The sequence below is a fragment of the Mirounga angustirostris genome, unplaced genomic scaffold, assembly GCF_029215605.1.
Source record: "Mirounga angustirostris isolate CCGP_5_RB_7025 unplaced genomic scaffold, mMirAng1.0.hap1 SCAF_14, whole genome shotgun sequence".
Taxonomy (NCBI): Eukaryota; Metazoa; Chordata; class Mammalia; order Carnivora; family Phocidae; genus Mirounga; species Mirounga angustirostris.
The window spans coordinates 59,611,766-59,683,854 of record NW_026991722.1 but is presented as its reverse complement, the minus strand read 5'-3'; the positions used below and the strand labels follow the sequence as shown (position 1 = coordinate 59,683,854).

The following is a 72,089-nucleotide window of genomic DNA, read 5'->3' as shown; positions in this document are numbered from 1 at the left end:
TAATCTGTGTCTTCTTTCTTTTTTCTCGGTTAGCCTGGCTAAGGGCTTGTCAAATTTATTGGTCTTTTCAAAGAATCAGATTTGGGTTTTGTTGACTTTTCTCTATTGATGTCCTGTTTTCAATTTCATTGATTTCTGCTCTAATTGTTTTAAGTTCTTTTCTTCTGATTGCTTTGGACATAAAGACAAGACTTTCAGTTCTTATATTTCTCTGAACTCAAGGAATTCTTTCTTACTGCATAGTTTTTCATGATTTTTGTAAAGAACATGACCTGAACCATGCGGAATAAGAGGAAGCAGCAGATGTGTGGGCAGCTCTCTGGGGTTGCCGTGAAATAACAACCGGATGCAACAATTTGTTGGCATTTTGAAGAGTGGAGCTCCTTCCTGATTTCTGTTGCTTAGCCTTGTTAATAGTGGAATTGGACAATCGGAAGCACAGCTGAACACTGTGTGTGCCTCTAAAATACTCCTTCTTGTCAAGCAATGTTTTCACAGGACCCCTCTGTCAGAGTGAGACCTCTCAGGATGTGGATCCTGCTGGAATAAGCATCCCATAGCACGTCTCCATCCAGAGGAGGAGGGGAGTCCCAGTCTGTGAGCAGCAGGACCCACTCTTGGCCCCGTCCCCTGCAGATCAGACCTGCTCAAGTATCACTTGGCAATCAGGGGTAACTGAAAATTAGACCCCTAGCTTTGCAATCCCTGCTGTTTTGTTGGAGATTAACTGAGGTGTCAGTTTCTTGGTGACAGCAGGGTTGATTTGGAGGACAGCTTGAGAACCATGAAAGGAACCATTTTTCAAAATCTGAGTAAGGAACAACTGCCATTTTCCTCCTCTGCAGACCTTTTAGATATACAGGGTTGCCTGAATTCCTAAGGGGACTTCAAGGACAGATCAGGCCATGTTGGGCAGTGTGCATTGGGGTGGGGGTGGGGTTTACATTTACAGTCTCATCAGCGGATCCCAGTTAAGTGTTATGAGTGTTAAGAGTTGTTCTGGAGACAAAGCCCTCTGGAGACTGCTGAGTCCCCATCAGAGAGCACAGGACCCAGCCTCCAAGTACAGGCTCCTTTGTTTGAAAGGTCCTTTCTGAGCAGCTCTGTAAGGACCACAGAACAGGCCCAGAGCACCCCCTTCTGGTCTCAAGGCAAACACCTCCTCATGGGCCAAAGCCCTGAGAGCCCAACTGGTTTCTGTCTGCTCAGTGTGGGGGCAGCCTTGAACCCCATGCTCTCAGCCCCTCCTAAATCAAATCCCCACTGCCTCAAACCCCGCCTCTGCAAACTCTGGGCTCAGGGCATTGTCCTCAGTGAGTCCCAGTGATTTCCCAGAGCTGTGCATGCCCTGACTGGGCTTCTTATTAACAAAATGGGGAAGGATTTTTCACCTGGGCTCCTTTCATCAGAAACTGAAGGGTCACAACATCCTTACCTCTTATTGAAGCTGCTCTCCCTCCACAAGCCTCCATGTGGTCAGGTGCCCCCATGCTGACGTAGATTAGAAGCCATTCTTGGAATAATGCTGGTCAGGGAGGCAGAATGGGAGACTAAGGGGCAGGGTGAGCATGGGCTCTGACCCCTTGTCCACAAGTAGCACGTGCTTCCTCTGAGGAGATTTTGTGGTCAAAGCAAGACAACAGGTGATCCACAAGAGTTTGTAATCTGTCAGAGAAAGCAAGACCATAGTGAGAAACAGCTATGCAGTCTGCACTCACTGCTGACACAGAGGACCCTGTCCACATCAACATAGAACAAGCATGTTCAGCACAGCAATGGGTGTATTTATTAACAATGATTCAATGAACAACAGCCCCATGATTGATAACAGGCCTAATTTTCAGAGTCAGGTTTGTGGGTAAATTCAGGGCATCCCTACAAGCCTACCTGCCTGTTGAGGTCAGTATTCTACCTTTTGGGAGGCTCTCTGGAGCAGGATTTAAAGCATCTCCAGGTGGCTCTCCCCCGTGGGCCCTAGAGGCCCAGAGCAAACACTGCTGTTTCCCCCACATTTGGGGGCCAAGGAGTGTGAGCTCTCAAAGTCACCAGTTCTCTTCTCCTGCTGACCAGCTCAAGCTCATGGACCATCTGATTTAGGTTCTCCAGGTGACTAACCATTATGCTCTTGACATGCTCTACTTCTGTAGGAGTCCACGGAGCTCACTGTGTGACTTTCAGAGTGAGAGGTGCCAGCCACAGAGGGAATGGGGGACAATCAGAGCACCCGGTAAGTGTCCTAAAAGGTATTTTATCTCTTAGCAACTTGAGCCTTGACCTTTTGTCCCTGAGTGAGGTCCCTGGTTAGGACCCAATCTGAGTCCTCCCCAGTCGTGCTGAGGAGGCCTTGGCCTCTCCCGGGGAGACAGAAGACTTGCCACGTGTGTCCATAGCACCGCTGAGGACTCAGCTGACAGGAAACAGAGAGGGGCTGTGTCATGACAGGAACTGGCCAGGCCATGGAGATGCTGCCACCACTGTCCCAAGCATGGTTCTTGGCTTCAGGATCTTCACATTTGTATCAGGTGCAGAAGGAGGTGTGGAAAGGAGCCCATGGAGGCTGAGTGCTGGTGGGTCAGGGGCCTGATGTGTATCTACTTCAGATCTATCCCGTCAGGAGATATCTGAGCAGAGGAGGAGAGAGAAGCAGAGTCCCCTGCTGCACCATGCCTGTCACCAGTGCAGAACCTGGGGAGCATGGCGGGGGGAGAAGGGTCCAGGCCAAGGTGCAGCCAATGCTGAGCTCTTCACCCAGAGATCTACAGATCTGCTCGGACCCCCTCAGTGTCCCTCTCTGCCACCCACATCCCTGAGGCAGGGGCTCCTCATGCACATCCACCCCCCACTGCTGGAGAAGTCTGACAGCTCCAAGACCATCAGGAGGGGGCTCACAGGTGGACCTGTCTGAAGGTCACTCTCCTCCTACCCTCCACAGTGTGGGGGGGTGCATAGGGAGGAGGATGCAGGGGAAGAAGTCCATGAACATCCTGACCTAGAACCTAATCTGAGCCCAGATCTGAGTCTGCAAAGGCCCTTGGGTGTCCCTGAGGGAAGACTCACTCCCAGGGGGACTCAGCTGCTGGGAACCTTCCTGTCAGGAAGGACAGGGCAGCGGTGGTCACAGCTGTGACCAGGAAGCCCTGAACTCCCTGTCCCTCCACAGCTGGACCCAGACATCCTGTCTGACTTCCCAGTGCAAACTAAAGACATGTGTCCATTCTGACTCTCTAGTAAGACTTGTCGAGATGGATGTCAACTGCACAAAAGTGCACATCGTGTGGTTCCTACTTATGACCACAAGTCCTGTCTGTACAAAGTCAATCCATTAATTGTACTAGAATTTAAAACTTTTATCTATAGGCATTACAAAGTATAAGAAGTGTGAATTAGGGCGCCTGGGTGGCTCAGTTGGTTAAGCGACTGCCTTCGGCTCAGGTCATGATCCTGGAGTCCTGGGATCGAGTCCCGCATCGGGCTCCCTGTTCGGCAGGGAATCTGCTTCTCCCTCTGACCCTCCCCCCTCTCATATGCTTTCTCTCTCATTCTCTCTCTGTCAAATAAATAAATAAAATCTTAAAAAAAAAAAGAAGTGTGAATTATGCCATAAAAGGAATAATACTTAAAAACCACTAAATATTATCATTTCTACAACAATAAACCCAGATGTCTTCCCTCCATGAAACCCACTGCATGGAGTAACTCACTGAAGAGAAGCTCAGTTGCAAAGTAATGTGGGTGCTGCCTTTTGCTTCCATGGCAGAGACGGTACATGAGTGTGAGCTTTAAACCGCCTTCACGCGCATGGACATCAGTCCCCTGAAGACGGGAGCCAGGGCTGCGGCCACATGTCACTCTCAGCCCTCGAGTGGCTGCACGAGGTGCCTGGAGCCTGGGAAAGAGCCTCCAGCACACAGCACCTTCCCGTGTCCTCAGACGTTTGCAGATGTGCACGGACAGACCCCATGGCTGACAGATCTGGTGACTGGATGGCAGAGCCACCTCTTGTTATGTGTGAAGCACACAACTCAGTGCCATTCACAAGGGGCTCAGGACATGAACTAGGAAGGAAAGAGAATTATCTGGAACTTGACAGCTGCAGGTCCCAGGCAAGGTGTCAGTGTCACACCTGGTTCCCCGGCTGACCTCCTCCGTGGGAGGAGCCTGCTGGTCAACCCCAGGACAATTTGAAATGTATACCAGACAGGTGGAGAAAAATCAAATATGTGACTTACTATTTCTGTGATGAGAAGGGTTATGTGCACTTCAGTATCTTCTGAAATATTGGCTATAATACAGTATAGAGACATGTTTGAAAACCCAATTTTAAATGGCATAACTGACTATTTTAGATATGTTGTCAATTGAAATCTCACTTAGTTGATGTGCATTATTTGGTTCCACACATATAAGTTTAATATATTTCATTTTAATTACTATTTCAGGAATAAGGATGATTAATTCTGTAAAATAATTTTCTTAGTTAAGAAAAACCAATATGTGAAACTAATATATAGAGTTTAAATTTTCGAAGCACTGAATTAGCTGACTATACAACTGGCCAATTACATGAAAGACCCCTGAAGTCACTGTTCAATTGTATGGGCTTGTAGATGTAATAAAATAACTACAGGTTGAACTTTAAAGATACAGAAAGAATGTGTTTCCTCTATAATGGTCTTCAGTTCCTATGAGGACCTCCCTTGTGAGCACCACTGCCACCACCAAATATAAAAATAAAATACATCTACGAACGCACAGAACATTGTCTATCCACAGCTTGGCTTTATACTAAAATTCAGCTGCTACAGAGGAGGCTTGTAATATCATTTTTAGTCCCCTCCCTGCTTTGTTAGTGACACAGGCCAAGTGGGAGAGCAGACACAGACCCTCACATGAGCAGAGTGACATGTGACAGTGACCCCCGGGGTGGGGTGGGTGCTGCGGGCTGTGGGGCCGACCCCCGAGCAAATCATTCTCCGTGGGCAGTGGAGACCTGGCAGGGAAGATGTCACACACACTAGACTGTGTGCATGACCAGACATCTTATGGCTACAGTAGACTCACATCAGACAAGAGGAGCGTGCGCGGGTGTGAGGAATCCATGACAGGGAAATAAATGGGAAAACAAAGAAGGAACATGTCAGACATGCTGAGGAGGGGGTCCCATAGGACCCATGTCCTCCTGTATCTGTGAGGGGAAGGACAGCGGGAATAAAATTGGAGTCTCGGCTGTGAGGTTTGGAGACTGCAAAGAAGAAGGTGCTCCGCTGAGTGAGGACAGGACAACAGAACCAGCAGGGAGAGGTGATAATTAATGTGTGTGGAGGACACTGGGCAGGTGCCGTCGTGGCGGTGAATCCCTGTGGTCACAGCTGAGAGTCCAGCTCCTCCCAGGCAGGAAGGTGGCCATAAATGCTCATCCCCTGCAGGGCCCTTAGGAGGGATTAGCTTGCACCCAGAAATATCTCAGCAGAGCCCGGTGTGTGCCTGAGAGCCCTGTGGCTGGATCATGTGGCGAAAGGGAGGGAGACAAGGAGAGGTTCCCCAGGGCGCTCTGGGACCCATGAAGAGAAGCACGCTTTTAACAAGTGTGGATTCATTCATTCTCCCCAGTCCTGTGGATCCAGGATCTGATGCCCAAAGACCTCCCCCCTCAGCTCCTTCCCTCCCATTCCTCTCCCCAGGCCTGGAGGCCGGTCAGTGGCAGCCAAGGCCAGCCCAGGGGTCCTGGGGCACAGAAGCAGGGACTGCCTGGTGGTCTTGGGAAAGGAGGACATGGGGTCTCTGGAGAGGGGGCTCCAGGTCAGGAATGTGACCTCAGGGAACAGGATCTGGAAGGATAGATGATATTGTGTGAGTCATTGATTAGGGATCTCTTCCTCCTTCTCCTCCTTTGTGATGCAAAGTGAGGCAAAGTGTAGTAAAAAAGATACATATACTCTGTCTTTATCTTACAGGAAATACATTACCGCCCAATGGAGAGGCCCTGGGGATTCCCTGGCTCCACGGGTTGGTTTGTTTGACTTTAAAATGAGAGGAAAAAACAAACACAAAGAAACAACAACAACCACACAAAGTGTGAGCTCTCTTGAGCTGAGCTGCCAAGGCTTTCTACATATTTGACCCAGAGACAGCATTTTATGTTAAAAGCAGGGCATTCAGACAATGTGGGTTCTGAACTCCAGGCTCACTGCCAGTTCCCAGGCAAACAAACACTGCTTTGGGGTGAAATCTCTGTTATGGACAGGAGGTTCTTCAGAAAGTTCATCTCTTTAATTAGCTTTCTCATTTGGAGGCAGAAAGCACAGCCTGGGGCCTCGCATAAGCTACAGGTGACACTCTGGCTTGAAAATATGCATCTAGAGGGGGCCTGGCTGGCTCAGTCCCTGGAGCACTGACTCTTGAGCTCAGGGTTGTCAGTTTGAGCCCCATGCTGGGTGTTGACATTACTTAAAAATAAAATCTTAAAATAAAATAAACATATATGTGTAATGATTCCTAACACATAGTATGATGTTGTGTGCTGTCATCTGGATGGATTTCATCTTCTGTTCCACACGTCTTACAAGGAAAATGTGTTAGTGATGCGAATATGTATTAGTATTAATAGACATTCTGTTTTACATTTTAGAGGCTCCATGGGCACCGTGTGTAAGGAAAGGGCAGAGTTCCAGCGGGGCCCCATTTCATGCCCGAACCCCCGGGACTGTGTTCTACTGCTTTCACCAGTGAAGGGATTAACCACCTCCGGACACGTGTCACCGCTTGGAACCTAGGGCCCCAGGCCTTTGCCCCCCCCCCCCCGATGTGTCCCTGTCACCTAGCTTAGCGCCACTGGCATACACCTGACAGGAAGCCCCCCAGAAGCTTCTCGATGAAGAGGACCAGAGAGAAGGGCCCAGGGCTTCCGTCTCAGTTCTGCATTGTCTGAGACGCGGTGGGTGGCGGTAGCTGCTCCCACCGCCGTGAGCTGTAGCCCAGTGATAGTCCGCCTCGGCCTCAGCCTGCAGCCCCGAGATGCACAGAAGCCCCGCATTGGCGGAGGCGTCTTTGGAGCCCGAGGAGCGGCTGGGGACCCCGGAGCCCTGGTGCTTACTGGAGTCTGAGGAGTAGTACAGCAGACCCCGGGGAGGGCTCCCTGACTGCTGCTGGATCCAGTAGATGTTAGAGCCGCCAACACTGATGTCCCTGCTCAGGTGCAGGTGAGTCTGTCTGTCGTTCCCGGAGCTGCAGAGAGGGGGGTGGCCGGGTCAGCACGGGCTGGGACAGGGAGCCTGCAAACACACACATCAGAATGAAGAGAAGGGATCGGGTACGTGTGCATGAGGAGCTGAGCCAGGGGATCTGACTCAGGCTGGGGGGCCGCCCTCAGGGACTGGGGCCTGTCCCCACCTGTGCAGTGAGGAGTGCAAGGAGGACAGGGCTCCGGGCCATGGTGACACAGCCCCTTCTTAGGCCACAGAGCTGGGGCTGGGCTGCCCCGGGCCGGTCTTATCCCCTGTCCAAGGGCCTCACCGAGGAGGGGCTGCTCATGCAAATGTGACCCACCCCTGCTTCTCCCTGCTGTGCACTCCCGGGTCTGTGGCCTCTTGACAGGGTGAATTCCTGATGCACTAGTTTCTCCCTGGTGGGCCTGGAGGAAGCAGCTGCTGGGACCACACACAGGCCCAGGTCTAGGGACTGGTCCAGGTCCAGAGAGGACACGACTGCCCAGTTCCCACTGAAAGCAAGGGGCCCCGCCCTAGGGCCTCCTGTCAGTGGAGGACTGCCCAGCTGGGAGCCCTAGCCTGCACAGACACCCAGATACTGCCTCCCCGCACCCCCCGCTGGTCTGTCAGCAAATATGTCCTTCTTTCCCACTCCCACTGCCTCTCCTTCACCTGCTTCTCTGATTCCTGTTCCCACCAGGTGACAGTGACCCTCCAAGGAAGGACAGAGGTCCTGGTGTGCTGTCCCTGATCAGGCTTCCTCCATGGACGGGGGTCTAGCGGGAGGTACATGAGCAGTCCTGACCCAGCAGAGCCTGTGAACCACTGTGGATCTGAGGACAAGACACGGGGAACAGAGAGCAGAGGGCATCTGTCCCCGTGGGAGGGTCTCAGAGGAGGTGGGCTGGCTCTGGGAGCTGAATGTGAACAGGAGCTTGTGGAGGGGACACACACCTTCAGAGAGGAGAACACAGAAGGTGGGAATGCTGGGTCCTTCCTGAGCAGGACTGACAGGACAGAATAAACTCTGATGATGCTCCTGGGGGGTTGTAGACAGAGCAGGGCCTGAGTGTCTAGCAGCGACCAGTGCAGGGACATCCTGTGACCTCCCTTCCATTTGCTGTGAGATTCTTAATACCAGCTGTGCTGTCCTCACTGTTGCTCATTAGAGAATTAGCTCCATGGGAAGTCCTAGGACAGAATTTGGGACAGGGAGACCTAGAAGAGGCCATTGGTGGGACGGGTGACTGGAGGAAGATGACAGCCAAGGAAATAGGGAAGGCTGAAGTGGCTTGTGTCCCCAGGTGGGACACAGGGAGATGAGTGACTGGGCCCTGGACTGTGGGAGAGGGAGGGATGGTCCAGAGTGTGTGCCAGGTGGATGGACAGGGATGCCTGGAGGAACACAGGTGAGGTCAGGTGGGAGAGCAGGTGGAGGGCTGGTGATGGGTCCGTTGTCCCCGTGTCACATAGAGACCATGGTATGACCTGTGCAGAGGTGCAGAAACACAGAGAACCAGCGCTGAGGGATGCCTTCCCTCCCCCATAGGGAGGATGTGTGTGTTACAGTAACCTCCTGCCTGAGGGCTTAGTCTGCATCATTTATTCATTCATTCATTCATTCACTCTTTAAACAAACATTTAAGGAATAGCCACAGGTGTCAGATCATTGTTCAACATAATGTGAAATAAAATATGATTTTATATTCATTTCAGAATTTCTAGTACATCGTGTGTTTCATATAATGTGCATGGTTTCTCTTTGCCTTTCTCAGCGTCTGTGTTTGAGAGTCCAACTTCTATCGCACAAAGGTTCCTACTCAATCACTTTGTGTCCATTTATCAAAAGACTCTTTGATACACTGGAGAAAAGTATGCAATTCTATATGCATCAAATTTGAAGATAGGAAGACCTAAAACTTAAGAGAAAAAGGAAGAATTGGAAAGAATAATTGTCATATCTGAAAAACAGTGTCAGCTTCTGTAAGTCACCATAAAATATAGAAATAAATGACCAATATCATATTCCTTAGGAATAGCAACTAAATATCATGACAGTTTGAGAACTAATGAATTTATTGTAGATTTCATCATGAATAAATTGGGGATTCACAGTAATCAGCCAGGCTCCCTGACCTTGAAGAGAGCCTTGAGCCCACCCTAGAACCTGTCTCAGGCATTCTCAAGGCATCCGGGTCAGAAGAATCCTTTCCTGCTGGCAAGGTCTGGAGCCAGTGGTGAGCATGAGGATTGGAAAACTGGATGTGGGAGAAGAACCGTGGGCCCAGGAGCGCCTCACAAAGTTGGAAGGAGCAGAGAGCCCCCCCCCTTGCTCCTAACTCCTGGGGGCTCTAAGGAGATGCTGGTTTCCCAGGGGAGAGCTGCCTTTGGGCTGTGCTTTTCTTCTCTGAAGGACCATGCTGATGCACACTGCCCACCGGGGGCTCCAGTACCAAGGAGTCCCATCAGTGGGTCCGTGTGTGAGCAGAAAAAGCTAGGAGTCCCCAGGGTGTGTGTGGGGGGGAAGATGGAATATAGTTTTCCTGGCACAGGAGAAGTCATTTTAGGCCCCCAGCTATTTCCTGTGATCTCTGCCCTTGTGGCTCTACTTTCCCAGCACACATCTTGCAGATCTTCCTGAGAGGTGCCAGAATTAAGAAGAAATGCAAAACAAAAACAAACACAAAAACAAAAACACTTCAGTAGTTAAGGATTTTAAGGGAAGAAAAGGAATGCAAAAATGGACAGTCTCTAACAATCCAGGAAACAGTCTAACCACATCAGAGACACCCCCCTGTGCTGTTTCCAAGGAAACCAGGCCTTGGACTCCTTGCCCCAGATAAGGAGCTCAAACCCTTTCCAGTTAATCCTGGCTCTGGGAGCAGGTCCCTAGCTCCTTCCCCTTGTGGGACAGCCACCTCTGCTTCATTATAATGTGAAAGTCTCTGCACCAGGAGGTGCACTGGCCGCATTAACAGAGCAGAGGACGCCTGCATAGGCCTGTGCTCTCAGGACTCCTGACCGACCTTACGCCCACCTTGACATGGGATGACAAAGCTCCCTTCTGAATATTCATCCCAAATGCGAAATGAGAAGAACCCACTCACTCCGGCTCTGGGAGTCAAGGCGTTGCAAGTTATTCCCTGTGATCTCTTTATTTGCTGCAAATACAGATTCCTTTGTGTGACTCCACACCTGGCTGGGTCTCTAAATGTAAGTCAGGAGGAACAAACTCACAGTAGTTCCCAGACACAGTAACTTCATTTTCCTCTCCCTCCCTCTATATATAGCTTACAGTACTTAAATGTATAACTTATAATATGTGATATGTATATGCAGCATGCAACTTATAACATACACATGATATAAGATTTATATATAATCTATGGTATTTTATATGATAATGATGTTTATATTTACTAGAGTATATATAAAATAACGATATAAGTAATAATTCAATATAATATATTGTACATATTTAATATATGTTTATATAATGTGTATATATTATATAATTTTATAATATGTGATATTTATTTATAATAATTTATAATATATATCACTTTTTTTTTTTCCTTTTCCCCAACAAGGACCCTGATGCCCTGGACGGCAGAGTACCACAGTCTGACAGGCCCTGGAAGGAAAGCTGGAGGCTCTAAGGTGACAGAAAGAATGGGGCTTGTTTGGGAACAAAGCAGTGTAAATGCCTCCCCACCCCAGCAGCTTTTCTCTTTAGCCCTAAAGGCAACTTCTTGTCTGTGGGGGAGGAGGCCATAGAGGAATCAGGACAGGACAGAGAAGCCCCAGAGTCCGCTGGCTGAGGCCACACTGTTGGCTTTCCCCTCCTCACCTCCCCAGGGGTCCCTTGCCCTGGGCCCCGGTAGCATGGCAGGTGATTATTTTTCATGATGCGAACCACTCCAGGTGTGGGCGGGTCTGTCCCTGTCTGAACACCAGCCTGCGCAAGGCCTCCATGGGGTGGCGGATGGAGCAGGAAGGAGGGAGGGAGTCAGAGCTGAGCCCCCACGCAGCTGCGGGGACACAGGTTCTGCAGTCACACTTCAGTGAAGACACCGCCTGCCAAGTGTGCAAGAATGAGTAGAGTAGTTCCCTGGTTGGTCTGGACCAGAAGCCTGTCCTCACAGGCCCAGTCCCACAGCGCCACCTGCTGGGCCGAGACACCAAGTCGTCCAGCCCATCTGACACCTCCCAGCGCTCCTGGAATGATGTCCAGACATCTGCAATTGGATCATTCCAGTATCACTGCCCAGAGCAGTAGAAAGAAGAAGAATGTGGTGTTCGGGCTGACAGGTTATTTCCAGATCACTAATGACCTCCGGATGGTTAAATACATTGTGTTTGGCACACTGCTTACGTTACCAGGTATTTCAGGATTACCTGACATTGGAGTTTGCCTCTTCCAGGAGCTTGGGGTCATAACAAGTCTACCATCATCTTGAACCAAGGAAAAGGCTTAAAGTTCTCCAAGTACCAAGGTGGTTCACACCTCATAGTAATTCCACATGGACCCGTCTTCCAGTTTGACCGTTGTTGTTGTGGGTTTAGATTCCCCTCTGAGGTCCCCTCAGCCTGCACTGCAAGGACGTTTGATGCCTGTCCCTGCCATGGGAGCAGAACACTGTCAGGGTCATGCGTCCTCTGCTCCTGCTGACTTTTCTGGGTTCAAAGTTTCCTTGAAATTCAGCCTGCAAAATGCTTATATATTTGACTCTCTTGTATACTTAATATGTTTTAAATCAGTTTTACAATTTTAACTAGTATGAAGATTGTTATACACAGAACATTATTATAATTGGAGCCCTCCTCTATTGAGGGGTTCTTCCATCTCTTCTGCACTGAAAATCCTCATGGCCTAATGTGGAATTCATGGGGGATGAGTGTCTAAAATCTGGGTCCAAAGAACAGACATTTATCCAAAACCCTCCAACAAGCAGTTGCAGGGCGGGGTGGGAGAGGGGGGAGCAGTGACCAGTAGACATCCTGGAATTAAACTGGGGGAAACAAGCTCATGGAAGGACAGCACTGAATGTGGAGATGGACTGGATGGTGTTGGTTGTACCTTCACAATATTAAGTCATCCAACCCATGGATGTGGGATCCTCTCAATTATTTAAGTCTTTTTAGTATTTTCAGCTATCCTTTGTACTTTTCAGTTTGCAAGTCTTTTACTTACTTGGTTTAGTTGCCTCTTAAAAGTTCTATTCTTTTGGATGCTATCTTAAATGGAATTATTTTTTAATATCCTCTTGGGCTTCTTCATTGTTGATATAGAGAAAATCATCTGGTTGTTGTAAGGAATTTACTACATGAACTCCTGTAGGAAATGCTAGACAGAGCTTAGGGTGATAAGGACACTGACCTCCCCGCACCCAGCCCCTTTCTGCTGGTCGACGAGATCCTACTCCGTCCTCTAGCCTCCAGCATCTCCCACCACCTGCCCCCTGGACCCAGATTCCTCTTTCTTTGAGAAAGTCAGTTACATCAAAAGTTAACCTCTCAAGCTTTGACACCCACCTTGGACTGTTGGATTAATTGAAGATGGAGAAAAAAAAGTGTGTTCCACACCACTAATTCAACTTTATATTTACACTGGAACTGTGTAGTTAGAAGCTTATAAGATTCTGATTATAAATTATTCACAGATAATTATACTTTTATTTTATTGATTCATATGCTCTAATACTGAGACATTTTCAGTTATGTTTTTTACAATTTATAAAAATTATTATGTATTTATCCTCTACAGTAAGAGCCAGTATTCATCAATTGCAACATTTTCACATATAATATCAATATTTTGGCCAATATCAAAAATAAATAGATACTAGTAGGATATGACATGTGCATGACAAAAGTTCAGGGATGCTTGCCAGAGGGTAATTCATGTTGAGGGGATTGGGTCTATTGAAGTGAATCCCTAGGTGAGGAGGTTGTCAAAGTCCATCATTCCTCCCCCAGAAGTGTGGGTCTGGCCCACCTCTCAGCTCCCCATGTGAGGAAGGAACTGAATGAAGACACTCAGAAAGACACATGGATCTTCACCAGAACATCAGTTCCCTTGGGATGATGCATCTTCTCTGTATGGGATAGTTGTCTATGACCATACATCTATTCCATGTATGTGTCCCCTCTCTGCTTCTGGTCAAGGACAAAGGTACCTATGAGAAGGGAAATGTGGAAACAGAGATAAGGAACAGATTCTCAGATGGGATATAGAGGAATGTGGTCCAGGGAAGGGCTGTGCATCCCGCAGTTGATAAACGGGGAGAGAGGTCCCTTAAGGAATTCCAGGTGAAGGTAGGATTCTCCACCCCCTCCTCTGGGAAGGACAGGTATAATAGAGTGTGGGAGGGAACCGGTCAATTACTCTTTGGGGCAGGATATCGGAGTTTTGGGGATGCCTTGGAGTGGGGAGAAGTTGAACCAAAGAAGAGTAGGAGGAGTGAAGAGCATCTAAGGCAGAGAGAAAGGACCCCCTCTGTCTAATTCATTATAGGTTTCCAGTATATAGCCCCTGCCCCTCCAGAGGGGAGCTGTCTGAGGAACCTGCAGAATGTGGTGGAATGACTGACTGAGGGCATGAGGAAGCTGGACAGGCACAGAGAACCTGCAAGATTGATCCAGTCACTGGGGCACCTGGGTGGCTCAGTCAGTTAAGTGTCTGATCTTGATTTCGGCTCAGGCCCTGATTTCTGGGTTGTGAGATAGGCCCCATGTTGGGCTCCACACTCAGCAGGGATTCAGCTAAAGGATTCTCTCTCTCCCTCTCCCTTTTCCCCTCTCCCCTTCTCTCTCAAATAAATAATTTTTTTTTTTTTTTAAGCAGCAGATTGAACCAGTCACTGCTCAAGACACTGTCAGCTCAGGGGTGCCTGGGTGGCTCAGTCGTTAAGCATCTGTCTTCGGCTCAGGTCATGATCCCAGAGTCCTGGGATCGAGCCCCCACATCGGGCTCCCTGCTTATGGGAAGCCTGCTTCTCCCTCTCCCACTCCCCCTGCTTGTGTTCCCTCTCTTGCTGTCTCTCTCTCTCTCAGAGATGCCCTTGTGAGCTGAGTAAACTGTCATCTGTCACCCACCTTGTCTTCCATTTTGTGGGAGTTCCACCCCCATACTCCTCTCAAGACACCCTATAGCACTTCCTCCCATCAGAAAAGCCTTGTTCCCAACTGTGCTCCCTGATATTTGCTCACATGGGCAGGGACCTTAATTGTGCTGACTTGGATGTTCCTGTTGCCCCAGACTCCTTGCTGTTGGTGTTTATTGACTCTGCCCTCTGCCAGAATATAAAGTCAAGGAGAGTTTTTTTCCTATTTTGATCACCTGTGCATCTCCTGGTCTTGCATAATGTCTAGCAGAAAATAAGCATGGATCTGTGTCTATTGAATGAATGAATCCAGGAGAAGGAAACAGCTGTGTGGAGAGGGAAAAGCATTTCTATCAGAGAGGACAGCAAGGACCAGTGAGGATGGTGTGTTCTAGGTAAGAAAGGCAGCTGGTTGGGGCTGGAGGGGTTCGGGATGTTGTGAGCAGGGATGAAGACAGGTGGGGTAGAACATAGAAAGGATATTGTTGGGCAGAACTCGGTGTGATGTTGAGTGGGGAGGATGTGGTAAAACACACCACACACAATTTGCCACTTTAACTGTTCTTCAGTGCTGGTTCAGGGGCATGAAGCAGCCACCACCACCATCCATCTCCAGAACTTTTTCATCTTCCCAAACTGAGACTCTGTCCCCATCAAAGAATTCCCATCCCCTGGAAACCTCTATTCTCCTCTGTCCTTATGAATGTGCCTATTCTAGATCCCTCCTGTTAGTGGACTCCTACAGTAGTCGTCCTTCCGTCTCTGGCTTCTGTCACTCAGCCTAATGTCCCCTAGGTTCCCCTATCCCTTAGCTTGGGTCAGAACTGTCCTCCTTTTTTATTGGGATGAAATACACCTAACACAAAATTTCCTTCCTTGCTTTCTAAGGCTGAGCAGTATCCCAATGCGTGTAAACACCACATTTTGTTCATGCACTCATGGAGGGGGTGTTGCTGTGTTTAAAGGCTCTCTTGGGTGGCCACGTGGGCCAGGGAGGGCAGCTGGGACAAGCTGAGCACTGGGTTATGCTGCTCAGTATTAGGGCTGGTGCTGCCGCCACCCCCGCCTTTGTTTTTATACCCTACTGATGCCAAAAAGATGGGAAGAGGCTTACCGAGATGAGAAAGCAAACTTCCCCTGACTCCCTTTTTTTTTCCTTTTTGTCATTTTCTCGTAAAGGCTCACAGTTGCCGCTGCCGGTGGCCCTGTTAAAATCAGCATTCCTCGGAAGTTTGCCCACTTCAGCAACATCTGCTAAATGCCTGTGTGCCAGACGCTTCTCCGGGCTCTAAGGTGCCTGGGTCAGGTGGGGGAAAGAGGCGACTGTAAACCTGGTTCAGGTATCGAGGAGAGCCAGGACGTCCTCACGCCACGGAACAGGCCGATGGTACTGTATCCGTGCGTAAGTTTATTATGAGCGTCGCTGAGATCAAGCGTGGGCCGCGCACCGTCTACAGAGAGTGAGAAAACGAACAGCAGTCTTGCTCGTAAATCTCCTAGAGACCACTGGTGCCCGGAGAGTGCTTTTCCTTTCTTTCGCCGGACTCTTGTACCCTGGCCAACCTGTAGTTGAAATTCTCCCCGTGATCTGGCAAATGGAGTTGCCTCCCAACCTATTTTCCCAACAAGCTTGTCATTAAATGTAATCTGTGATATGAACATGGTGGATGTTACATTAATAAGACAGAAATGAAGCCCAAAAGACTTCAGAATTTCATCACTGATGTGAGCAACTTCTTCGACCGTGGTTTACAAATACAGTTGTTCCTCAGCGCTTTGTGCTGTTTACAATATAAAGGCTACAGGCTTGACACAAAGTTAAGTTGAACTACATTGTTAATTTTCTCTATTACTTTCTTGAGTCTAGACCGGGGGTTGGGTCAGATGGCAAATATCTTCGGCTCTGCCAGACACATATCATCTCTGTCGCATATTCTTTGTTTTGTTTTGTCTACCACCCTTTTCAACCTTCAAGCTCTGAATTATAGAATTTTCAGATTCCCGCAATATAAATATTCCTCTGACGGCCTACTGCAAGCTACCGACCTGGAGTGTCTGAGTGCAGGGTTGAGAATGCTATTTCCAGCACATGGATCCAATAAATGTAAATAACCCCAAGAGCATAGGTCATGGTAGGAGAATTGGGAAGTAATGTGTTTTGAGACCTTGTTGTCAACAGTACTGATATCACTGTAAACTTGTATAATTAAACTTTTGATAATATCTGTTTGACAGCAAGCCCACAGAATTCCTGAAAATTTAACTTTGGGTTCTCATGAGCCGGCTCCAGCTCGGCACTAGTCTTACCTCTAAGTGGAGATGGGGGTGGGTAAGTTAGGCTTCTGGGTTGGTGGTCGATGTTCAGTTTCGTCACCTGGGTTCCACTTAGGCACACCCCAAGGGGACCCCCAGTGAGTCAACAGCCTGTATCATCCCCTCCCTGTGAGTGTGGGCTGGACCGGTCATGTGCTTCTAACCAATAACAGAATTTGTTGAAAAGGGCAGGATGTCCCTCCCTTGATGATGTCATGTCAAATGGGAAGGATGATGGATGTCATGCCCATCATGCTCATGTTCCCGGGATGACTGGAGACAGACTCGCCTGCTGGCCTGGCAAGAGCAAACCGCCAAGTGAACAGCCCCTGAGAGGGCCACGTGGCAGGGGACTGTGGGCAGCCTCCAGGACCTGAGGGTGGTCTCCAGCCAGCAGCCAGGAAGAAGCTGGGGCCCTCAGTCATGCAATCATGAGAATATGCATCTGCCGGGGACCTGAATGAGCCTGAATGACTGGCACCTCGAGATGAGAAGAAAGCTCAGTCTGTACCTGGATTACAGCCCCGTGAGACCCTGAGCCAGACCCAGCTACAGCCGAGCCCCTGCTCTTGCCCCCCAGAAGTGGAGTTAAGTGCATTTTTTAAAGATCTTACTACTTTATTTGACAGAGTAGGAGAGCACAGGGAGTGGGAACAGCAGAGGAAGAGGGAGAAGCAGGCCCCACACTGAGCACGGAGCCCGATGTGGGGCTCGATCCCAGGACCCTGGGATCATGACCTGAGCTGAAGGCAGACGCTTAATGACTGAGCCACCCAGGCGGCCTGGTAAGTGCATTTGTTAAGTTCCCAAATTTGTGGTCCTTTGCTACACTGCAGCACAAAGTGAACACAGTGTTATTTGCGAGATTTATGCACCTTTCTGGGTGTGTGTTACATTTCTCAATTTTAAAAGGTTGGGGGAGGAAATGTACACAATACACAATAAAAATAGAAGGAAAGAACTGTACCCATATGTTGGCCAGAATGGTCTTGGACAGTGTGACTCTGAGGAAAATCACAGTGGGTTTCCTTTTTTTTTTTTATGCTTGATGGAGAATTTGGATTTTTGTGAGTTTTTTATTATGTTATATTAGTCACCATACAGTACTTCATTAATTTTTGATGTAGTGCTCCATGATTCATTGTTTGATTATAACACCCAGTGCTCATTGCAATACATGCCCTCCTTAATACCCATCACTGAGCTAGCCCATCCCCACAAGCCCCCCTCCGGTCTGAAACCCTCAGTTTGTTTCCTGGAGTCCATAGACTCTCATGGTTTGTCACCCCCTCTGATCCGCCCCCCTTCATTTTTCCCTTCCTTCTCCTAATGTCCTCCATGCTATTCCTTATGTTCCACATATAAGTGAAACCATATGGTAATTGTCATTCTCTGCTTGACTTATTTCATTTAGCATAGTGCCCTCCACTTCCATCCATGTCGATGCAAATGGTGGCTATTCATCCTTTCTGATGGCTATTATTCCATTGTATATATGGACTACATCTTCTTGATTATTCTTCTGCTGAAGGGCATCTCGGCTCCTTCCATAGTGTGGCTATTGCAGACATTGCTCCTATGAACATTGGGGTGCTTGTGCCCCTTCTTTTCACTACATCTGTATCCTTGGGGTAAATACCCAGTAGTGCAATTGCTGGGTCACAGGGTAGCTCTATTTTCAATTTTTAGAGGAAGCTCCACACTGTTTTCCAAAGTGGCTGTACCAACTTATATTCCCACCAACAGTGTAAGAGGGTTCCCCTTTCTCCACAACCTCTCCAACATTTGTTGTTTCTTTCCCTGTCCATTTTGGCCATTCTAACTGGTGTAAGGTGGTATCTCAGTGTGGTTTTGATTTGGATTTCCCTGATGGCTAATGATGATGAACATTTTTTCATGTGTCTGTTAGCCATTTATATGTCTTCTTTTGAGAAGTGTCTTTTCATGTCTTCTGCCCATTTTCTGACTTGATTATTTGTTTTTTGGGTGTTAAGTTTGAGAAGTTCTTTATAGATATTGGATACCAGCCCTTTATCTGTAATGTCCTTTGTAAATATCCTCTCCCATTCCGTGGGTTGCCTCTTAGTTTTGTTGACTGTTTCCTTTGCTGTGCAGAAGCTTTTTATCTTGATGAAGTCCCAAAAGTTCATTTTCACTTTTGTTTCCCTTGCCTTTGGAGACGTGCCATGAAGGAAGTTGCTGTGGCCGATGTCAAAGAGGTTACTGCCTATGTTCTCCTGTAGGATTTTGATGGATTCCTGTCTCACAGTGAGGTCTTTCATCCATTTAGAGTTTATCTTTGTGTATGGTGTTAGAGAATGGTTGAGTTTCATTCCTTTGTATATAGCTGTCCAATTTTCCCAGCAACATTGATTAAAGAGACTTTTTTCCATTGGATATTTTTCCTGATTTGTCAAAGATTAGTTGACCATAGAGTTGAGGGTCCATTTCTGGTCTCTATTCTATTCCACTGATGTATGTGTCTGCTTTTGTGCCAATATCATGCTGTCTTGGTGATCACAGCTTTACAATATAGCTTGAAATCAGGCAACGTGATGCCCCCAGTTTTGTTTTTCTTTTTTCATCATTTCCTTGGTGATTCAGGGTCTTTTCTGGTTGCATACAAATTTTAGGATTGTTTTTTCCAGCTCATTGAAAAATGCCATTGGTATTTTGATCCAGATGGGGTTGAAAGTATGGTTTGCTCTGGGCAGCATAGACATTTATTCTTCCAATCCGTGAGCATGAAATGTTTTTTCCATCTTTTTGTGTCTTCCTCCATTTCTTTCCTAAGTGTTCTGTAGTTTCCAGAGTATAGGTCCTTTACCTCTTTGGTTAGGTTTATTCCAAGGTATCTTAAGGTTTTTGGTGCTATTGCAAATGGAGTTGATTCCCTAATTTTTCTTTCTACAGTTACATTTTTAGTGTATAGAAAGGCAATTGATATCTGTGCATTGATTTTCATCCTGCCACATTACTGAATTGCTGTATGAGTTCTAGTAATTTGGGGGTGGAGTCTTTTGGGTTTTCCACATAGAATATCATGTCATCTGCGAAGAGAGAGAGTTTGACTTCTTTGCTCATTTGGATGCTTTTTATTTCTTCTTGTTGTCTGATTGCTGAGGCTAGGACTGCTAGTACTATGTCGAACAATAGTGGTGAGAGTGGGCATCCTTGTCATGTTCCTGATCTTCAGGGAAAAACTCAGTTTTTCCCCATTGAGGATGATATTCGTTGTGGACTTTTCATAGATGGTTTTATGAATTTGAGGAATATTCCCTCTATCCCTACACTCTGAAGAGTTTTAATCAGGAAAGGATGCTGTATTTTGCCCAATGCTTTTTCTGCATCCATTGAGAGGATCATATAGTTCTTGTCTCTTCTTTTATTAATGTGTTCTATCATGATGATTGATTTGTGAATGTTGAACCACCCTTGCCTCCCAGGAATAAATCCCACCTGGTCATGATGGATAATACTTTTAATGTGCTGTTGGATTCTATTGGCTGGGATCTTATTATTTTGGAATCCATATTCATTGGGGATATTGGTCTGTAATCCTCCTTCTTGATGGGGTCTTTGCCTGGCTTGGGGATCCAGGTGATGCTGGCCTCATAGAATGAGTTTGGAACTTTTCCTTCTGTTGCTATTTTTTGAAACAACTTCAGAAGAATAGGTATTATTTCTGCTTTAAATGTTTGGTAGAATTTCCCTGGTAATCCATCTGGCCCTGGACTCTTGTTTTTTGGGAGGTTTTTGATCACTGCTTCAATCTCGTTACTGATTATTGGCCTATTCAGGTTGTGAATTTCTTCCTTCCAATTTCTATCACTCTTGATAGTTTATAGGTTTTCAGGAAGGCATCCATTTCTTCCAGGTTGCTTAATTTATTGGCATATAGTTGTTGATAATAATTTCTAATAAGTGTTTCTGTTTCCTTGGTGTTAGTCATGATCTCTCCCCTTTCATTCATAATTTTATGAATTTGGGTCCTTTCTCTCTTTTTTTGGCTATGTCTGGTTAGTGGTTTATTGATGTTATTACTTCTTTCAAAGAACCAGCTTCTAGTTTCATTGATGTGCTCTACTTTTTTTCTGGTTTCTATTTCAATGATCTCTGCTCTAATCTTTACTATTTCCCTTCTCCTGCTTGGTTTAGATTTTATTTGCTGTTCTTTCTCCAGTTCCTTTAGGTGTAAGGTTAACTTGTCAATTCATGATTTTTCTACTTTTTCAAGTGAGGCTTGGATGGCGTTGTATTTCCCCTTAGGACCACCTTTGTAGTATCCCATAGGTTTTGGACCGATGTGTTTTCTTTCTCATTGGTTTCCATGAATTGTTTAAGTTCTTCTTTAATTTCCTGGTTGACCCAAACATTCTTAAGCAGGATGGTCTTTAGCTTCCACATGTTTGAATTCCATCCAATTTTTTTCTTGTGAGTTTCAGTTTCAAAGCATTGTGGTCTGACAATATGCAGGGAATAATCTCAATCTCTTGGTATCGGTTGAGACCTGATTTGGGACCCTGTATGTGGTCTATTCTGGAGAAAGTTCGTGTGCGTTCTAGAAGAATGAGTATTCGGTTGTTTTAGGGTGGAATGTTCTGTATATATTTCTGAAGTCCATCTGGTCCAGTGTGTCATTCAGATCTCTTCTTCCTTTGTTGATCTTCTGCTTAGATGATCTGTCTATTGCTGAGAGTGGAGTGTTGATCAAGGTCTCCTACTACTAAAGTATTATTATTAATAGGATTTTTTATTTTGGTGAACAGTTGACTTATGCATTTGGCTGCTCCCATGTTGGGGGCCTAGATATTTACAATTGCTAGATTTTCTTGTTGGATAGACCCTTTAAGAATGATATAGTGTCCCTCTGTATCTCTTACTGTAGACTTTAGCTTAAAGTCTAATTTGTCTGATATGGGATTGACTACCCCAGCTTTCTTTTGAGGTCTGATGGCATGAAAAATGGTTCTCTGTCCCATCACTTTCAGTCTGGATGTATCTTTCAGTTCAAAATAAGTCTCTTATAGACAGCATATGGATGGGTCCTGTCTTTTTATCCAATCTGCAACCCTGTGCTGTTTCATGGGAGCATTTATGCTGTTCCTGTTGAGAGTGACTATTGAAAGATATGATTTTAGCGCCATCATGTTGCCTGTGAAGTCCATGTTTCTATCGATTATCTATGTAAATTTCTGGTCTATATTACTCTTGGTGTCTTTCTTCTTTATAGAACCCCCTTAATATTTCTTGCAGGGCCGGCTTGGTGGTCACTTATTCTTTCAGTTTCTTTGAATGGTGGAAATTCCTTGTCTCTCCATCCATTCTGAATGACAGCTTTGCTGGATAAAATATCCTTGGCTGCATGTTCTTCTCACTTAGTACCCTGAGTATGTTTTTTTTTTTTTAATTTTATTATGTTATGTTAGTCACCATACATCATTGGTTTTTGCTGTGGTGATCCACGATCCATTGTTTTCATATAACACCCAGTGCTCCATGCAGTACGTGCCCTCCTTAATACCCATCACTGGGCTAACCAATCCCCCTCCCCCCTCCCCTCTAAAACCCTGTTTGTTTCTCTGAGTCCATAGTCTCTCATGGTTCATCTCTCCCTCCAATTCCCCCCCCATTTTTCCCTTCCTTTTCCTAATGTCCTCCATGCTATTCCTTATGTTCCAAAAATAACTGAAACCATATGATAATTGACTTTCTCTGCTTGACTTACTTCACTTAGCATAATCTCCTCCAGTCCCATCCATGTGGATGTAAAAGTTGGGTATTCATCTTTTCTGATGGCTGAGTAATATTCCATTGTATATATGGACCACATCTTCTTTATCCATTCATCTGTTGAAGGGCATCTCGGCTCTTTCCACAGTTTGGCTATTGCGGACATTGCTGCTATGAACTTTGGGGTGCTTAAGGCCCTTCTTTTCACTACATCTGTGTCTTTGGGGTAAATACCCAGTAGTGCAATTGCTGGGTCGGTAGCTCTATTTTTAAATTTTTGAGGAACCTCTGCACTGTTTTCCAAAGTGGCTGTACCAACTTGCATTCCCACCAACAGGGTAAGAGGGTTCCCCTTTCTCCACAACCTCTCCAACATTTGTTGTTTCTTTCCCTGTCCATTTTGGCCATTCTAACTGGTGTAAGGTGGTATCTCAATGTGGTTTTGATTTGGATTTCCCTGATGGCTAATGATGATGAACATTTTTTCATGTGTCTGTTAGCCATTTGTATGTCTTCTTCAGAGAAGTGTCTTTTCATATCTTCTGCCCACTTTTTGACTTGATTATTTGTTTTTTTGAGTGTTGAGTTTGAGAAGTTCTTTATAGATCTTGGATACCAGCCCTTTATCTGTAGTGTCATTTGCAAATATCTTCTCCCATTCTGTGGGTTGCCTCTTTGTTTTGTTGACTGTTTCCTTTGCTGTGCAGAAGCTTTTTATCTTGATAAAGTCCCAAAAGTTCATTTTTGCTTTTGTTTCACTAGCTTTTGGAGATGTATCTTGAAAGAAGCTGTGGTCGATGTCGAAGAGGTTACTGACTATGTTCTCCTCTAGGATTTTGATGGATTCCTGTCTCACACTGAGGTCTTTCATCCACTTTGAGTTTATCTTTGTGAATGGTGTTAGAGAATGGCCGAGTTTCATTCTTCTGCATGTGCCTGTCCAATTTTCCCAGCACCATTTATTGAAGAGACTGTCTTTTTTCCATTGCATGTTTTTTCCTGCTTTGTCGAAGATTATTTGACCATACAGTTGAGGGTCCATATCTGGGTTCTCTATTCTGCTCCATTGGTCTATATGTCTGTTTTTGTGCCAGTACCATGCTGTCTTGGTGATCACAGCTTTGTAATATAGCTTGAAATCAGGCAACGTGATGCCCCCAGCTTTGTTTTTCTTTTTCAACATTTCCTTGGTGATTCGGGGTCTTTTCTGATTCCATACAAATTTTAGCATTGTTTGTTCCAGCACTTTGAAAAATATCATTGGAATTTTGATCGGGATGGCATTGAAGGTATAGATTGCTCTGGGTAGCATAGACATTTTAACAATGTTTATTCTTCTGATCCATGAGCATGAAATATTTTTCCATCTTTTTGTGTCTTCTTCAATTTCTTTCATGAGGGTTTTGTAGTTCCTAGAGTATAGATCCTTCACCTCTATGGTTAGGTTTATTCCGAGGTATCTTATGATTTTTGGTGCTATTGTAAATGGAATTGTTTTTCTAATTTCTCTTTCTACAGTTGCGTTGTTAGTGTATAAGAAAGCAACTGATTTCTGTGCACTGATTTTGTATCGTGCCACATTACTGAATTGCTAGATGAGTTCTAGTAATTTGGGGGTGGAGTCTTTTGGGTTTTCCACATAAAGTATCATGTCATCTGCGAAAAGAGAGAGTTTGACTTCTTCTTTGCCAATTTGAATACCTTTTATTTCTTTTGGTTGTTTGACTGCTGTTGCTAGGACTCCTAGTACTATGTTGAACAATAGTGGCGAGAGTGGGCATTCTTGACGTGCTCCTGATCTTAAGGGAAAGGCTCTCAGCTTTTCCCCATTGAGGATGATATTCGCTGTGGGTTTTTCGTAGATGGATTTTATGAACTTGAGGAATGTTCCCTGTATCCCTACACTCTGGAGAGTTTTAATCAGGAAAGGATGTCATATTTTGTCAAATGCTTTTTCTGCATCAATTGAGAGGACCATATGGTTCTTCTCCCTCCTCTTATTAATGTGTTCTATCACATTGATTGATTTGCAAATGTTGAACCACCCTTGCATCCTGGGGATAAATCCCACTTGTTTGTGGTGGATGATCCTTTTAATGTATTGTTGGATCCTATTAGCTAGGATTTTGTTGAGGATTTTGGAATCCATATTCATTAGGGATATCGGTCTGAAATTCTCCTTTTTGATGGGGTCTTTGCCTGGTTTGGGGATTAAGGTAATGCTGGCCTCATAGAACGAGTTTGGAAGTTTTCCTCCTGTTTCTATTTTTTGAAACAGCTTCAGGAGAATAGGTATTAATTCTTCTTTGAATGTTTGGTAGAATTCCCCAGGGAATCCATCAGGCCCTGGACTCTTGTTTTTTGGGAGGTTTTTGATCACTGCTTCAGTCTCGTACTGGTTATGGGCCTATTCAGGTTGTCAATGTCTTCCTGTTTCAGTCTTGGCAGATTATAGGTTTCCAGGAAGGCCTCCATTTCATCCAGATTGCTCAGTTTATTGGCATATAGTTGTTGATAATAATTTCTAATAATTGTTTCTATTTCCTCAGTGTTAGTCATGATCTCTCCCCTTTCATTCATAATTTTCTTAATTTGGGTCCTTTCTCTTTTCTTTTGGATAAGTCTGGCCAGTGGTTTATTGATCTTATTAATTCTTTCCAAGAACCAACTTCTAGTTTCGTTGATCTGATCTACTGTGTTTCTGGTTTCTAATTCATTGATTTCTGCTCTAATTTTAATTATTTCTCTTCTAATGTGTGACTTAGGCGTCATTTGTTGTTTTTTCTCTAGTTCTTTAAGGTGTAGAGTTAGTTGGTGAATTCGGGATTTTTCTATTTTTTTGAGTGAGGCTTGGATGGCTATGTATTTCCCCCTTAGGACTGCCTTTGCAGTATCCCATATGTTTTGGACCAATGTGTTTTCGTTCTCATTGATTTCCATGAATTGTTTAAGTTCTTTGATTTCTTGGTTGACCCAAACATTCTTGAGCAGAGTAGTCTTTCGCTTCCAAGTGTTTGAATTTCTGCCAAATTTTTTCTTGTGATTGAGTTCCAGTTTTAGAGCATTGTGGTCTGAGAATATGCAGGGAATCATCTCAATCTTTTGGTATCGGTTGAGACCTGATATGTGACCCAGTATATGGTCTATTCTGGAGAAAATTCCATGTGTGCTTGAGAAGAATGAGTATTCTGTTGTTTAGTATGGAATGTTCTGTAAATATCTATGAGGACCATCTGGTCCAATGTATCATTCAAAGCTCTTGTTTCCTTGCTGATTTTCTGCTTAGATGATCTGTCCATTGCTGAGAGTGGAGTATTGAGGTCTCCTACAATTAACGTATTGTTATCAATATGACTCTTTATTTTGGTTAACAGTTGGCTTATGTAGATGGCTGCTCCCATGTTGGGGGCATAGATATTGTTAGATCTTCTTGTTGGATAGACCCTTTAGGAATGATATAGTGTCCTTCTGTGTCTCTTATTACAGACTTTAGTTTAAAATCTGTCTGATATAAGAATTGCTACCCCAGCTTTCTTTTGAGGTCCACTGGCATGGAAGATGGAGCTCCATCCCTTCACTTTCAGTCTGGATGTATCTTTAGGTTCAAAATGAGTCTCTTGTAGACAGCATATGGATGGGTCCTGTCCTTTTATCTAATCTGCAACCCTGTGCCATTTTATGGGAGCATTTAGGCCATTCACATTGAGAGTGATTATTGAAAGATATGAATTAATTGTCATCATGTTGCCTGTGAAGATGTTGTTTTTATAGATTGTCCCTGTAAATTTCTGTTGTAGATCACTCTTGGGTTCTTTTTCCTTTTATAGAACCCCTCCTTAATATTTCTTGCAGGGCTGGCTTAGTGGTCACATATTCTTTCAGTTTCTGCCAGTCGTGGAACGTCTGCATCTCTCTATCCACTCCAAATGACAGCCTTGCTGGATAAAGTATTCTTGGCTGCATGTTCTTCTCGTTTAGTACCCTGAATATGTCTTGCCAGGCCTTTCTGGCTTGCCAGGTCTCTGTGGATAGGTCTGATGTTATTCTGATGTTCCTCCCTCTGTACATAAGGAATCTCTTCCCCCTAACTGCCCTTAAGATGGTTTCCTTGGTTCTAAGATCTGCAAGTTTTACTATTACATGCTGGGGTGTTGGCCTGTTTTCCTTGATCTTAGGAGGGGTCCTCTCTGCCTCTAGGACACGAATGTTTCTTTCATTCCCCAGATTAGGGAAGTTCTCAGCTTCAATTTGCTCAAATACATCTTCTAGTCTTCTCTCTCTCTCCACTCCCTCTGGGATTCCATTTATTCTGACACTGGAACGCTTAATGGTGTCACTTATTTCTCTGATTCTATTTTCATGGATTCTGAGTTGTTTTTCCCTGGCCTCCTCTTTTCCCTTTTTATCTATTGTCTTTCAGGTCTCTTATTCGCTGTTCTGCCTCAGTTACCCTAGCTGTTAGATTATCTAGATTGGATTGGATCTCACTGATAGCATTTTTAAGTTCTGCCAATTCCCCTTTTATTTCTGCCCTTAGAGACTCTATGTTGCCATTAATTGATTTCTCCATTCTAGCCATTGTCTTCACAATGGCTAGCCTGAATTCCATCTCCGACATCTTGGTTATATCTGCATCCATTTGTAAATCTGCAGCATAATTCATAATCTCTGTGTCTTTTCTATTTTGGGGGCTCTTCCTCCTAGTCATTCTGTTGATGGAATTATGTTTGAGGGAATGTATAGAGTCCAAATTATTGACCAGAACCCAAGCAAGATGCGCCTGTTTTCTTGGGAACTTAGGGTTGCTGGCCTCTTGTTTTCCCAGCCTGTCTTCTGCAGGAGGGGCCTGCCACGCTGTTACTCAGGCAACCCTGTTCGGGCAGAGTTGCCCTGCGCCCCTGTGGTGGGGGATGGGCTCAGCGGGAATCAGTTTTTGGGGCCTTTGTTCTCTGGCAGCTTTCCCTGGCGGCTTTCCGCATCTCTTCCGCGAGTCAGACAGAAGAGACCATTTCCAACCCTCTGCCTCAGAGCAGAGAGACTGCAGTCTGTTCTTCAGTGAGCTCTCCAGGCCACATCATCTCTGTTTCTGTCCATGCTGCTATAAACTGCAGCGTCCTGGGTTGTGCACCCCTCCACAGTGCCCGCAGTCCTGCCTCCAGATTGGGGCACGTCTCTACCCTTTGTGCTTCTAAAACCACCAGCCACTCCGAGTTCGCACACGTGACCCCACCACTCAGGGTTTCCACCCCAGGGGCTGCCCTAGAGTCCTTTCACTGCCATTACTGGTCTGCGAGTCTGTGCCCGTCTGCAGCGTGCAAGGCTGTCACTCACCAGCGGTGTAGGATCCCCACGGCCAGGCACCCTCCTGCTGCTGTTTATCCTCCTATATCTGCCCACGGAATCAGGGCTCCCCGCTTCATACCTCAAAACCAACTGCCTGCAATACTCTGCTTGTAGTGATCCAGATCTTCTTACATCTCAGGCTGGTTTTGTGGGTGCTCAGAGTGGTCTGATAGATATCCAGCTCAATTCCAGGGACCAGTAGACATAGGGTCCCCTACTCCTCCACCATCTCCCCCCCCCACCCTGAGTATGTCTTGTCAGCCCTTTCTGGCCTGCCAGGTTTCTGTGGACAGTTCTGATGTTATTCAGATGTTCCTCCCTCTGTACATAAGAAATCTCTTCCCCCCGGGTGCTTTCAGGATTGTTTCCTTGGATCTACATTTTGCGAGGTGTACTATTACATGTTGTGGCGTTGATCTGCTCACATTGATTTTGGGAGGGGTCTTTTCTGCCTCTTGGAAGTGAATGTGTGTTTCCTTCCCCAGATTAGGGATGTTCTCAGCTACGATCTGGTCAAATATACCTTCCAGACCTCTTTCTCTCTCCACTCACTCAGGGATACCAATAATTCTGAGATGGGAAAGTTTCATGGCATCATTAATTTTTCTCAGTCTGATCTCTTGGGCTTTAGGCTGTTTTTCCCAGGCCTCCTCGGTTTCCTTTTCTATCATCTAATCTTCTAGCTCACTAATTCGTTCTTCTGCCTCATTTACCCTGGTAGTCAGAGTATCCAGTTTAGACTGCATTTCATTCATAGCATTCTCTCCCCCCCCCCGGCCCAGAACTGGATTTATTGACTGAATGGCTATTTCAACTCCCTTCCTCCCCATTCCATGCCTCCCCCACGTCCCCCCCCCCCGTTTGTTGTCTTTGGACGTCATCGTGGTACGTGCAGAGACGGATTTGGTTTGCACCTTTCTGGGGGTGTGTGTCAGTCACCCCCTTTTGGTCCTGAGCTTTCTTTGTATGCTTCAGAGAGACCTCCCCTTGAAATGATAGAAGAAAAATGGTTCATTGGTGGTTGTTGTCAGAGTAGTCGCCTGGTCTCGGTGGTACGGTCCCTGCCCGCTGAAATTTGTCTACATCCTCCTGGAAGCCCAGGCACCACAGGTGTGCCGCTGTGGGAAGCCCATGCCCCACGGCCCGCCAGGCTGCCAGGGCTTGCTGGTGTCTGCGGGGAATTTTCCATTCATGTCTGCTTCTGCTGGGGCGCATCCCGTGGCGAGTCTGCCCCCTTTCTGGCGGCAGTGGCCCAGATGCGTTTTCCAAGTCTCCCCTGGGCTGCTCCATTCATAGCATTTTTAAGTTTGGCCTGATTAGATCTCATTTCTGCCCTTAGAGATTCTATAGTGTCACTATTATTTTTCTCAAGCCTTGATATTGACTTCATAATTGTTACTCTGAAGTCTATCTCTGACGTCTTGCTTATATCCATATCCATTAAGTCTGTGGCAGACACCATAGTCTCTGATTCTTTTCTTTGTTGGGGGTTCCCCCTCTTAGTCATTCTGTTGGGGAGGGGTTGAGGGAATGTACAGAGTACAAAGTCCTTCATACCTCGAGACTGCTGGTTATTTTCTGCTTGTAGGTGTGCAGATATATATTCTTACATCTCAGGCTGATTTCTTGGGTGTTCAGAATGGTTTGGTAGATGTCCAGCTAAATTCAGGGGACCGGTTGAAATAGGGTTCCCTACTCCTCCACGATCTTCCCTCTTTCTCCAACAAAATGGGCTTTTAACAAGTGGTTTTCAAATCCAAGAGAACAGATGATGAAGTATCATGGAATTTCACAGTCAGAAGGGACCCTGGCATGCTTTACTCTAATACTTATCTCTTGCACTCTTTCAAAATTACCCAGTCTCTGGATTACTCCCTCCTGAGACACAGGCAGCTCATAGTGTTAACTTTCTCCTTCCAGCAAGCTTAAACTGGCCTCCCAGTAACCTCCCCACACTGGCCTGAAAAACACTCCAGAAAACAAAACTGGGTTTCATTTTACCATGCAAGAACCCCTTTGTCCCTCCAGAAGTGTATTTCTATGGTGTCGTTGTCCAAGCTTGATGTTCCAGAGACAGGGTTTCAAATGCTTGCTCACCATCTTTCATCTTCCTGGGAATAAAATAGCTTTTTAAAGCTCCTTTCCTAGAGAGAAGTACCTAGAGAGCACCCCACTGACTCTTTGAGGACCATGAAATCTCTATTTTTTCTCAGCTTTAGATATCTTGGGGTGAGCCCTCTTTGGGGCCATACATATGGGATTCTGGTGGAGGGGCACAGAAGCTATTGGAATCAAGGACAGCAGCCTGAAACCCCATATCCCTCCTTCCCAGAGGAGTGGGCCCTACACTGCCAAGGTCCATGCTCTTATGTCTGAAAGGTCCAGAAGAGGCCAGTAGTGTCCCTGGGGTAGGGCAGGTGCTGGGATGTGACCAGAGAAGGCTCCAGCAGCCTGGGAAGTCACAGTAATGACCCAAGGGAGCCACAAAGTGGCTGGCAATGGTTTGGAGGCAGGAAGGTAGTATTGTAGGAAATGGCCTCAATGAGTCATTGGGCCAGAAAAGGGACATTGATGACTATGATGGGGAGTGGGCTAAGGGCACTGGGAGGTGTCTGGCCTCAGCTCCAGGGGGCTGGGAATTTGTGAGCAAAGGTAGGAGGGTGTCAATCGGGGCCAATCTCGGGGTGGAGGGGCTGCCAAGAGGTGTTCTCGGCCAGGGTCCTGCACCTCGGTGTCCCTGCACCACCCACCCACCAGAATAGCCCGGCAGCCCGGGGCTCCTCCAGCAGTGCTTGCGGCTCCCATTGGGGACTTATGCACGTCCGAGGCCCCAGGATCACAGGCAGCTGTGGCCTACCACCCCCCTACATTAATTCTAAGAGAACTGGCACATGGTGACGGAGTCTGGGATGCACCAGTAACTTCAGGGGGCCATGGCAGCAGCCCTGTTCGAACCCTGGGAGGGGGGGTGGTCAGTCACGGTGGTTGACACGCAGACAGGCTCCCAAGAGGGGCTCTTGGCCAGGGTCCCCCCCTTGGTGTCCCCGCACTGCCCAACCACCAGGGTAGCCCCGCAGCTCAGTGCTCAGCCCCCAGTGTGGGCGGCTGCCAGGGGGCTCCACCGGGACCTACAAGCAGAAGAGGGCAGGCCCCAGGATCACGCCCCAGCAATGCCCATTGCCACCTACAGTTCTCAGAGCACCGGCACAGTGATTACCTCCGGCAGTGACAGTGACGTCAGAGGGTCACAGCGGCGGTGGGGGTGGCAGGCAGGCGGTGGGCAGGCAGGCAGTGATAGGACAAATAAAATCTTTTTTAAAATTATTTAAAAAATAAAATAAATAAAAGGCAGAGATCATTGAGATGCCTGGCTGGCTCCGTCAGTGGAGTGGTCAACACGATCTTGGGGTTGTGAGTTTGAGCCCCATGTTGAGTGTAGAGATTACTTAAAAATAAAATCTTTTTTAAAATGCAGAGATTATCATACTGCATTAAAAAAAAGATACAACTATATGCTCTTTATAAAAGATACCCTCTAGTTATAAAGGCACAGAGAAATAGAAAGGAAAAAGATGAAAGAAAGATATCTTGTGAAACACAATCACCACAAGAAAGCTGGAGTGGCTACTGATATCAGACAAAGTAGACCTAAAGATAAGGAATATTACCAGATTTTTTTTAAAAAAAGATTTTATTTATTTGACAGAGACACAGCGAGAGAGAGAACACAAACGGGGGAGTGGGAGAGGGAGAAGCAGGCTCCCCGTGGAGCAGGGAGCCTGATGTGGGGCTCAATCCCAGGACCCTGGGATCATGACCTGAGCCGAAGGCAGACGCTTAATGACTGAGCCACCCAGGCGCCCCAGAATATTACCACATATTAAGAAGGACATTCAATGAGTTCTTCCTGAAGACATAATCCTAAATGTTTATATACCCAATAATATAGTTTCAAAATACATTGAATAAAAATTGACATAAAAGAAGAAATAGACAAGTCTGCAAACATTTCAAGGAGATTTGAACAATTCTCTTAGTAACTGATAAAACAGGTGGGCCAAAAATATAAGAATTCAGAGAATTAAACAGTACTGTTAATCAACTTGACCTAATTGACATGTATAGAGCACCATCCCCAACAATGGCAGGATACACATTCCTTTCAAATTAATATGGAACATACATCAAGATAGACTAATGCTTGGGATGCTTAGGTGGCTCAGTCAGTTAAGCAGCTGCCTTTGGCTCAGGTCATGATTCCAGGGTCCTGGGATCGAGCCCTGCATGGGGGGGGGGTCCTTGCTCAGCGGGGAGCCTGCTTCTCCCTCTGCCTGCCACTCCCCCACTGCTTGTGCTCTTTCTCTCTCTCTCTCTCTAACAAATAAATAAAATCTTAAAAAGAAAAAGAGAGACTAATGCTTTCCTGCTAGACAAGTTTAATAATCTCAAAATAATTGAAATCATACAGAGTCTGTTCTTAGATCACCATGGAATTAAAATAGATATCAAAAGCAAAAAATGTAACTAAAGTATCCCCAAATACTTAGAAATTAAATAACACAAATAACCACCTAGCAAAGAAGAAATCACAAGGGAAATAAAATTTTAAAATAAATTATAATAAAAATACATTTCAAAATTCATGAGATCCTGCTAAAATAGTACTTAGAGGAAACTCATATATTAGAAGAGAAAAAAATGGTTAAGAAACATAATTTAAGGATTGCTTGGGTGGCTCAGTTGGTTAAGCGTCTGACTTTTGATTTTGGCTCAGGTCATGATTTCAGGGTCATGAGATTTGGGCTCTGCACTCAGTATGGAGTCTGCTTGTCCCTCTCCCTCCCCCTCTGCCCATCCCCCTACATGCACACATGCACTTCCTCTCTCTCAAATAAATAAATAAATAAAATTTTCAAACAAAACATAATTTAAGCTAGTAACTAAAAATAACAACAACAAAGAACCCAAAGAAAGAAAAAAAAACCTAAGAGCAGAAATCAATGAAATAGAAAACAGATGAATAATGAAAACCAACAAAGCCAAAGTGGAATATTTGAAAAGATGATTAGAACTGGTAAACCCCCATCAGGCTCCCTGCTCGGCAGGGAGTCTGCTTTGCCCTCTGACCCTATCCCCTCATGTGTTCTCTCTCATTCTCTCTCTCCCAAATAAATAAATAAAATCTTTAAAAAAAAAAAAAGAAGAAGAAGAACTGGTAAACCCCTGTAAAACATGAAAGAGTGAAAGAGGAGAGATACCTATACTCTTGGCATTAAAAGGATAAGGGAGTGGTATTAACAAATTTAGCAACAAATTGCCAAAAATTTGACAACTTAGATAAAATTGACAATTCCTTGAAAAATGGAATTTTCCAAATCTGACAAAGAAAAAAAAATATGAATAGCCCTATAACTAAAAACAAAAACAAAAACCCTCTAAAACTGTAATTTAAAACTTCCTTAGAAATAAAATTTCAGACTCAAGTGGTGAATTCCACTAAATGTTTAAGGAAGAAATTATACCAGTTTTTCAGAAAATGTTTTCTAAAATAAAAGGGGAGGGAACACTTCCTAGGTCAGTTAAATAATCCTCATGCCAAAACCTGACAAGGACATTACAAGGAAAGAAAATTACAGAACAACAATGCAAGAACACAGAAGTCAAAGTCTTAAAATAGCAAATCCAATCCAGCAATACTTTAGAAAGGATAATATGTCACAATCAAATGGAGTTTATTCAAGGAATGAAAAGTTGGCTTAATATTTTAAATCAATGTAATTAGCCCAATTAAATAGTAAAGGAGAAAAAAGTATCCTCAATAGATACAGAAAATGCATTTGACAAAATAATACAGTTTATATGGACAGAAATGGACAAGCTCACTCTAAAATTTTAACTTTCAGGAAAGCAAAGGACCAAGAAAAGTTGGGGTCATTTGGAAGAAGTATAAAGTTGAAAAAGTTATGTGAAAAAAGTGGGTGTCATGAGGGTTTGCTCCTAGTAGGGCAAATTAGATTGGTAGCAGAAGACTGCAAACTTCCCCAAACAGACCTGATTTCTAATGCTATGTGTAAAAATTGAAATTTCACCATTGCCTGGACATCTTTGAGCCTCAAAGGGCCTCCAACGCCTAACTGTGGATTACCCTGCTCTTGCCAATATGCCCACTGCCCAACAGGAAAGGCTCCCAATCCAGGTAGTTTCCCTATCACCTGGCTCAGTGTTCCATCCTCACCCTCCTAGCCCATGAATTATTCACACAAGCCAATCACATTCTCTGGTGGAAAACAGGGAATACCTCACTCTCTTACTACTACAAACCTTCTTCCCAGTGCTCCTACTGGTTCGCTCTGCTCCTGAGTGCAACCACACGGGGTGTTTGTGTGGTGTGGTGTGTAGTGTCCTTCCATGCACTGGGATCATATGTGACTAATAAACTTCTGTCAGTCATCAGGCCAGTGTCAGGTGTCATGCATTTAGCTATCTTGTATTATGTAGGGTGGAGGATCCCACCCTCACCAATGGGATAAATAGGAGGTGATCTGAATAGTGTTTGCTACAAAAATTATGAATCGGAGAAGTCACAGAATTCAAAGAAACACCTCTGCCTTCTATTTTCCAGAAAAAATATCCCTTCTCTAATTTTTGCAAAATAATTCAACAATTACAAAACAGGTAGGTTCTCTGTATTTATGTATGTATCAATTTATGTATGTATCAATTTATGACTATTATGTTGCCCTAATTTACTTTTTTCTTTAGAAATCTGTTTCCAGTGTAGAATGTTGACATATATGTTGGTTATCTATACCCTCAAGTTCAGGAAATTTATTCTGTAAAGGGCTAGAGAGTATTTTAGGCTTGTTATGGACTGAGTTGTGTTCCCTCCAAATAACATTTGTAGAAGCCTGCTATGGTCTTCATCATATGTGTATGATATCAGATTTGTGTCCCTACCAAAATTCATGTTGAAATCCTGACCTCAAAAGTAATGGTACTAGGAAGGGGCAGGGGGGCTTTGAGAGCTGATTAGGTCATGAAGGTAAAGCTCTCATGAATAGGATTAGTACCCTTATAAAAGAGACCCCAGAGAGATGCCTCACCTTTCCTACCATGTGAGGGCCCAACAAAAAGATGGCCATCTATGAACTTGGAAGTAGGCTCTCACCAAACACTGAATCTGCTAACACTTTGATCTTAGACTTTTCAGCCTCCAGAACTGAGAAATAAATTTGTTTATGAGCCACCCAGCCTACAGAATATCTGTTGCAGCAACCTGAACAAATTAAAACAAATCCCTGAACCCCAGTGTGACTAAAGACAGGGCCTTTAAAGAGGTGATTATAGTCAAATGAGGTCATAAAGATGGGACCATAATCTGAAATGACTGGTGTCTTTATAAGAAGAGGAAGAGACACCAAGGATGAGTGTACAGAGGAAAGGTCATGGAAGAACACATCAAGAAGCCAAGGAGAGGAGACTCAGAAGAAACTAAACCTGCCAGCACCTTGATCTTGGACATCAGCCTCCCAAACTGTGAGACAATAAATTTTGGTTGTTTATACAAACAGATGTGACTGTGTTCCAATAAAATTTTATTTGTAACAACAGGTGCAGGCTGGATTTGTCCCATGCACCACAGTTTGCTGTCCCTTGATCTACGGTATTTAAAGCTCTGTATATATAAAGTGAGACATCAGATTTGAAGTGTGAGCCTCCTTATATAGAACATCATTTACAGATTCAAGACACATTACTCCTACACCCTTTCTAGAAATCCAGCATGATAGATAAAAAGATTTAACTTTCATGTGCAACTTTGTGGTTTTAAAGACGTTATTTATAAGGTTCCCTTCAGTATATTTCCTTTAACTTATAGTAAGAGGTCATATTACATTAAAACATTTCACACATTTTCCACCTTTTTAGTTTTATGATGAGCATATTAGTATTCTAGCATTCATGGGATGCTAGAAGTGAAATATTTTCCACAGTTATATTTATAGGAGTTCTCTCTTTTATTAATTTGTTCATGTTGAGGAATGCCTGTGTTTATGCCGAAATATTTCCCACATTAGATCCATTTGTTGGACTTCTTTCCAGTCAGAATTTCTTTGTGATTGGCACATAATAAAGGTTTCTTTCTCTTATGAATCCTTTGATGTTGAGCAAGGTATGCATTTACAGTGAAGGCCTTTCCACATTCCTCACACTGATAGGGTTTTTCTCCAGTATGCATCCTCTGGTGTTGAGTCAGATATGCACTCTGACCAAAGGTTTTCCCACACTCGTTACACTTGTAGGGTTTCTCTTCAGTATGAATTCTCTGGTGTTGATTAAGGTGTGTACTTCTGCTGAAAGATTTGTCACATTTTTTGCATTTGTAAGGTTTCTCTCCAGTATGAATTCTCTGGTGTTGAGTAAGATGTGTGTTCCATCGGAAAGCTTTCCCACATTCATTACATTCAAAGGGTTTTTCTCCAGTATGGATCCTCTTATGTTGAATAAGGGATGACCTATGACTATAGGCTTTGCCACATTCGGTACATTCATAGGGTTTCTCTCCAGTATGTGTTCTCAGATGTAAAGTAAGCTGAATGCTCTGGGTAAAGGTTTTCCCACATTCTTTACATTCAAAGGGTTTTTCTCCAGTATGAATCCTCTTGTGTTGCATTAGGGATGAGCTATGACTATAGGTTTTACCGCATTCGGTACATTCATAAGGTTTTTCTCCAGAATGAGTTCTTAGATGCAGAGTAAGCTGAATGCTCTGAATAAAGGCTTTGCCACACTGATTACATTCATAGGGTTTCTCCCCAGTATGAGTTTTCTGATGCAGAGTTAGATGTGAACTTTGGCTAAAGGCCTTCCCACACTGATTACATTCATAAGGTTTCTCGCCTGTATGAATCCTCTGATGTTGTGTGAGGCACGTGCTTTGGCTGAAGGCCTTCCCACATTCACTGCACTCATAGCGTTTTTCTCCAGTATGAGTTTTCTGATGTAGAATAAGGGATGAGTCCCAGCTGAACGACTTCCCACATACAGTACACTCAAATGGTCGCTCCCCGGTGTGACATCTTTCATGTTGTATAAGGTGTGTCCCCCTGCTAAAAGATTTGCCACAATTTCTGCATTTGAAGGGCTTTTCTCTAGCACCAAGTTTCTGATATCTAGTAAGGTATGGGTTAACTCCAGTATGAGTACTCTGGTGTTGAGTGAGATCCAAACCACAGCCAAAGTATTTCCCACATTGGTCACATTTGTATGGCTTTTCACTTGTGTAGATTCTCTGATGATTACTTAGATCTAGGTTATGTGAAAAGCTCCTGCTGTAACAGTCATCTTTACACATTGTTTTCCCTGAAGGACTTGTGCTTTGAGTAACAAAGTTTGATTGCTGTTTAAACTCAAATCCATTATCTTCATGAATGTTCTCCTGAGTCAGGATTTTCTTATGGGTAAATACCATCTGCCCTGGATGGCTCTCTAAACAGCTAAGATATTCTGGGACTTCTCTGGTGAAATAAAGGATTCCATTCCTTTTACCTTTGTTGATTATCATACCCTGGGAAAATTCTTCAGAAATTACTTGCTTCAGATTTGACTTTGCAATTCTAGATCTTGTCTCTTGGTCTGAAAGAAATAGAAAATGGAGGATATTTGACCATTTAGAGAGACAAAAAGTGTGAGCTAGTTGAAGCTACATATAATATGTTCCTATTACTTTTATTCTTTGACTCCCCAAACAGAGGTACGGTGCTTTGACTGATTTCAAATGTCATGGAAGCCAAGAGCCACTGTGCACAGGAGCAAGGAAGAAAGGGACACACAAGTGGTTATAGGGGTGCTGCTAAGTGACACAAATGAGGACTGCCTTTCTGGAATGACTGAAGGGTAAAAACAGGGACTGAGAATGGACAAGGGGGCAGTAATGATGGGAATCACTGGAATAATGACCCACAGAAGAAAAGCAAATCAGGGTATAACCCAATGTCACTGTGTGCCTGGGGCACTGTGAAATATCACCACTAATCTCTCAGCCTCCAACCTCTTCTCCCTATTTGCCCATTTTGTAAGCTGCCACAGTTAACTTCCCTGAAACACCAATTCACCAGGTCTGTAAGGATGGTCCCACACCACCCATTTTCCTGCTGCTATCAGAGGCAATGCATGGTCACTGTTGACTTGAGTAGGGGGGTCAGAGTTAGCAAGTGGGCATAAAGGACTTATGCGGAATCCAATACAGTTGAGGGGGTGTGAGAAGACAAGAAACAGAGGAGTTGAGTGAGGTGGAGAGTGATTACGGAAAGTCCTGCTGAGGCTGAATGCAGCAGGAAGCAGAAATCCACGCTGTGGATGCTGGCAGGGAGTGGACGTGGTTACTGGACCACTCCTAGTAGACTTACCTAACATTCAAGGTAGATTCAGAGGGAAGGAATGGTGATCAAACAGATGACAGGAAAGAGAAGGAGGTGAAAGTGGCATCCTTGCCCACTGAGGGGCTTCTCTAGAGAGGGCAGAATGCCTGGCAGCACGGGGGGAGGGGCACACTGGAGAGGAGGGAAGAAGAAAGCCAGCACAGTACTGGGGGGGTGGGGAGCGGCCCATGTGGGCAGTATATTCCCTGCAGGACCAGGACTCAGGCAGGGGAGGAACAGGAGTTTCTGTGCAGGGATTATTTTCGAGGCAGTCCTGATTTCCCCTGGGATTTCTCCTATGGCCTGTGCTTCTAGAAACTACTGGCTTCCTAGACAGCCTTGTGCATGAGCTCCCAGGCCTCCTTCCCATCCCTTCACCTGGAGAGGGGTCCCTAGGGATGTCCCTCCATGCCATCCATGCTGATCCACCTTGCTCCAGCCAGGAGATCACATCAGGCTTGAAATCCTGGCACCCTGCTCAGAAAAGACAAGAGGTGCAAATGTTGGGACAGTGACAAGCATGTGCCCAGGGCCTTGCCCCTATTTCCCTGACTCCAGGACCTTTGCAGCATGAATGATGGGTGACCCTGGGGTGGGAGTGGGAGCAGCCTCAGCCTCCTGCTCCCTACCACGCAGAGGACAAGCAGTGGAAACACCCTGAGTCTGTGTCCTCTGAACATCAAAATATGGCCCCATGGGTCAGAGACCTCAGGGCCTTGGGACTCACGGTTTGGATAGAGAAGAGAAAGCAGACTCCTCATTCACCAACTCATATTGGCAGGGTAGGTACACACAGGCCTTCAAGGACTGTTAGTGGACTGTGCCTCTCAGAGTCTAAAACCCCTTCCCAGTCTCTGTTGCATCTTTTAAAATCATGCATGTTTTCATTATAATCTATTACATCTGTGTTTATTTAACATAAAAATAATCACTTGCCAAGTTAAATTACTTAACATCCCCCCTCTTCCCATCAGCTAAGCAGAACCTGAGCAGATGGCACCTGTGTCCCCTGCCCCTCCCAGGGTGCTGCCATGGTGGGCCCAGGGGGACTCTTACCCAGGGAGGCCAGGCTCCTGTAGTTCTCCAGCATGACCTCTCGGTACAGTGCCCTCTGAGCAGTACCCAGGTGCTCCCACTCTTCCTGGGTGAACTCTACAGCCACGTCCTGGAATGTCACTGGGTCCTGAGACATTACCAGAGGCAGCATCCCGGCAGGCAGGGGAAGGTATATACAAAGAAACTGGCTTATATTGTGCTGAACACAAGACATTAGTGCATCTGGTTCAAGCAAGAACAAGACACCAACACTGAACCTGCTACTCTGATACTCTCCTGGAAGTTTTAGTCTGTGCAGCAAGAAATTCCAGAAGAGTAATGACAGCTACAGACAGTTATGAGACTCCCTGGGATGATGTCAAGGGCAAAGAAGCAAATTGTCATTGAATCCAGAATCCAAGGAATATGCATTTATTCAGGGTAACAGACTGAATTGTGCTCCTTCCCCACCCGTCATATGTTGAAGCCCCAACCCACAATGTGACTATATTTGTAGACATGGCCTTTAAAGAGACAGTTCAGGTTAAATGAGGCCATAAGGGTGGGGCCCTAATCTGACGGGTCCTTGTAAGAAGAGGAAGAGACACCAGGAGTGCATGTACATAGAGGAAAAGCCACGTGAGGACACAGAGAGAACGTGGCCCTCTACAAGCCAGGAGGAGACCTTTCACCTGATGGCACCTTTATCTTGGACCTCCTGCCTCTAGAACTGTGAGGAAATGAATTTCTGTTGTTTCAGCCATGCAGTTGGTGGTATTTTGTTAAGGCAGCCCTGGCAGATGAACAGAGATCAAACATGTGCATTTGAACAGTCTATTGTTTAGGGGTGTATGTGGTAAGACCATAAAGAAGAGCAAGAAGAAGATTCCTACAAATTCCAGGGTAGAGACTGTATTTGAAGGAGGAGGGAGAGGGATGTTGTTTTTAGGATGAAGAGACGGATAAAAAGGAAGTATATCTATTAAGTTATATGGAACACAACAAAAGAGTTACCGGAAGCAAGGCTGGTCAGGGCAGCACAAACAACAGGGAACTAGGTGCTGTGATGTGCAGACCAATGCTGAGGGACAGCTTCTTGGTGGCTCTGCATCTCAACGGTGTGTGTCTTCCTTATTCTTCCACCCACATAAAGCACACTCTCCTGGCCCTTCCTGCTCAGACCCCTTGGTCCTTCCCATCTTTCTCCTCCTTAAATGACTGGGGTCCACAGTCCTCTGCACCAACTGCCCCCCCTTGAGGTCTCCCTAGGCTCATCCTCTCCTGGGACCTCAGGACCACTTTTTGTCCCAAACTCCCAATGTGAGCTTTCAGGTCTGAATACATGAGTTGTCAGAACAGAGTGAGAGGAGAAGAGGAAGTCAAGGGCGAAGTTGGGTGGAACAGTGTCATTTCCATCACTGAGGACATGCCCCCCCCCCCAGAGGTGGAGACCCCATGGGCAGAAATTCTCCAGGTAATAATGGGTTCGTCACCACAGCTGGAGACCCTGTGGGCAGTGGGGACTCTCTTCTCCATGAGACAGAGATTCTACAAGTGGTGGTGCCCACCTTGCCATGAATGGAGCCGCCTCACCAAAGAAGATCCACTGATGTCGCCCATGGCCCAGGGCAGCAGAGACCAGGGGGCCAGACCTGTGAAGGCTGAGTCACATCATTGTAGGGCATCCTCACCAAAGCCGTGAGAGGACAAAGCCTGAGAGATCCGACCAGGGTAGCAGCTACTTCAGAGCCCCAGTCACCAAAGGAGACACCCACACAATCCCAAAATTCAAGACGGCAAAAGGACTAAAGCAGCCTGTTCACCAGCTGAGAACATGTCCCCCCAGTCTAGTCAGACGATGGCTGAGTAAACACCACGTTCTCCATCATCTGGTTTAGTTCATCGAACAAGTACAAGCTGAAATGTAATCCCAGTAATGAGAAACTAAATACCGAAGCCTTTAATTTTTTGCAGATAATCAACTTGAGAATTTTAATTTAAATTAAATTAAAGATACTTTTAATTTATAATAAAATTTTACAACCTGATTTTTCGGAAAGTAAAAAGCTGCAAGTGCCTATTAATAGTTTTAAATGATTTTAATTAATGAGTCAGGAAAGAATGAGTATGCAACATTATGTATTACAAAAAACCACCTGTTCTTGAAACAAAATCCCGACCCATGTGGGCAGCAGGCTTTGAAAGTTAATAAACCCATCTAAAGATTTAAATGTAGACACAGACACTTGGTTTGGCTGTAAACTGATTCTTTGCTTCTGGTTAAATATGTAAGACACATATGATAAGAAACTGTCTTGGGGGGGCGGAGCAAGATGGCGGAGGAGTAGGAGACCTGGATTTCGTCTCCTCTCAGGAATTCAGCTGGATAGGGATCAAACCATTCTGAACACCTACAAACTCAACAGGAGATTGAAGAAAAGAAGAGCAACAACTCTCTCATCAGAAAAGAGACCACTTTCTGGAAGGTAGGACGTGCGGAGAAGTGAATCCGAGGCGATATTCGGGAGGATAGATGGCGGGGGAGGGGCCTCCGTCGGCTGCTTCTGGCAAGTGATAGAACCACGGAGCACAAAATCGGAACTTTTAAAAGTCTGCTCCGCCAAGGGACGTCACTCTGGTGGCTAAGCGGGGGGTGGAACCCTCCGGGACAGTGTGGTCTCAGGACCCTCCGGGTCACAGAAAGACCGGAGGTGCCTGAGTGTGGCAGAGCTCCCAGGTAACGGAGCAGGGAAGCCGGCTGCAGAGGCGGAGCCCAGGCGCGGGCTCTCAGCTCGGGGTTGCCATAAACCGTGATCCGCGGCACAGTCGGGCCCCTGGTCCTCCAGCAGGGACCCAACAAGCAGCAGATCTGGGGAGACTCCCCTTCCTCCCCCGGGAGGAGCCGCGCAGGAGTGCACCGCAGGGATCTGCTGGGTTTGGAGACTCCACCCGGGGTCGGGTGCCAGAGATAGAGGCGCGCGGTTGCAGGCCGGTGAGCACGGAGTGTGGCCGGAGACCGGGGAGACGGGAGTGACTGACTGCTTTTCTCTGGGGGCTCACTGAGGAGCGGAGCCCCGAGTTCTCGGCTCCTCCAGGGCATAGATTGGGAGGTCGCCATTTTCACTCTCCGCCTCCAAAGCTGTATGGAAAGCTCGCAGGGAACTAAAGCCCCGGAGAGCAAACCCGAGCAGATTACTTAGCCACGAGGGGGCAAAGGTGGGGCAATTCCGCCTCCGGCAGAGACATTTGGAAACCACAGCAACAGGCCCCTCCCCAGAAGATCAGCGAGAACAGCCAGCCAAGACCAAGTTTACCGATCAATGAGAACGGCAGAACTCCAGCGCTAGGGGACTACTGCACATAGAATTCACGGCTTTTTTACCATGATTCTTTAGTCTTTTAAAGTTAATTTTTTTTAACTGTCTTTTTTTTTATTTCTTTTTGAATTTTTCTTTTTCCCTTTTTCAACCAACATCTTATCAATCCCTTTTTAAAAAAAAAAAACATTTTTATTTTTCATTTTTAGAGTCATATTCTATCCCTTCGTAGTAGTTACCCATATTTTTGGCTTATATATATAAGTTGTTCTCTCTTTAAAATTTTGAGATAGTTTCTTCTAACAGATTAAAATATACCCTAAATCTCTAGTATATGGTGTTTTCTATTCCCCTGCCTGATCACATCCTCTCCCTTTTTTTTTTCTTTTTCTTTTTTCTTTTTTTAAATCCTCTTCTTTCTTTTTTCAAACAACTTCTTATCAATTCCTTTTATAACATTTTTTATAATTTCCATTTTTACAGTCATATTCCATCCCTTCATCATATCAACCCTTATTTTTGTACATATATAACTTTTTCTTTCTTTAAAATGTTGGGAGGCACTTTCTTCTAAAAGACCAAAATACACCCCAAATCTAGGGTGTGGCACTGATCTATATACCATATAGATCATATTTGATCACATTCTGGTTTTTCTTTTGTTGTTGTTGTTTTGTTTTCTTTGTTTTTGTTTTTATCTTTATCTTTTTCTTTTTTTTCTTTTTCTTTTTTCTCTCTTTCCCTTTCTTATCCCACTGCTTCAGGTCTTTTCTGATTTCTTTAGAGTATATTTTCTGGGGACGTGGTTACTCTGCTAGCATTTTGTTCTCTCATTAATCTATTCTCCTCTACTCAAAATGACAAGATGGAAAAAATCACCTCAACAAAAAGAACAAGAGGTAGTACCGACTGCCAGGGACCTACTCAATACGGACATTAGTACGATGTCAGATCTAGAATTCAGAATCATCACTTTAAAGATACTAGCTGGGCTTGAAAAAAAATATGGAAGGTATTAGAGAAACCCTTTCTGGAGAAGTAAAAGAGCTAAAATCCAACCAAGTAGAAATCAAAAAGGCTATTAATGAGGTGCAATCAAAAATGGGGGCGCTAAGTGCTAGAATAAATGAGGCAGAAGAGAGAATCAGTAATATAGAAGATGAAATGATGGAAAATAAAGAAGCTGAGAAAAAGAGAGATCAACAACTACTGGATCACGAGGGCAGAATTCGAGAGATAAGCGATACCATAAGACGAAACAACATTAGAATAATTGGGATCCCAGAAGAAGAAGAAAGAGAGAGAGGGGCAGAAGGTATAATGGAGCAAATTATAGCGGAGAACTTCCCTAATTGGGGGAAAGAAACAGGCATGAAAATCCAGGAAGCACAGAGAACCCCTCTCAAAATCAATAAAAATAGGTCAACTCCCCGACATCTAATAGTAAAACTTACGAGTCTCATAGACAAAGAGAAAATCCTGAAAGCAGCTCGGGAGAAGAGATATGTAACCTACAAGGGTAGAAACATTAGATTGGCAACAGACCTATCCACAGAGACCTGGCAGGCCAGAAAGGACTGGCAGGATATATTCAGAGCACTAAATGAGAAAAATATGCAGCCAAGAATACTCTATCCAGCTAGGCTGTCATTGAAAATTGAAGGAGAGAGAAAAAGCTTCCAGGACAAACAAAAACTAAAGGAATTTGCAAACACGAAACCAGCCCTACAAGAAATCTTGAAAGGGGTCCTCTAAGCAAAGAGAGAGCCTAAAAGCAACATAGACCAGAAAGGAACAAAGACAATATACAGTAACAGTCACCTTACAGGCAATACAATGGCATTAAATTCCTATCTTTCAATAGTTACCCTGAATGTAAATGGGCTCAATGCCCCAATCAAAAGACACAGGCTAACAGACTGGATTAAAAAACAAGATCCATCGATATGCTGTCTGCAAGAGACTCATTTTAGAACCAAAGACACCCGCAGATTGAAAGTGAGGGGGTGAAAAACCACTTACCATGCTAATGGACACCAAAAGAAAGCTGGGGTGGCAATCCTTCTATCAGACAAATTAGATTTTAAACCAAAGACTGTAATAAGAGATGAGGAAGGACACTATATCATACTTAAAGGATCTATCCAACAAGAAGATCTAACCATTGTAAATATCTATGCCCCTAACATGGGAGCAGCCAATTATATAAGGCAATTAATAACAAAAGCAAAGAAACACATCGACAACAATACAATAATAGTGGGGGACTTTAACATCCCCCTCACTGAAATGGACAGATCGTCTAAGCAAAAGATCAACAAGGAAATAAAGACTTTAAATGACACACTGGACCAAATGGACTTCACAGACATATTCAGAACATTCCACCTCAAAGCAATGGAATACAAATTCTTCTCTAGTGCCCATGGAACATTCTCCAGAATAGATCACATCCTAGGTCATAAATCAGGTCTCAACTGGTACCAAAAGATTGGGATCATTCCCTGCCTATTTTCAGACCACAATGCTTTGAAGCTAGAACTCAATCACAAGAGGAAAGTCGGAAAGAACTCAAATATATGGAGGCTAAAGAGCATCCTACTAAAGAATGAATGGGTCAACCAGGAAATTAAAGAAGAATTAAAAAAATACATGGAAACCAATGAAAATGAAAACACAACTGTGCAAAATCTTTGGTATGCAGCAAAGGCAGTCCTAAGAGGAAAGTATATAGCAATACAAGCCTTTCTCAAGAAACAAGAAAGGTCTCAAGTACACAACCTAACCCTACACCTAAAGGAGCTGGAGAAAGAACAGCCAATAAAGCCTAAACCCAGCAGGAGAAGAGAAATCATAGAGATCAGAGCAGAAATCAATGAAATAGAAACTAAAAGAACAGTAGAACAGATCAACAAAACTAGGAGCTGGTTCTTTGAAAGAATTAACAAGATTGATAACCCCCTGGCCAGACTTATCAAAAAGAGAAGAGAAATGACCCAAATCAACAAAATCATGAATGAAAGAGGAGAGATCACAACCAACACCAAAGAAATACAAACAATTCTAAGAACATATTATGAGCAACTCTATGCCAGCAAATTAGATAACCTGGAAGAGATGGATGCATTCCTAGAGATGTATCAACTACGAAAACTGAACCAGGATGAAATAGAAAACCTGAACAGACCTATAACCACTAAGGAAATTGAAGCAGTCATCAAAAATCTCCCAAAAAACAAAAGCCCAGGGCCAGATGGCTTCCCAGGTGAATTCTACCAAACATTTCAAGAAGAATTAATACCTATTCTTCTGAAACTGTTCCAAAAAATAGAAACGGAAGGAAAACTTCCAAACTCATTTTATGAGGCCAGCATTACCTTGATCCCAAAACCAGACAAAGACCCCATCAAAAAGGAGAATTACAGACCAATATCCTTGATGAACATGGATGCAAAAATTCTCACCAAAATACTAGCCAATAGGATCCAACAGTACATTAAAAGGATTATTCACCACGACCAAGTGGGATTGATCCCTGGGCTGCAAGGTTGATTCAACATCCACAAATCAATCAATGTGATACAATACATTAACAAAAGAAAGAACAAGAATCATATGATCCTCTCAATAGATGCAGAAAAAGCTTTTGACAAAGTACAGCATCCTTTCTTGATCAAAACTCTTCAGAGTATAGGGATAGAGGGTACATACCTCAATATCATAAAAGCCATCTATGAAAAACCTACAGCGAATATTATTCTCAATGGGGAAAAATTGAGAGCTTTCCCCCTAAGGTCAGGAACACGGCAGGGATGTCCACTATCACCACTGCTATTCAACATAGTATTGGAAGTCCTAGCCACAGCAATCAGACAACAAAAAGAAATCAAAGGCATCCAAATTGGCAAAGAAGAAGTCAAACTCTCACTCTTTGCAGATGATATGATACTTTATGTGGAAAACCCAAAAGACTCCACCCCAAAACTGCTAGAACTCATACAGGAATTCAGTCAAGTGGCAGGATATAAAATCAATGCACAGAAGTCAGTGGCATTCCTATACACCAACAACAAGACAGAAGAAAGAGAAATTAAGGAGTTGATCCCATTTACAATTGCACCCAAAACCATAAGATACCTAGGAATAAATCTAACCAAAGAGACAAAGGATCTGTACTCAGAAAACTATAAAATACTCATGAAAGAAATTGAGGAAGACACAAAGAAATGGAAAAACGTTCCATGCTCATGGATTGGAAGAACAAATATTGTGAAGATGTCCATGCTACCTAGAGCAATCTACACATTCAATGCAATCCCCATCAAAATACCATCCACTTTTTTCAAAGAAATGGAACAAATAATCCTAAAATTTGTATGGAACCAGAAAAGACCCCGCATAGCCAGAGGAATATTGAAAAAGCAAAGCAAAGCCGGTGGCATCACAATTCCGGACTTCCAGCTCTATTACAAAGCTGTCATCATCAAGACATCATGGTACTGGCACAAAAACAGGCACATAGATCAATGGAACAGAATTCAGAGCCCAGAAATGGACCCTCAACTCTATGGTAAACTCATCTTCGACAAAGCAGGAAAGAATGTCCAATGGGAAAAAGACAGTCTCTTCAATAAATGGTGTTGGGAAAATTGGATAGCCACATGCAGAAGAATGAAACTGGACCATTTCCTTACACCATACACAAAAATAGACTCCAAATGGTTGAAAGACCTCAATGTGAGACAGGAGTCCATCCAAATCCTAAAGGAGAACACAGGCAGCAACCTCTTTGACCTCAGCCGAAGCAACTTCTTCCTAGAAACATCGCCAAAGGCAAGGGAAGCAAGGGCAAAAATGAACTATTGGGACTTCATCAAGATAAAAAGCTTTTGCACAGCAAAAGAAACAGTCAACAAAACCAAAAGACAAGTGACAGAATGGGAGAAGATATTTGCAAATGACATATCAGATAAAGGGCTAGTATCCAAAATCTATAAAGAACTCATCAAACTCAACACCCAAAGAACAAAGAATCCAATCAAGAAATGGGCAGAAGACATGAACAGACATTTTTCCAAAGAAGACATCCAAATGGCCAACAGACACATGAAAAAGTGCTCAATATCGCTCGGCATCAGGGAAATCCAAGTCAAAACCTCAATGAGATAGCACCTCACACCAGTCAGAATGGCTAAAATTAACAAGTCAGGAAACGACAGATGTTGGCGGGGATGCGGAGAAAGGGGAACCCTCCTACACTGTTGGTGGGAATGCAAGCTGGTGCAGCCACTCTGGAAAACTGTATGGAGGTTCCTCAAAAAGTTGAAAATAGAGTTACCATATGATCCAGCAATTGCACTACTGGGTATTTACCCCAACGATACAAAAGTAGGGATCCGAAGGGGTACGTGCACCCTGATGTTTTTTAGCAGCAATGTCCACAATAGCCAAACTGTGGAAAGAGCCAAGATGTCCATCGACAGATGAATGGCTAAAGAAGATGTGGTATATATATACAATGGAATATTATGCAGCCATCAAAAGGAATGAGATCTTGCCATTTGCAATGATGTGGATGGAACTGGAGGGTATTATGTTGAGTGAAATAAGTCAAAAAGAGAAAGACATGTATCATATGATCTCACTGATATGAGGAATTCTTAATTGCAGGAAACAAACTGAGTGTTGTTGGAGTGGGGGGTGGGGTGGGAGGGATGGGGTGACTGGGTGATAGACACTGGGGAGGGTATGTGCTCTGGTAAGCGCTGTGAATTGTGCAAGACTGTTGAATCTCAGATCTGTACCTCTGAAACAAATAATGCAATATATGTTAAGAAAAAAAAAAAGAAGAAGAGGGTAGCGGGAGGGGAAGAATGAAGCGGGGGAAATCGGAGGGGTACACGAACCATGAAAGACGATGGACTCTGAAAAACAAACAGGGTTCTAGAGGGTAGGGGGGTGGGAGGATGGGTTAGCCTGGTGGTGGGTATTGAGGAGGGCACATTCTGCATGGAGCACTGGGTGTTGTGCACAAACAATGAATCATGGAACACTTCATCTAAAACTAATGATGTAATGTATGGGGATTAACATAAGAATAAAATAAATAAATAAATAAATAAATAAATAAATAAATAAATAATCAAAACCAAAAAAAGAAAAAAAACTGTCTTATGTTCTTGATAATTCCTTTCAGAATTTCAGTATCTAAAATAGAAAGGCACTTTTAGAGGTAGTGGTCACTTCCTTAACCATGTTCTTGAAGAATAAAGTCTTCAGGAAAGATCACAGAGGGAGAGGGACATTGTATATTTGTGTGTTGATTTTTCATTAAGAAAAAATGGAATGTAAGAACAGAAACTTTCAGTAATTGGGTAATATAATGAAAATATTTTGTTGAACATATATTTTTCTAAATATTTGATGATAGGCTCGTCTGGAGAATATTCATAATGGCGACCAGGAATAAATGTGAAAAAACTAAAATACTAAATGTGAAAAAAAAGATCTAAATGGGAACAAACCATGATTTTGTTGTTGTTGTTATCGTTTGCTTTTTGTTTTTAATAAAAGAAGCCAAATGAGGGAAACTTGCCCAATTAGGCATTGGTCCAAAACTATGATTATTAAAACAACATTGTATTTATGAAACAAGGCAGCCTAGATGGCCTGGAAATAGATGCCAATTTAGACACAAACATGGCCTTTTTAGGCAGCAAGAGGAGATGGATCATTCAAAAATGGTACTGGACAACTGGCTAATCACCTGGAAAAAATAAAAAGAAGATACCCACCTTATACCATTCTTTTTTTTTTATTTTCTTGAGAGAGAGCGTGTGCACGTGCGGTGGGGGAGGTGCAGAGGGAGAGGGAGAGAGAGAATTTAAGCTGAGCATGCTGAGCCTGGAGCCTGACACGGGGTTCGATCTCACAACCCTGAGATCATGACCTGAGCTGAAATCAAGAGTCAGACACTTAACTGAGCCACCCAGGCACCCTCTTCACACCATTCTTAAGGACAAAATATATTAGTTTTTAAAGCTATGATAGTCACAATAGTTATATGAATTGAAAAGAATAACCTTGGGGAGGGCTGACACCAAGGCCAGGATCTATTCTAAAACCAGAGGCACACTTGAAAACAAAGAAATCAGATTTTCTGTACAACCTAAACAAGTTTGAATTTTCCCAACTAACTGGGAAAAGGAATTTGCAATATGTATTATTTTCAAAGGATTGATAATCTTCTATGTAAAAAGTTCTTATAAATCAATAAGAATAAAACAAATAAGAGAAAATGGACATAAGATATGAGTGATTCACAGGGGAAATTCAAATGGTTAAAAAATACATGAAAAGATGTGTGTGCCTGGATGGCTCAGTGAGTTAAGTGGATAATTCTTGATTTCAGCTCACATCATGATCTCAGGTTCCTGGAATTGAGCCCCATGCTGAGTGGGGAGTTTGCTTGAGGATTCTCTCTCTTTCTCTCCCTTTGCCCCTCCCCCTGCTCATATACTGTCTCTCTAAAATAAATTTTTTCTTTCTTTCTTTTTCTTTCTTTCTTTCTTTCTTTCTTTCTTTCTTTCTTTCTTTCTTTCTTTCTTTCTTTCCTTCCTTCCTTCCTCCCTTCCTTCCTTTCTTTCTTTTTCTTTCTCTTAAAGATTTCCCTTATTTTTTTTGTCAGAGATAGAGAGAGAACAAGCAGGGGGAGCAGCAAGCAGAGGGAGAAGCAGGCTCCCCGCTGTGCAAGGAGCCCGATGCGGGACTCGATCCCAGGACCTGGGATCATGACCTGAGCCGAAGGCAGATGCTTAACCGACTGAGCCACCCAGGCATCCCTAAAATAAATAATCTTTAAAAAAAGAAAAAAAAATATATGAAAGGATGTTCAAGCACACTAATGAAAATTTGAAATGGAAATTAAAGGAGTAACTTTTTTTTCCTTTACTGTTAAATTGGCAAAGATTAAAAACTTTGCTAGACTTTAGTTTCCAGTAATTGACTGAGTATCCAAAAGTGATCTTCCAGCTGAGAACAAATAAAAATCCTGGATAAAATATCTTTCAGGAAAAAACTATAAAACTTTACTGAGACATAAGAAGACTGATTACTAAAATGGCATACATTCTTTGCAAATTTATGATAAAATTAACTAAAATGCAAAATGAAATTTTTTACCTTGCTAAAAAAGACACAAAAATTCATCTGGGAGGAAAATCAAGCCAAAAGAATTTTACAAAGCTAAAATTATTAAATTACCTTTGCTTCAGTTCAAAAACTGCTTTCATTTAAAAATAAATGACTGGCTGAACAGATAACCTCCAAACCTGGTTCTTGTATATTTACTAATTTAATATCATAAAGGTGATATTACAAATATCTGGAGGGCAAATTATTCAATAGATAGTGCTGAAGTCACTTGTATGCAACAAATTGGATAGCCCAGATGAACGAACAAATTTCTAGAAACACCCAAACTACTAAAACTCATTCAAGAAAAAATTTAAAAATCTGAATAACAGGTAAGGAAATTGAATCAGTAATCAAAAATCTCCCAACAAAGAAAAGCCCAGGATCAGATGGCCTCACTGGTGAATTCTACTGAACACTTGAAGAAGAATTAACACAAGTTTTTCCAAAAATTGAATAGAAGGCAACACTTCCTAACTCAATCTTTGAGGCTAGATTTACTCTGATACTGAACCAGACAAAGAAACTATAAGAAAGGTACAGATCAACATCCCTTATGAATAAATATACAAAAACCCTCAATAAAGTGCTAGAAAATCAAATTCAGCAGCATGTTACAAGGGCTATACAACATGACTAAGTGGGATTAATCCCAGGAATGTAAGGGTGGCTCAACATACAAAAAATCCAATCCACACACATTAACACACAATAACACACCACATTAATGGAATGAAGGAATGAAGGAAGAAAATTACATGAAATCTTAATTGATTCAGAGAAAGGATGTGACAAAATCTATCACCCTTTCATGATGAAAACACAACTAGGAATAGAAGGGAACTTCCTCAACATGGTAAAGGCCATATGTAAAAAAACCAACAGTTAACATCATACTTAATGGTAAAAGTCTGAAAGCTTTATCCTCCAAGATGAGGAATAAGACAAGAATGCCACTCTTGCCATTTCTATTCAACATACTACTACAAGTTCTAGAGAAAGCAATTAGGCAAGAAAAAGAAATAAAATGTATCCAAATTGGAAAGGAAGAAGTAAACCATTTGTAGGTGACATGATCTGATATGTAGAAACCCCTAATGATTCCATAAAAAAAAAACTCACCAAAGTTTTAGGATATAAAATTAACACCGAAAAACTGGTTATATTTCAGGTGCAGAAAAAGCATGTGACAAAATTCAACATCTGTTCATGATACAAATTCTCAACAAATTGGTATAGAGGGAACATCATACTTAATGGTGAAAAGCTGAGAGCCTTTCCTCTAAGATCAGGAACAAGAGAAGGATGCCCATTCTTGCCACTTTATTCAACACAGTCCTGGAAGTCCTAGCCAGAAAAACTGGGCAAGAAAAAGAAATAAAAGGCATCCAAACTGGAATAGAAGGAATAAAACTGTTGCTATTTGTAAATGACATGATATTATATATAGAAAACCCTGAGGATGCCATCAAAAAAACTGTTAGAATTAATAAACAAATTCCGTAAAGATGCATGATCAACACAAAAAAATCTCTTGTGTTTCTATACACTAATAATGTACTATCAGAAAGAGAAATTAAGAAAACAAGCCCATGTACAATTACATCAAAAAGAATAAAACATCTAGGAATCCATTTAACCAACAAGGTGAAAGATGTGTGTATTGAAAACTACAAGACATTAAGGAAAGAAATTAAAGAAGACACAAATAAAAGGAAAGATATTTTGTGCTCATAGACTGGAAGAATTAATATTGTTAAAATGTCCATATTACCCAAAGCAATATACAGATTCAATGCAATCCCTACCAAAATTACAATGTGACAATTCTGTTTTCACAGAAATAGACTAATCCTAAAATTTCTATGACACCATAAAAGACCCCAAATAGCCAAAGCAATACTGAGAAAGAACAAGGCTGGAGGCATCGTATTCCTTGATTTCAAACTATATTACAAAGCTACAGTAATTAAAACAGTATGGTATCGGCATAAAAACAGACACAAAGATCAGTGGAACAGACTAGAGAGCACAGAAATAAGCCCATGCATATGTGGTCAATTAATTTATGACAGAGTAACCAAGAAAATACAATGGGGGAAAGGACAGTCTTTAATAAACGGTGCTGGGAAAATTGGACAGCCACACAAAAAGAATGAAATAGGACCACTATCTTACATCATACACAAAAGTTAACTTAAAATGGATTAAAGACTTGAATTAACACCTGAAACCCTAAAACTCCTACAAGAAAACATTTGAATCTGACACCAAAAGCAAAAACTACAAAAGCAAAAATAAACAGGTGGGACTACATCAAAGTAAAGAGCTTCTGTATAGCAAAGGAAACCATCAACAAAATAAAAAGGCAACCTACTGAATGGGAGAAAATATTTGCAAATATATATTTGATAAGGGGCATTAATCCAAAATATATAAAGAACTCCTACAATTCAACAGTAAAAACAAACAAACAAACAAATAATCAGATTAAAACATGGGTAGATGATCTAAGTAGACATTTTTCCAAAAACATACAGATGGCCAACAGACACATGAAAAGATGCTCTACATCATTAATCACCAGGGAAATGCAAATCAAAACCACAAGGAGATATCACCTCACACCTGTTAGAATGGCTATTATCAGAAAGACTAGAAATAACGAGTGTGGGCGAGGATGTAGTAAAAAGGGAAACCCTCACACACTGTTGGTGGGAATGTAAATTGGTGCAGCCTCTGTGGAAAACAGTATGGAGGGTCCTCAGAAACTTAAAAGGAGAACTACCATAGGATCCAGCGATCCCACTTCTGGGTAGTTATACAAAGAAAACAAAAACACTAGCTCAAAAAGATATCCATACCCCTGTGTCCACTGCAGCATTATTTACAGTAGCCAAGATATGTAAGCAATACAAGTGTCCATTAATAGGTGAATGAATAAAGGTGTGGTGTATACATACAACGGAGTATTACTCAGCCATCCCCACACAATGCCATTTGTGACAAAATGGATGGACCTTGAGGGAATTACGGTAGGTGAAATAAGTCTGGCAGAGACAAATACCAAATATCTGTCTCATATGTGGAAAATAAATAAATAAATAAATAAACAAACAGCACCAAGCTCAGAGATACAGAGAATAGGTCAGTGGTTGCCAGAGGTGGGGGAGTGAGGAGTGGGAGAAATGGGTGAACTATTTTTTGTTTGTTTGTTTTGTTTTAGTTTAACTAAATTAGCTTTCTTTTTTTTAATTTTTAAAATTCATTTGAGAGAGAGAGAGAGCACACATACATGCATGCGAGTGTGGGTGGGGGTGGGGAGGGACAGAGAGAGAGGGAGAGAATCTTCAAGCAGACTCCTGGCTGAGCCTGGAGCCTGGTGCTGGGCTCAATCCCAAGATCCTGAGATCATGACCTGAGCCGAAATCAAGAGTTGGCTGCTTAACCGACTGAGCTATCTAGGTGCCTGCCCCTAAATAAGTTAACTTTCTAAAAAAGAAAAATTGGTTGTATTTCAACATACCACTAATGAAAAATACCAAAAAGAAATTAAGAACATGATTCCATTTACAATAGCATCAAGGAATAAAATACTTAGGAATAAATTTAACCAAGGAGGTGTAAGACTTGTACACTGAAAACTACAAAGCACTGTTGAAAGAAATTAAAGAAGACCAAAAGAAATGGAAAGACATCCTGTTCTCATGGACTGGAAGATTTAATATCACTAAGATGTCTATATTACCCAAAGCAATATAAGATTCAATGCAATCCCTATCAAAATCCCCATGGTGTTTTTGCAAAAATGGAAAAACCTATCCTAAAATTCATACAGAATTTCAAAGAAACCAGAATAGCTAAAACAACCTTGAAAAAGAAAAACAAAGTTGGAGGACTCACACTTCCTGAATTAGAAAAGTACTGCACAACTATAGGGATCAAAACAGTGTGGTACTGGCATAAGGACAGACATTTAGACCAATAGAATGGCACTGAGAGCCCAGAAATAAACTCTCACCTTTCTGGCCAATTGATTTTTGAGAAAGGTGCCAAGACTATTCAATGGAGCAATAGGCAGTGCAGGATAAACTGGATATCCATGTGCAAAAGAATGAATATAGACCCTTACCTTACACCATACACAAATATTAACATAAAGCAAATGAAAGACATAAATTTAAGAGTGAAAATGATAAAATTCAGAAAAAACATAGAGGCAAATCTTCATGACTGTGGATCTGACAAATGGTTCCTTAAATATAACATCAGAAGCACAGGAAATAAAATTTAAAAAAATAAATAAATTGGACTTCACCAAAACTTAAAAGTTTTGTTCATCAAAGCATACTATCAGGAGAGCAAAATGGCAATCCACAGAATGGGAGAAAATATTTGCAAATCATATATCTAGTAAGTGCTTAATATCCACAATAAATAAAGAACACATACAAATTAACAACCACCAAAAAAAACAAAAAACAAAAATACAACATAAAAATGGACAGGAGCACCTGTGTGGCTCAGTTGGTTAAGCATCTGACTCTTGATTTTGACTCAGGTCATGATCTCAGGGTCCTCAGCGTGGAGTCTACTTGGGATTCTATCTCTCCCTCTGCCCCTCCCCCTGCTCATGCTCCCTCTCTCTCAAATAAATAAAATCTTTAAATAAAAATAGAAATGGACAAAAGACTTAAATAGACATTTCTCCAAAGAATATATATATGTATATGTACATGTATACATACAGCCAATAAATACATGAAAAGATGCTCAACATCATTTGTTATTAGGGAAATACACATCAAAACCATAATGAAATTTTACTTCACATCTACCAGGATGGTTGTAATAAAAGCAATGGAAAATGCCAAGTGTTGGTGAGACATGGAGAAACTGACACATTTATGCACAGCTGGTGGGAATGTATAATGGTACAGTTGCTGTAGAAAACAGTTTGGTGATTTCCTCAAAAAGTTAAACACGGCACTACCATATACCCCAACAATTCCACTCTTAGGTATATGCCTCAAAGAATGAAAAACAGAACTCTGATAGATACCTGTACACCAATGTTCACAACACCATTATTCACAAGAGCTAACAAGTGGAAACACTCCAAGTGTCCATTAACAGATGACTGGATAAACAAATGGGGGATATGCATACAATGAAATATTATCCCACCATAAAAAGGAGTTAAAGTCTGATACATGCTACAACATATATGTTAAGAGTGAGGAATTATCTCTTAGTTTATTTATTTTTTAAAAGATTTTATTTATTTATTTATTTGTTTGTTTATTTATTTATTTATTTATATAGAGGAGCAGGGGGAGGGGCAGAGGGAGAGGGAGAGCGAAAGAATCTCAAGCAGACTCCATGCTAAACGCAGAGCCCAATGCAGGGCTCGATCCCATGACCCTGAGATCATGACCTGAGCCAAAACCAAGAGTTGGACACTTAACAGACTGAGCCACCCAGGCGCCCCTATTTCTTAGTTTATATAGTTTCTGTTTGGCTTGATGGTAACTGGGTGGTGATAATTGGTGACAAGTGTACAATACTGTGAATGTAATTCACAATGGAGTGTATGTTAAAAAATGGTTAAAATGGCAAATTTTATGTTATACATATCTTGCCACAATAGAAAAAAGCAAAGTGATAACCTGTGTGTGTAGCATTCTACCACTTGGGTGAAAAAGAAATGGGTGAAGGATACAAATTCAGACAGTTGCATATGTATAAATTATCCCTAAAAGAATACACAGGAGGTTGTCTGCAGAGGACAACTGAGGGGCTGGGGGCAGAAGTAGAAGACTTGCATTTCTCTGTTCACCCTTTTGTATGTTTGAATTCTCAATTATGTGCATGTATTACTTATTTAAAAATTTAATCACTTAAAAAATTCACAGAAGTGGGCTTTATTTTTTTTTAAAGGTTTTATTTATTTATCTGAGAGAGAGAATGGGAGACAGAGAGCATGAGAGGGGGAGGGTCAGAGAGAGAAGCAGACTCCCCGCCGAGCAGGGAGCCCAATGCGGAACTCGATCCCAGGACTCCAGGATCATGACCTGAGCGGAAGGCAGTCACTTAACCAACTGAGCCACCCAGGTGCCCCGAAGTGGGCTTTAAATAAACATTATGACCCTAATAAATAAACATGCAAAGGTCAGAAAGAATAAACACACCCTCCCTGACTCCCACCTGCACAGAAAGCAAAGTCCTCAGTGTCACCTGTGCCTTGGCCATGTCCTCTTTTCCAGGAAAAGCTGCAGAGAGAGAGAGAGAGAGGACACGTGAGTGCCTGCTCCTGTGGGCTCAGAACTGTCCAGGAGAGGACCGCTCACCTCTCCCCTGGCACCCCAACAGGGGCACAAAGGACACGATCACTTGTGCCCCTGGGGCTCCATACCATGAAGAAAGAGTGGGGCTTTTTCCTTGGCTTTCTTGTCTTTTCTGACATCTGACGCACTGACAGCATAGATCCCTTCTCTCTCAGGACCAGCTCCTCCCATAAAGAAAATTCCAGGCCCCGATGGTTTTCAATGATGAATGAATGCTATCGAACACTTAAAGGCAAAATACAGAAACTCCATCAGAAAATCGAAAAGAAGGGAATACTTCCTAACTCATTTCATGAGGCCAACACAACCTTGCTATTCAAACTTGACAAATCATTACAAGACAATTAAAGACCAACACCAGGAACATAGATACAAAAATCCTCACCACATATCAGCAAATCAAAAGTATATGTATATATAAGTATGCAGGTGTGTGTATATCTTCCAGTGGAGTTTATCCCAGAAAAAAAAATGCTGGTTTAAGATTAGGAATTTTATGTAACTAATCACATTAAGATCGTATTAAGAGAATGAAGGGGAAAATCATATCCTAATAGATGCAGAAAATCATTAGATAAAATTCTACACTACTTCATGATTAAAATGCTCAGCATACCAGTAATGAACTTATTCAGTTGATAAATGGCATCCACAAAAAGTACCTACAACTCACAACATAATAAATAATGACACAGTCAATGTTTTAACCCTGATATTGGGAACTAGGCAAGGATGTCTGTTCTCACCATTTCTATTTTACATTGTACTTGAGGTCCTAGTCAGTGAAATAAAACATGAAAAACTAAATAAAAAGCATAAATAGTAAAAAGGAAGAAGTAAAACTGTATTTGCAGTCAACATGATTTTCTCCATAGAAAAACCTAAGGAAGCCATAACACGCCTTTAAAAATAAATAAACTAAGCAAGGTCATAGGATGTGAGAGTCTCCTGATTTCTTACTAAACTTAATACTCCAATCCCATGCCATAGTTAAAATTCTTCATACTACATTTTCCCTGTTCATCTCACTGTGCAGTTTCTGTCTCCTGGTTGGATACTTACTGATACAACTGTCAGGGGAAAAAACTACTCTTGCCCTCTACTTCACTATATACAAGAAATTAATTTGAATTATATTGTAGATGTAAAGACAAAAGCTAAAAATATAAAGTCTTCAGAAGAAATTATTGGAGGAAATCCCTGTGACCTTGTGGTGGGCAAAGAATTCTTAACTAGGACACAAAAATCACTAACTAAAAGTTGGTAAATTAGACTTCACCAAAATTAAAAAATGTCTGCTCTGTAAAAGACATCATTAAGAAAATAAAAAGGCAAGCATGTAGGAAAGGGTTAACTCTACATGCCTGGTTTGCTCATGCCCTGCACATTCCCAAGAAAGGCATATTTTCAGAACTGGCCCCTGGATAGCTCCTGGGCACTGAGTTCCTAGAATGTTCTGTTGGATGAGAAGAGTGTTTTTGCAAGCCTGAGGCCTTGAGCCACCCTGTGCCAGATTGTCCAGATAGCTTACACTAACAGTGTGATTCATGGTGAACACTTACTTCCCATCTGGGGGTCTGGAGCTTTAGTAACTGAGGTCAGCCATGCAGCACCATATGCCTACATGGCTGACCTCTGGTAAAAAAAACACTGGACACCTAGACTTGGGTAAGTTTCCATGGTTGGTGACACTTTGCACATGTTACACATTACTGCCCGGGAAATTAGGTACATGCCTTGCCACTCCACTGGGAGGGGACACGTGGAAGGTTGTGCATGGTTTCTTCTAGACTTTGCCCCATGCACCTTTCCTTGTGCTGATTTTACTGTGCATTCTTTTGGTGTAATAGGCACTAACCATGAGACAGTAACTTCTGAGTCCTGTGAGAGCCCTTCTAGTGGAACATCAAGCCTGACGGTGGCCCTGGGGATCCTTGAGACAGCAAGCCACAGACAGCAAGCCCTATATATATGGTAATGCAGACATAATACATATAGACATACAAATATAGCAATACACAACACATACATGGTAACATAAGCATATACACATATAACACATACATGATAAGGTCTTATATCTAGAATATAGAAAGAATTCTTATAGCTCAAAAACAAGAGATCAACCAACCCAGTAAAAAATGGGCAAGGGACTTAGTCTTTCATAAAATGAGATATAAAAATGACGAAAAGCATATGAAAATATGCTCACCATCATAGCCATTGGGAAAATCCAAATGAAAGACATCGTGAGTCAGCACCATACCATTAGAAGGGCTAAGATTAAAAAGACTGACAATACCAAGTGTTGGCAAAGATCTGGAGCAAACACAACTCTTGCACATTGTTAGTGGGAATGTAAAATGGATCAGCCACTTTAGAAGTTTCAGAGTTTTTTTACAAAGTTAAATATACCTGTCATATGAGCCACCAGCCGTTCCACTACTAGCTGTTTGCCCAAGAGAAATAAAATATATGTCCACAGAAAGGCTTGTACACAAATGACCACAGCAGCTTTACTCATAAAAGCTAAAAACTAGAAGCTACTCAAATGCCCAATGACAGGTAGACGAATATACAAACAGTGGTATGTTCATACAAGGAGTAACACAGAGCAATAAAAATGAATAAACTGCTAATACACATGTGATATGGAAGAATCTCGGAGACATTTAGTTCAATGAAAATTTTTAAAAAGCCAGATGAAAAATGGTACATATAATATGGTTGAATTTCATGAATTTTGTTTTCTTTCTTTTTTTTTAAGATTTTATTATTTATTTGACAGACAGCGAGCGAGCACAAGCAGGGGGAGTGGCAGGCAGAGGGAGAGGGAGAAGCAGGCTTCCTGCTGAGCAGGGAGCCCGATGCGGGGCTCGATCCCAGGACCCTGGGGTCATGACCTGAGCCAAAGGCAGCTGCTTAACCGACTGAACCACCCAGGCGCCCCTCTTTTTTTATTTTTTTCTTTTTAATTGAAGTGTAGTTGACACACAATCTGTGAAGTTGTTTTTTTTTTTTTTTTAAAGCTTTTATTTATTTGACAGAGAGAGACATAGCGAGAGAGGGAACACAAGCAGGGGGAGTGGGAGAGGGAGAAGCTGGCTTCCCCGCAGAGCAGAGAGCCCGATGCGGGGCTAGATCCCAGGACCCCGGGATCATGACCTGAGCTGAAGGCAGACGCTTAACAACTGAGCCACCCAGGCGCCCCAATCTGTGAAGTTCTAAAGCAAGTTCTATGATGACAGAAATCAGCCCAGTGGTTGCTCGAAGTGAGAAAAACTAGAAATTGACTAGAGAGGCATAAAGGAACTTCTTAGGATGTTAAAAATGTTCCCTGTCTTAATTGGGGTGGTAGGTACACAGATTTATATGCCACATTCCATCACATCCCATTTTATTGTATCTAAGTTATATGGCATTAAGTTGATTAAAAAGAAACTAGCTCCATGGGGCACCTGGGTGGCTCAGTCAGTTAAGCATCCGACTCTTGGTTTCGGCTCAGGTCATGATCTCAGGGTCACGGGCTCTAGAGTCTGCTTGAGATTCTCCCTTTCCCTCTCCCCCCATTCATGCTTTCTTTCTCAAATAAATAAATCTTAAAAAAAAAAAAGTGATGAGACAAACCACTTGGGTACATGGGTATCTGGGAGAAAAGTGTTCCTGGCAGAGGGACTATCATGTGGAAGCATGCCTAGTGAGTTCCAGATACAGCAGAGAGGCGGGTGTGGCCGGAGCAGAGGGAGGGAGGGAGCGACCGCAGATGAGGTTGGAACTCAGAACCAGAGACCAGATGGCACAGGACCTCACAGGCCATGGTGAGGCTCATTCTGGAACAGGATCATCCGGCTGCTAGAGCAGAACCAGTAGAAGCAGGGAGACCAGGGAGGGGCTATTCCAACAATCCAGGGAGAGATGGCATTGGGCAGGGGAGAAGCTGAGAAGGGACAGAGTCTGGATACCTTGTGAAGAAAGAGTTTGCTTTTGGCTTTCGGCTCGGGGAGGCAAAGGTGGAACTTTCTTCGGTCGTCCCGAATCCGGGTTCATCCGACACCAGCCACCTCCGCTGTGCCGCCTAAGTTCGACCCCAACAAGATCAAAGTCGTGTACCTGAGGTGCACCGGTGGCGAAGTCGGTGCCACGTCTGCCCTGGCCCTGAAGATCGGCCCGCTGGGTCTGTCTCCAAAAAAGGTTGGTGATGACATCGCCAAGGCAACCGGTGATTGGAAGGGTCTAAGGATTACAGTGAAACCGACCATTCAGAACAGACAGGCCCAGATTGAAGTGGTATCTTCTGCCCCTGCCCTGATTATCAAAGCCCTCAAGGAACCACCAAGAGACAGAAAGAAGCAGAAAAACATTAAGCACAGTGGAAATATCACTTTTGACGATATTGTCAATATTGCCCGACGGATGTGACACCGATCTTTAGCCAGAGAACTCTCTGGAACCATTAAAGAAATCCCGGGGACTGCCCAGTCTGTGGGCTGCAGTGTTGATGGCCACCACCCTCATGACATCATAGATGACATCAACAGTGGTGCGGTGGAATGCCCAGCTAGTTAACTACAAAGGAAAATGTTTCAATAAAGGATCATTTGACAACCAAAAAAAAAAAAAAGAGTTTGACAGGGTTTCTGAAGGAATCAAATGTGGGATGTGAGAAACAAGGCAATCAAGAAGTACTCCATGATTTTTGGACTGAGCAACTGGAAGAAAGGAATGATCATCTGCTAAGATGGGAAAGAGTGCAGGGGGAGGAGGAGGTCTGTGCACAGAGCAGGAGTCCTTTTAGACATGTTAAGTCCCAGGGTATTAGCTATCCAAATGGAAACGCCGAGTGGGCAGTCAGGTAGTGAGCCTGGAGCTCAGAACAGACATCTAAGCAGGAGATACAAATGTGAGCATCAGCAGCCCATGGGTGGCAGTGAAAGCCACAAGGCTGGATGACGTTTCTCCAAAGTGAGGGCAGCTAGAGAAGAGGGGAAGGCTTCTGAAGATCCAGCCCTGAGGCCCTCTAGTCTTGGGGAGAGAGGTCTCTCATCCTAGGGGGAGATGAGGACCCAGCAGTGGAGACTGAGGAGTTCCTGGAGAGGCAGCAGGAAAGCCGGGGGGGCGCTGTCCCCCCGCCAAGAGAAGACAGTGCTACAGATGAAGCAACATGGCATTCGCTGGTGAACTTGACACGCACAGTTGGGGTACACTGTAGGGGTGTAAGCCTGCTTAGAGTGGGTTCAAGACGGACCTGGAGGAGAGCAGTTAGGGACAGCAGACAGAAACAACTTTTTGGAGGAGTTCTGGTATAAAGGCAAAAAAGGGGAACAGGGTGGTTGCTGGAAAGTGGGACAAGAGGGTTTTATTAACAGAGAGAGATCATACTTTCAAATTGGTAACTACCAACCTTACATCTGAGATCATTTTCGATCCTTGCTTAGTATTGATCCTATATGAATGAATATGCCACTGGACTTACCAATCTCAAAGTATTACATTACGTAATTACCGAGATAATTAGCATAATCAGACTGGGAAAGCCCACAGGAATGTTTGCAAAAAGGTAAGAGGAGCTCTGTCTGGGACTCGGGGGGTTAATATTCATGGTGCTTGTTTGGATTTTCCAACACTTCCCCAGCACGTGTGCATTACTTGTACTGGATGATTCTTTACAATAAAGCAGAGATAGTCTCAGCATGACTCATGAGACCCTCCTCATGGCCTATGTAGTTGCCTAGACACTGTCACTGTCTTTGGATATGCACAGGCTATTCCCTCTGCCTGTGGGCCTAGGTATGCCAGGCCCAGCCACAGCTGCTTCTCCCATTGGTCACTCAGGACCACGGCCCTGAGGGCAGGCCCCCCAACACAGTGCCCCACACAAGTACTCAGGGGACAGATGCATAGCTAGACAGTGTCCTGTTATCCAGGTTTTGGATCATTGCTCCAAATACCTGGAAGAACTTCTGACTCTGAGCTCCTGACTCAAGCACCCCAGGCAGAAGGAAGAGAAACCCCAGGCAGGGGTGTTAGGAGCAGGCTTCTCAGAGATGCCCTTCCGGGACCAGGGGAGCCTGTCAGAACCCCAACTCAAGAAAGGAAACCCATCAGGGCATGAAAAGGCCCAGGCGATCCAGTGCTCTGTGGACTCCCAGGGTCTTTGCAACTTTTGTTCGCACTAACACCTTAATTATTATTTTACTAATGTTTTTAAGTTTTTAAAAATCGTGGTAAAGATGCGCGTAACAGAAAAATTCACCATTTTAACCATTTCTAAGTACAGTTCAGTAGTGTTAAGTATGTTCACATTGTTGTGCAACCGATCTCCAGAACTTTTCATCTCGCAAAACTGAAACTCTGCACCCGTTTAACAACAGCTTTCCGCACACCCTCCCCCGGCCCCTGACAACCACCATTCCACTATGAATTTGACTACCCTAAGGACTTTATATAAGTGGAATCAGACACTGTTTGTTGAGATGGGGCTTATTTCAGTTAGCATAATGTCTTGGAGCTTCATCCATGTTGTACCATGTGTCAAAACTTCCTTTTTTAAGGCTGAATACCATCGTGCCTTGTATGGATATACCGGTTTGTTTGGCCGTTCATTTGTGGCTGGACGCACGGGTTGCTTCCACCTCTTGCTATAACTGGTGCTGCTATAAACCTGGTGTGCAAGTATCTCTTTCAGATCCTGATTTCAATTCTTTCGGATACATACCCAGAGATTATATGGTGGTTCTAGTTTTAATTTTTTAAAGAAAAGTTAAAGAACTTCCATACTGTTTTCCACAGTGGCTGCACCATTTTACATTCTCACCAACAGTGTAAAGGTCCCAATTTCTCCCCATCCACACTAACGTGTTATTTTTTGGGTTTTTTGTTTTTGTTTTTGATTTATAATAGCCATCCTAATGGGTGTGTGGTTATCTTTAAAAGATTTTGATTGTGAAACACACATACAGTGCGTGCAAGAACCTTACACTGGACCGGACAGTTGTATAGAGAACATCCATGGAATTCTTGACACAGGTCATGAAATAAATACTAATGGTGTCCCGGAAACAGCCCCTGCCCTGTCTATTTCTCTTACCATCTCTCTCCCTCACCTCCCTACACTCCCCAGCTAAACACCCTTCTGGCTTTTACAGTAATACTTTCCTTGCTTAACTTTACAGTTTTACCACAACCTTGCACCCATAAACAAGTTTCTATTTTGCCAGTGTTTGACCTTGGTATAAACGAAATCGTCTTGTGTGTTACTCTTTTGCTTAACTTTGGGTAGGTAAGATTCATCAACGTTCACACAGCTCTCATTTCTGGGTTTTCCGTATAGAATTTCACAGCAGGAAAATTCACCTTCAGTCTCTTCCAATACAAATCCACAGACAGAGAGTGACGCTGTACCTGTCTCCTGGGGCTTCCAGGCAGGGGTCTCCATGGCGCCGCCACTCGGCAGCATTCCCCGGAGGTGTGGGCAGCTCTGCAGCCTCCTGGAGCTCAGCGACAGCCTGCAGGGGAGCCCCGGGGGGTCGCACACGCAGTCCCGGCTGCACAATCACGCACGCGGAGCCACCTACGCCCCCCCCTCAAGGTCGGGGTCAGGCAGGCTAAGCAAGCGCCCCACACCCCATCACTCGGGCCCCACACACTCAGGCCGGCTTCGGGCTCAGCTGCTGTGAACTAGAGGGCGCGGAGCCCGGCCTTCGAAGACAGGTCCTGGGACTGACCGCCCTCCCAAAAAAGCCCAGCGACAGCCACAAAAGAGCAGCTCAAAGACAGCCGTGGGAAGGTGCGCCTGCGCGGACCTAGCGCGAACTACAACTCCCGGGAGTCTTTGCGCTGTGCAGACAGCGGACTCCATTTCCCAGATGCTCTGACCACCGACAAAGAGGAGCTTGTAGCACAGCTTTCTGGGAAGTGTAGTTCCAGTGTCAGGCTGGAGGGCAGCACGTGTGTCTAATTGCAGGGGTGTCCAGAAGATGGTGCCGAGGAACATGGAATGATTCTGTCAGTTCGTCCACGTCTCCAGGTGGATTCGGGTGGGTCCCGGTCCATATCCATCTTTGCAGAAAAGGCTCATGCACCTCATGCCCTAAGGATACTAGTGGTGGTGGGTTTTACCAGGCTTCCTGCCCCTGCTGCCCCTAACCTGAGGTCGCAAGGAGGGACAGGGGTAGGGAAATCCTCAGCCCTGCTCTCAGGCCCAGTGATCCTGATGTTGGTCCCTCCTCAGGAGCAGGGCAAGGAGGGTCTGGTCCATCCTTGACACAGTGCTCGAACAATTTCACCCTTCTTGACTTGAATCCCAGGTTCAGCTTTGGCCACAAGCTGTACCCAGCCAGCACCAGCACAACCCCGCTGTGGTTGCTGGCTTCCAGAATGGCCACTATAAATATCGTCTCCTGGTAGTGACATCTTTGTGTAATACTTCCCAAACTGAGTAGGGATGACTTGTGTAACAAGTAATCAAATAATATTGTGGATATACTGGTGTGTGAATTATGAAGCTAGGTCATGAAAGACATTGATTGAAGCTTCAGCCTTGCTGTCTTGGATCACTGACTCTTGGGGAAGCCAACACCACATCTTAAGTATACTTGAGCAATCTGGAGAGTTCCACATGGGAGGAAACTTGGGCCACCTGCCTACAGCCAGCAGCAACTTGCCACCCACAGAAAGATTGATCTTGAAAGTGGACCTCCCAGCCCTCATGACATTTTAACTGCAAACTTATAAAAGATCTCGAGCCAGAGCAAGCCAAGAATAGCCAGACGTGAGGTACAAGAATATAAGTTTATTGTTTTAAGTCACCAATTCAGGGGTAATTTGTTGTACAGCAATAGATAACAAGTACAGGTAAAAGTAGTATATATAATTAAAGCAGATAACTAAATCCAGTATTTAGAAATAGGATGCTGTGGCCTCAAAAACTGGATTGTGGGAGAAGTTTTGGAACCAGCAAAGAGCAGAAGCTAAAAGGAATTTGAGAAGAGTGGTAATGAAAGCATAATTGCCTTTGAAGGATCTATTTAGAAGAAGTCTGATGGCCTTGAAGGATACTTCAGATGATGAGGTGCCTGGGGGGCTGAGTCAGAAGATCATGTGACTCTTGATCTTGGGGTCGTGAGTTCGAGCCCCATGTTGGGGGTAGAGATTACTTAAATAAAAAAATATTTTTTAAAAAGCATATTTTGGATGAGAGCTTAAAGGAAATGGAGGAGAATGTTGGACATTGGAGAGATGGGAGTCCTTGCTGCATAGTGGCAGAAAGTTTAGCAATACAGTCACCTGTAGTAACATGGAAAGCAGAAAAGGTACCTAATAAACTGCGTGATCTAGCTAAGGAAATTTCCCGACAGAGTGTTGAAGGTGCTTCCTGGCTTCTTGCTGCTCATAGGAACATAGGAGAGGGGAGAAATTCACCATTAAACAAAAAGGAGTGAGGTATTGCTGCGTCTGAAAATTCCCAGGCTCTCCAGATGGCAAATGATGCTGAAATCAGGAAATGGTTTACAGGCAAAGATTAAATCTAGGGCACACTCAGGAAAAATGCTATGAAGATGAAGTTGTATGAAAAGATGCTCAATATCATTAGCCATCAGGGAAATGCACAAAACTACCCTGAGGTACCACTTCACACCCCCTCCAGAATGGCTATAACCAAAAGAGGTAGTAACAAGTAGTGGCAAGGATGTGGAGCAATTGGTACCCTCATACATTGCTGTTGGGAATGTAAAATGGTACAAAAATGCCTTGGAAAACAGTCTGGCAGTACCTCAAAAGGCTGAAAATAGAGTTACTATATAACCCAGCAATTCCACTCTTAGGCATATACCTAAGATAAATGAAGACTTATGTCCACACAAAAACTTGTACATGAATGTTCATAGCTCTCCTATTCATAGTAGCCAAAAAGTGGCAACAACCCAAATGTCCACCAAATGATGAATGGATAAATAAAACGAGGAATAGCCATACAATGGAATATTAGTCATTGTAAAAAGGGATAAAATATTGATACATGCTACAATATGGATGGATCTTGCAAATATTATAGTAAATGAAAGAATACAGTCATAAAAGACCACATGTTGTATGGCTTCATTTATATAAAATGGACAGAGTAGGCAAATCTATAGAGACAGAAAGTAGATTAGTGGTTACCTAGGGCTGAGAATCTGGGGAAAATAGGCAGTGATTGCTAATGATTCTGGGGGGGGGTAATTTGTTTGAGAGGTGATGAAAATATTCAAAATTGACTGTGGTGATGGTTACACAACTCTGTGAATATACTAAAACCCATCAAATTGTTCATTTTAAATGGGTGAATTATATGGACTGTGAGTTAAATCTTAATAAAGCTTTTAAATTAAAAAAAGAAATTATAGAATTATTTGTTATGAACTGAGAAAAGTCTAAGTGTGGTGCCTCAGAAAGCTATTCAAACCAAAGAGCTTCTTAGAAGCATAAGTATGTTGTCTTTTGGACAACTCAGTGTTAAGTCCACGGTAAAAAAGGGCTTATTTCAAAGAGATTTCTGGGTGTGGATTTTGTCCAATTGAGTAAACTCCATTAAGATTCACCAGAGACCTGCACTACTTTTAAGAGAATTATATTGGCAAAAGTGCTACCAGCTTGGACTAAAAGGGAAAGAGACAGTACGAAAGGAAAAGAGGCCTTCTAATGTTCAAACGTTTCTACAGGATGAGAATCAGACTGATAACACAGTCTGTATGTCTTCATATATTTGTGTTCTGTGTGAGTTTGTGTACCACTGCAGCCCTTGCAGATCTATCAGAATGATTGTGTATACACACTGTGGCTCACGGTTCTCATCTGTGCTCTCTCTGGGGGCATGTGCTTCTATGTGACGCTGTAAGCACTTCCCTATTTACAGGACAGAAAGTGGGTCTGTGTGCTGGCCACTATCTCACAGTCTGGTCTGTCGGCGGGGGGCGGGGGGGTGTGACTGTGTGAGCATGCATCTGCATACAAGTGACATCATATCCTACAGGTCTGGGCCATGTGTAACTCTGTGCGCTTCTACTTGTGACTTCTATCTCATGGTCTGTACACACATGCACCTGAGTGTTATCTGATGGCTCTTGTCTCACAGTTCTGGTTTGCATCTCCCTGTTTGCGTGTGTGTGTGTGTACATGTGTGTGCTTGGCGGGTGAGTGTGGAGAATGCAGATCGTGTGACCTCTGAGTGAGAAAGATAAGACTCTAGAGACACCTGCCAGGACCTGAGGGATCCTGGCTGTTGACCTACTCTTTGTTCCCATCCTCAAGGGTAGGAGTGGGTCCATTTGTCTTTTCCCAGAAAATCAGGTCCTTTGCTTGAGACCACCCAGAACAGGAAGGAAGGTGCCCTCAGGAAGCCCCAGCTGCTGCCCTTGACCCTGGGCTTTTCTTCTGATGGCAGTGGGGATGAGTTATGAGGGGAAGAGTCTGCAGAGGTACATAACTGCCCCTGCCTCCCTATCCTGGATAGAAACGTGGCCATCCTGAGGGTCTGCCACACACATGAAAGGGTGAGACATCTGCTGGGTTTTTTTCTGGGAACGACCATGGCAAGATGTGGGGACTCTGGGCACAGAAATAAGGCCATGGGTAGGGTGCACCAGGGGGCTAGTACTGCCCACTGCTCACTTGGTGGGGACACAAGGCCAGTGTGCCAGGCACTAGGGGCTGCCCAGCTAGAAGGAAGAAGCCAAATGATTGTGCCATCCTGGGACAGAGGGGCCATATAATCAAGAGACCTGGGACTAAGGCCCTTGCTTTGCTGACCAAGGACAAGTGAAGTTCAGTGAGGGTGTCAGAAGCACATTTTTTGCATTTCTCCTTGGAGTCCTTTAAGCATCAGGGCCAGAACATGATGATGAGGGGCAGGCAGGTCTCCAGGCAGTTCCTGCTTTCACCTGCCTTTCCATGAGTCCTATGGACCTGGACACTTTGGGGTAAGCCCCAGGTGAGAGGGCTCCTCCCTGGGCTCAGCCTCTACTCCCCTTCTCCCTGGGAGCAACTTGAGAACAAAGAGAGACGGAGAGAAGGAAAAGAAGAAGAAAAAAGGAAGGAAGGAAGGAAGGATGGAAGGAAGGAAGGAAGGAAGGAAGGAAGGAAGGAAGGAAGGAAGGAAGGAAGGAAGATTGGACAATAAGCTTTAGTTATCTCAGACATACGGGAAAGACCCAAAAAAACTGATTATCAGCCAACAATGCCTATTTTTATTTCTTCCTGATCAAAAATATGCCCACCCATCTGGATGACTGACATACGTCAGAGTGCCTTCCCTGCCAGAGGTCCGCCCTTGCCTGGCCTTGGCTTTGGGGCCAAAGGCAGCCAGGCCTGGTTCCCAAGCTAATCCCCCATGGGCTGGGAATTCTGATGGGAGCAGCCAGTGTGCCCAGTTGGACTGAGGGTCCTAGAGGATTGTGGGGCCAGGAGTCATTAGACACTCCCACAAGGAGGGCACTTGGAGGAGGAGGACCTGCGCAGTCCCAGAGAGAGCAGGTCAGCACAGTCCTAATTCCTGCAGGCCCCATTCTCAGCTCCAGCCCCCAGGCACCTTGGTTCTACTTCCTGCCTCTGAATTCTGTGAGCCTCTCTTGAACCCCACAATAAACTGTGTCTGTCTTAAACTAGCCTGAGACCCAAAAAGCTCTGTGGGTGATTACCAGTAAGACAGCTACTAACATTTCCTCCTATCTCCGTAAGTACAGGCTATATCTCCCTGCAGGAGGGCGTTCTGTTGCTATAAGAAAACCACCCCAAATTCAGTGATGTAAAACTACCATTTTATTGTGTTCATGGGTCCTGTGAGGCAGGAATTAAGATGGGGCATGGGGGCTCATCTCTGCTCCACAGTGAGCAGACTGAGGTCTCAGCCAGGTAGACTGTCATATTTCGAGGTGACTTCATGGTTGAGGGTTGGAATTATCTGGAGGCTTTATCACTGGCATGGCTGGCAGCTGGGTGGGAAGACTCAAAGATGGTATTCAGCCTGGACTAAACCTGAGAACCTAATCACGGTCTCTTCATGTGGTGTGGGCTCCTCCCAGCATGGTGGCCAGGTTCTGGGGAGTGTCCTGCAAGAGAGCAATGTCCCAAGAAGCCACACAGACTTTTATGACTCGGTCTTGGGAGCCACATAGCATCACTCCCACCATAGTCTGTTGGTCAAAGCAGTCACGAACCATCCCAGATTCAAAGGGAGGGGGCATAGAGTCCACCTCTCAGTGCAACGTTTGTCAGAATGTTTGTGGCCATTTAACCCTTTATCAGATATGTCATTTACAAATACCTCCCATTCCATAGGCCGCCTTTTAGTTTTGTTGATTGTTTCCTTTGCTGTGCAGAGTTGGTTTTTTTTTTTAATATATATAGTCCTAATAGTTTGTTTTGTTTTTGTTTCCCTTGCCTCAGGGCAGCTATCTGGAAAGAAAGTTGCTATGGCCAATGTCAGAGAAGTTACTGCCTGTGCTCTCTTCTAGGATTTTATGATTTCAGGTCTCACACTGAGGTCTTTTATTTTTTCCCAAAAATTGATTGATTGATTGATTGATGAGAGACAGAGAGAGCAGGGGGAGGGGTAGAGGGAGAGGGAGAGAGAGAACTCCGGGCTGAGTGCAGAGCCCGACTCGGGGCTCAATCCTAGGACCTTGAGATAACCACCTGAGCCAAAACCAAGAGTCAGCTGCTCAACCAACTGAGCCAGCCAGATGACCCTCACATTTAGGTCTTTAGTCAATTTTTTAAAAAGATTTTATTTAGGGGCATCTGGGTGGCTCAGTTGATTAAGTATCTGCTTTCGGCTCAGGTCATGATCCCAAGGTCCTGGGATTGAGCCCTGCATCTAGTTCCCTGCTCTTCAGGGAGCCTGCTTCTCCCTCTCCCTCTGCCTGCCACTCCCTCTGCTTGTGCTTGCTCTCTCTCTCTCTCTCTCTCTGTCAAATAAATAAATAAAATCTTTAAAAAAAAGATTTTATTTAGTCGTGCCTGGGTGGCTCAGTCAGTTAAACATCTGACTCTTGATTTCAGCTCAGGTCATGTTCTCAGGGTGGTGGGATCCAGCCTGGCATTGGACTCCATGCTCAGCAGGAGTCTGCTTGAGATTCTCTCCCTCTGCTCCTCCCCCAACTCGCACACTCTCTTTCTTTCTCTAAAATAAATAAATAAATAAATATTTAAAAAATAAAGTCTATTTTGTCTGATGTAACTATTGCTATTCTGGCTTTCTTCATGATAAATGTTTCTCCATCCCCTCACTTTCAATCTGCAGGTGTCTTCAGGTCTAAAATGAGTCTCTTGTAAGCAGCATATAGATGGGTCTTGGTTTTTTATCCATTCTGTCACCCTGATTTGATTGGAGTGTTTATTCCACTTACATTCAAAGTAATTATTGATAGGTATGTATTTATTGCCATTGTATTACCTGTTTTGTGGTTATTTCTCAATATTTTCTCTAATCATTTCTTGTCTTTCTTTCATGGTTTGCTCATTTCTTTAGTGATATATTTGGATTTCTTTCTCTTTATTCTTTGCATATTTATTAGTGGTTTTTGATTTGTGGTTACCATTAGGTTTGTATATAATATTTTCTGCATATAACAGTCTATATTAAACTGATGGTCATTTGAGTGTGAACCCATTCTTTACTCTTCTCCTCCCCACGTTTTAGATATATGGTGTCATATTTTACATCCTTTTATTTTGTGATTTCCCTGACTGGCTGCCTTCTGGCTTGGAAAGTTTGTGCTGAAAAATTCCCTGATAGCTTTATGGGGTTTCCCTTGTATGTAACTGTCTTCTTTTGTCTTGCTGCTTTAAAAATTTGTTCTTTATCAGTACATTTTGCTATTTTAATTATAATATGGCTTGGTGTGGATCTGCTTTTGTTGATTTTGTTGGGAGTTCTCTGTGCATCCTGGATCTGGATATCTGTTTTCTTCCTCAGATTAGGGAATTTTTCAGCTATTATCTCTTCAAATAAATTTTCTGCCCCCTTTCTCTCTCTTCTTCTGGGACTCCTATAATGTGAATGTTATTATATTTGATGGAGTCAGTGAGTTCCTTAAGT

At 43.7% G+C, this 72,089-nt stretch overlaps 1 protein-coding gene and 1 pseudogene across 3 annotated transcripts; one reads left to right on the top strand and one right to left on the bottom strand.

Moving 5' to 3' along the window:
- Positions 1-35,278: 35,278 nt before the first annotated feature.
- On the bottom strand, positions 35,279-64,783 carry LOC123841059 (zinc finger protein OZF-like). Of its 3 annotated transcripts, XM_064577932.1 has the most exons (6): positions 58,872-60,113; positions 57,082-57,238; positions 56,874-56,938; positions 39,178-39,304; positions 38,500-38,595; positions 35,279-37,336 (listed from the first exon to the last, which is right to left on the bottom strand). In XM_064577932.1, the coding sequence occupies exons 2-6, from the start codon at positions 57,182-57,184 to the stop codon at positions 35,775-35,777; spliced, it is 1,953 nt and encodes a 650-aa protein (XP_064434002.1). In that variant the 5' UTR covers positions 57,185-57,238; positions 58,872-60,113; the 3' UTR covers positions 35,279-35,774. The 3 variants fall into 3 exon arrangements, with proteins under 3 accessions (XP_064434002.1, XP_064434003.1, XP_064434004.1); XM_064577933.1 differs by lacking the exons at positions 57,082-57,238; positions 58,872-60,113 and adding an exon at positions 64,415-64,783; XM_064577934.1 differs by lacking the exons at positions 56,874-56,938; positions 57,082-57,238; positions 58,872-60,113 and adding an exon at positions 64,415-64,783.
- LOC123841060 (large ribosomal subunit protein uL11-like) lies at positions 59,218-61,628 on the top strand (annotated as a pseudogene).
- Positions 64,784-72,089: the final 7,306 nt, after the last annotated feature.

Coding starts and splice junctions, on each gene's coding strand:
- LOC123841059 (XM_064577932.1), bottom strand. CDS start 57,184: ATGGGAGGAGCTGGTCCTGAGAGAGAAGGGATCTATGCTGTCAGTGCG. Junction 56,939..57,081: donor AGCCCCACTCTTTCTTCATG/GTATGGAGCCCC, acceptor CTCTCTCTGCAG/CTTTTCCTGGAAAAGAGGAC. Junction 38,596..39,177: donor CAGGAGCCTGGCCTCCCTGG/GTAAGAGTCCCC, acceptor TTTTCTGAGCAG/GGTGCCAGGATTTCAAGCCT.